The 60,948-nt window shown below is 51.7% G+C and overlaps 1 protein-coding gene across 1 annotated transcript; it reads left to right on the forward strand.

Moving 5' to 3' along the window:
* The first annotated feature begins 26,918 nt into the window (after positions 1-26,918).
* Positions 26,919-52,356, forward strand: WNT4 (Wnt family member 4). Its single transcript, XM_067566295.1, has 5 exons — positions 26,919-27,191; positions 44,703-44,938; positions 49,199-49,330; positions 50,386-50,528; positions 50,815-52,356. Exons 1-5 carry the CDS (start codon positions 27,115-27,117, stop codon positions 51,280-51,282), a joined length of 1,056 nt encoding a protein of 351 aa, XP_067422396.1. The 5' UTR covers positions 26,919-27,114; the 3' UTR covers positions 51,283-52,356.
* The last annotated feature ends 8,592 nt before the right edge of the window (positions 52,357-60,948 follow it).

Consider the following 60,948-nt stretch of genomic DNA (forward strand, 5'->3'; position numbering starts at 1 on the left):
CAGATCTGGGAATGCACAGTGAGGCCACCCAAACCACCTTAACGGTGCCCAGGGGTGTGCACAAGGGGCGGCAAGCAGGGGCACGGGCCCCCCAGTAATCTTTGGGGGCACAGAACTCCTCCAGCCCTGGGGCCGCCGTGGGAAGAGAGCGCCTCCTGGGACCAGGGGCGGGGCACAGCACACGTTACATTTCTGTGGACGCCCCTGCCCTGTCCTGACAACAGAAAGACCAGAAAAAACCGACCGTGGCTTCGGACATCAATTTAACCTAGCCTGACGCGCAGACGCTTAACGGCTCCTCCCTCCCTGCGTGTGTGGTTATTGCACGGGGTCTGTCTGCAGCAAGGGGCAGTCAAGACTCCCAAACCACAGAAGCTCTTTCCTGGAAAATGTCAGAGGGGAGAAGAGACCCCTCCTGACTCCCCCTTTCTGCAGACTGAACTGGGGCCAAGCTGGCCTCTAACAAGCCCGGGAGGGATGGAGCAAGCTGCCTCCCAGAGCTGGCAGAGGTGGCAGAAGAACTCTGCAGGCTACCTGCTCTCTCTGCGTCAGGAGGCAGGTGAAGAGAGGCCCAGGAGTGAGGCAGGAGAGCAGGGACATGGTGCTGGATGTAACCAAAGCAGGGCTCTGCCCTTTGGCGGGGGCCTGGCTGGTGGAAGAGGGCGTGGCTCTGTGGCAGTGAGCGCAGTCGCACCTGGCTACGTCAGTGGTGAGCTTGGCCCCAGGTATGTCACCCCCATGAGCAGCACGTCTGAATCCTGCTGAGCTGAGTGGGGCAGAGTGACCGCTGCTTTAGTGCCGCCCCGACAGGACCTGCTGGGGACGTCCATCACTCAGGGAAGGAAATCTGAGCTGCATGCAGATTGGCCGTCAGAGTGTCTGTGTCCATCTAGCACCTGCCCCTGCGCCCATCGCCTGATATCAGAGCACCTCGCCCAGGCTTTGTCCTTTCCTTGGGTTTTGTCTCTCCTTGCTGGCAGGAGGCTCACAAGATTAGCCTCTTTCAACAGGCCCAGACAAAGTACAAGCCCACTGGCGTGCCCAGAGTGGCTGGGCTTGTCTTCCTCCGGACGGCCAGCCATCACTCCCTCCGTGAGCCGGGACAAGGGGCAGTCGCCCATTCCCACCTCCTGCTGTGTTTGGGCTGTGCCCGTCTCGAGGCCAGCACCCTGCGCTGTGGGCAGAGCCTTGGACACAGCAGCGCTCCCTGTGGATTCTTTTTATATGAGGTTAATTTTGCCTTTCCATCACTCGTTTAGCTTGGGACAGGTCCAGAGCACATGGATGAAACCCCCCTCGTACCTTGCACTGCTGACAAGCGATTATTGCATCTGGTTTGAACAGGGCAAGTGTCGAAGACGCTGTGGAGCAGTCTGAAGTACAACACACGACTCTGCTTCGCCAGGGGTCCCAGAGCCATGTGGCACATTACGGTTCCATTGCACGACAAGCCTCTCTCCCCTTCAGATCAGCATCCAGTCTCTGCAGCTGGCCCTTACCACAGCCAGTGCTGGGGGGTAAGTGCTCCAGGCCGGATGGCAACCCTGGGGTTCAAAGGAGGAGGGCAGAGATCTTGTAGATTGGTTCCAGGAGATGCTCCCGGGGAGTGGGGCAGGAGTGCAAAGATGATCGTGTGCAAACCAGATAAAAAGGGGTCACGGCTGACCTCACTGGTGGGGGGGCTAGGAGTGGATTAGAGACAAGAACAGCTAAGAAGGGAGGCCAGGTACGTGTGTGGTGTGTGCCAAGGATTCATCGCTCGCCTCCTCCCCAGGCCGGCCTGTACACAGCAGGGTGGTAATGCAGGACAGTATCCTGCGTAGTCAGTGCAGGGGTGGGGCAGCAAAAACCCATTTAACAAGCTGACCCGAAAATGCAAAATCTGGAACTCTGGAGCAATACCGAATGTGGCCATTGGTATTAGCATGAGACATGGAGTGGATCCTGCAAAGGTGCTGAGCAGCCAGTGATTCCTGAGGGCACTGAGGTCACACAGCACCTCTCGGGATCAGGCCCCTTTTCTGTGCTTTTGTGAAGAAGCTATTTTATGGCTTATTAATTTGTACTTTTTAGAGCTTTTAACAGGGAATAGAGGCCAACTCCCCAGCCAGCTGATTGGTCAAGAGAAATCCCGCCTGGTATCATATAAATTATTACAGCTAATGCTAATAGTGCATCTATTATGTAAATATTAGGTAAATGTTTGAAAAACACAAATAAATAGCTGATGGCTGGAGCAGCTGCCTCTGAGCCACTCCAGTCCCCGGAGGAAAGAATCCAGATTTTAAACTGATGTGTAAATATGTAACCTGCCTCCATCCCCGGCCAGATCGGCGCAAGGAGTCCTTGGAATCGGCCCAACCTCTCAGCTGCACAGTTACGGTTTAACAACATCTCTAAAGACATTTTTATCTGCACAAACAACCGCTCACCTGGCAGGCAGGAGACCCCAAAGAAGCTGGTGGCCCAGTGGGACGCTTATGTGTTCCCCACCACACAGGGAAGGGTCGCCTGGCTTCTAAGAACACAGCCAGGGCATTTCACACGCACACTGAGAGAGCCAGAGACTCACAAACAAGACTCACCCCCTGACCTCCATTTTCCATCCTGCCACGGACATCTGGGGGATTCCCCTGCTCTGGCCTCCCCCTCTCCTACCAGCTGTTGGGAGACTGACACCAATCTCCTCTCCTAACCTGCCAGGGACATCTGTAAGAGAGCCCAGCAACTAAACTGCTCAGGGACACCTGTGGGACAGCTTCGAATGCTGACACACGTACATATGGGCACTCTCTGGGCTTGAATGGTTCACCCTTGAGATTATGGAAGGGCAGCAGCCACTCCAGGTCTGTCTCTCTGAAGGAAAGAACTAACAGGGAAAGAGGGAGTTTGCTGCTGATCTGCAGCTGTACTTTCATGAGAGACTGTCAGGCCTAGACTGAAGGCTGGCCCCTTCAAGGGCTCACTGGGGGAAGAGTCCCGAGCAGGCAATGCAGCCTGCGGAGAAGTGTTTTCCCGGAGCTCAGACTGAGAGAGAAACATCTTAGACCTGGTCTGAACAGCTAAAGAGGAACGGATCATAGAACTAAAAATCACATGGTTGAGTAGTTACAAGTGATCATGACTTTATTACATTTACAATGTGCCAGGAGAATAAAGTCCAGACCAATAATATGTAAATTTGGTGCTTTGATAAGGCCAATTTCATAAACCTGAAAACAATTATGAGCCCAATCAGCTAGGAGGAAGAATTTAATCAGAAAAAAGTGACTGGTAATTGGGGATCATGTAAGAAAACCTTATTTAGATTATGCCCACCATCAAGGAAGAAGGCTGTGCTGATTAAAAAAATAATATGGTTCAGAGGGGAAGTGAAGGCAGCTGTAAAAAATAAAAACATAGAATGAATGGACGAAATGGAAAATTGATAGTAATGAATATAAATGAGAAGTGAGGCATTGTAGAAGATTGATAAGAGGAGAAAAGGGACACAAGGCGAAATCTATAGCTAACAGAACGAAGGACAACTAAGGACTGAGAAGGAGTTTTTAGAAACAAAAAGGATCCTGCCAATGGTATTGGTCCATTGCTTGATGGAAATGGTAGAATTATCACCAATAATGCCGAAAAGGCAGCAGTGTTCCATGTATGTTTCTGTTCTCTATTTGGGGAAAGTAGGTGATATTTTCTCATCATATGTGATGACAACAGTCTTTCCATTCCCTTAGTACCACTGGAAGGTGTTAAACAGAAGCTATAAAGTTAGGTATTGGGGAAGCTCCAGAGACTAGAAGAAAACTAATGTTGTGCCCATTTTTAAAAAGGGTAAAGAGAATGACCCAGGTGATGAGAGGCCTGTCAGCCTGACCCTGATCCCTGGCAAGACAATGCAGCAGCTGATACAAGACTCAATTAATAAAGAATGGTAATGTAATTAATGTGAATCAGCGTAGGTATATGGAAAATAGAGCCGGTCAAACTAACTTGATATCTTTTTTTGATGAGATCGCAGGTTTGATTGATAAAGATCGACGTAATATATTTAGAAGCCTGTAAGGTATTGGACTTAGTGCTGTGTGTCATTTTGATTAAGAAACTAGAACGATATAAAATTAACATGTCACACATTAAATGGATTAAAAACTGGCTAACTGATAGGTCTCCAAGTGTAACTGTAAACGGGGAATCATCACTGAGCGGTCGTGTTTCCAGTGAGGTCCCACAGGATTGGTTCTTGGGCCTGTGCTATTCAATATGTTTATCAGTGATCTGGAAAAAGACATAAAATCATCACTGATAAAGTTTGCAGCTGACATGAAAATTGGAGTAGTGGTAAATATAAAGAGGACAGGTCACTGATTCAAAGGATCAAGATTGCTTGGTAAACTGGGCACAAAGCAAACAATATGTGTTTTAATATGGCTAACTAAATGTATACATCTAAGAACAAAGAATGCAGGTGTACTTATAGAATGGGGGCTGTACTCTGGGAAGTGGAGATTCTGAAAAAGATTTAGGGAAGGGGGGGTGGATAATCAGATGAACATGAGCTTCCAGGATGATGCTGTGGCTAAAAGAGCTAATGTGATCCTGGGAGGCATAAACAGGGGAATCTTAAGCAGGAGCAGAGAGGTTATTTTACCTCTGGATTTGTCCCTGTTGTGACCACTGCTGGAACAGTGTGTCCCGTTCTGGAGCCCACAATTAAAGAGGATGTTAAAGAATTGGAGAGGGTTCAGAGAACAGCCACAAGAATGATTAAAGGATTATTTCAGGGCAGGTCTCTGCCCTGTGCTATGCAGGAGGTCAGACGAGATGATCACAAGGTCCTTCTGGCCTTGGAACCTACGAATCTATGGAGCTTCCTCCCATGGAAGGAGTTGTCCATAAATGTCTGCAAAGCTGCCTCACAGTCCTCTTGCAAACCCCTCCTTGGCTGGGATGTCTGCAACAAACTTGACAACAGTCATGCAGCTGGTGAGCTGAGACCACTGCCCACCATGAGGGTCAGTATAATCTTCTTGTACTCGCCTGTCTGTCTGTCTCCACCCATTCTCTCTTCTCATACTCCGATTGTGAGCTCTCGGGGGCAGGGATTGACTTCTGGTTCTGTTTGCACAGTGCCTATCTCAGCGACGTCCCGGGTCATGGCTGGGGCTCAGACAGAGAGCTGCACACGGAGAGGGGAGGCTCAATGTACCAGCGGGAGCCCCACAAGGTGAAGGGGAGCAGATGCAGGGTGTGAGAGGGAAGAAAGAGACTGAGCTCTGAGAAATAGCCAGCAGAATGGCAGCTCCAGTGGGGTGGCAAATTGACTGAATTGTTCCCACTCTCCGGAGCATGGTGCGGGGAGAGGTGTCACACTGTTGCCCAGTTCATAGAGTCGTAGATTTTAAGACCAAAAGAAGTCATGGAGCTAGGGTGACCAGATAGCAAGTGCGAAAAATCAGGACGGGGTGGGGGGTAATAGGCACTTAGATAAGAAGAAGCCCCAAATATTGAGACTGTCCCTATAAAATTGGGACATCTGGTCACCCTCATTAGAGCACCCAATCTGATCCCCTATATATCCCCTATATATCTGATCCCCTATATGATTAATGCTTACAAAATAAAGGCAGAGGGATCCTGTCATTGGCAGGGCAGTGAAGAAGTCATGTCTGATGAGAGCTCAGGTCACAGCCACACCCAAAGGAATCTCCCTGTTTGAAATCACAGAAAGTGAAGAACTAGGGCCGAGATTTTTTCAGGGCTCCCTATGGTGTCTAGACACCTAATTCCCATTAAAATTAATGGCGTCCAAATCCCCACATCTGCTCTGTGAATCCCGCCCTCCTTTCTGGGGAGTGATAAAAATAGTTATTTATTCTGCAAGTAATTTGTAGCAATAGTCAGAAATGCAGTCATTTCTAATATTAAGTAACTGAACTGCTTCCCAGGGTTATTACTTAGTAATTAAAGTATTTTCTATTTGACTAGAATAATTACTAAGTGAATCAGTTATTTAGTCATAATAATGCAAATTCCATTCCTTATTATTTAATAGGAATATGAAGCTCCAAAGCAAATTCTGTCATTCTCCTTGAGCAATTCAGCTTTGAATTTTAAGTAATTTGTGTCTAGCTGAGGGAAAAAAATCCTCAAGAGCTGGGCAGGAAATGTTCGGGTGTTTTTGGTCCTGCAAAAATTTGTGAAGCAATCAGAATTTTTCTTTTAATTTTTCTGAATTTTCATTAAGAAAATGAAAACCAGAACGTTTTCGTATTTGGGCAATTTTCCTTTTTCAAACAAAATGGATTTTTAAACATTTATTTATTTATTGGTGAAAATTTCATTGTTGTTGAAAAGCTTTTTTTTATCTACAAGAAAAAAAAATGGGTGAAATTTTCAGCTCTCTCGGGATGAGTTCCTGCGTGTTTGAATGTGTCAGCAAACGCTGCTCAGAGCCCGGTCCTGCCAGGGTCTGGGTGTCTCTTGAGAAACACTGAATACCCTCCTCTTTCACTGAAGTCACCCTTGTGCAGAAGAACTAGGCACCTGTGTAGAAGGCCTGGCACCTTTCAAGTCCTGCAGTGTCTATGCCTCTTCAGTCCTCATCCAACCCATGAGAGCAACAGTTATTTAATATTCTTCCCGCATGTGCAAAACGGCCTCAGAGCATCACAGGAATTAAATGGAACCATGGACACGGATTGTCCAAAGCCACCGTTGGATTGACTCAATGGGAGGTTTCCCTGCCATCCCGGCTGCACGCACAGAGCTGGCCAAAGATTCCCTCTTGACTCCAACAGGCTTTAGGTCGAGCCCTTGTAGATGCTAAATTATTCCAGCAACTTCTACACACCCTCAGCAGCCGGCACAGGCCCCGATTCAGCTTTCAGCACCCGTCAAAGACACGTAGGGGCTCTGCAGCTGAGGGTCTTTGGGAAGGAGGACTGCTTACCCGCTGCCACCGGCGAGGTCCTGTTGAAAAGGCAGTTTGATGCCATTGTGGTGCTGCACCATCTCCCCCAGGGTTATCGTCTCGATAACCTTGTGACGGACGGTGTCGAAAGTTGCCGTGTGGCTGAGCAGCCTGATTGGTGAGATTTGGCCTCTACTGATCACCGGGAGGAGGTTGTCATTCAGAGCCATGGGGCTGTCTCTGTGCCGTGCTCCAGTCTCAGTCTGCAGTGCAAAGCATCCCGGATGTTGCCACATACGACCTGTAGCAGGAGTCCCTTTAGATAGTTTGGGGGCTCTCTAGTCGGCTTCCCTGTCTTCTCTTGCAGAAGCCAGCAGAGCCTAACAGAGCAGCAGTGTCTGCAGAGAGCCAGCCTTATATGTCATTAGTAAACACAGTTGTGGAACCCAGCTGTGTCCGTGTGGACATGTCGTGGGAGTTTGGCCGTCACTGCCCCCTCCGTCATTTGCCTGGGAGTGGCAGTTTAGAGATGGGACCGTCTCTGTTATTAGCAGATGTGATTGTCCGTCCCTGGCTGTCGTAAGCTGGAAGGGAGTGGATCTGTTTTGCAGCTGATGGTCTGAATATTTCTCAAGGCTGCTTGAAATTCAGTGGGGGCTATGGTGCCAAACTTCACTGTGTGTGGGGAGGGGCGGGGGGTTGCTGATGCCGCCCAGGCTGATGTTGAGTTTCCTGGCTCAGCGAGTGCTTCTTGCATGCAGGAAGACCTCCCCAGTGCTCCTCGTTTCAAGGCGTAGCGCTCATTTCCGTTCCCGAGTGCCCTACGGCCCACCCCACTGCGAAGAGCTATTGTTCAGAATTCGTTCTCTCGAGGAAAGGCAGAGTCACAGAACCTTGGCCATAGCGAGAGGCCTTTAAAGAGAAGGAATCCTGTGCACCGGCATGTCCCTCGTTCGGGGTCTCCAAAACACACTGTGCCCCGCACTCGGGCTTTGGGGGTTCGGAGGGCTGGATGTGGGGAATTTTGTCTGGAGAGGAGAGTGCGCGCCTGTCCTCGCAGCAGTGAACACTTGCAGCTGCACTTCGGGGTACCTGCTTTTGGTCAGTTCATTGTGGTCCATGCAGAGTAACTCAGCCGGCCGTGATCTGCCAGCAGAGACGGCGCTGATGTGGAAGGTTTTCTTTGCTGCCATGCTGGGGTGGCTCAGGCCTGTAGGAAACCTTCGTGCCACTGGCAGTGGGTTCAAAGCAGGTTTTATGCCATCAGCATCTAGGTGCTGCCTGTGCAGGCCAGCAGTTGCAATGTGTCAGTGTATATATCCCAGCGTTCACACCTCCACAGCACACATGCAGCCCCAGACGACACATGTATGAAATGCACATCCCTGTGCTGACACACGTCTCACCACCTGCCTCTCCACTCTGCAGCAATCCTCACAGTCCTCCACTCACAGACACCTGGAGTTTGCATTGGCACACTTGCCTAGTCACGCGTGTGTGTGTGTGTGCGGGAGACAGATTGGATGACGAGCCAAGGGGGGATACTGGGACTGGAGAGTAGGACTGGGAACCAGTGGGATGGGGAGAAGGAAGTAGGGCGGAGAGACAGTCCTGATGAGGAGCCAGGATGTGGGGACAGAACAGGAACTGATTGGGCAAAGGCTGGAACAAGAGGCCAGATGGGGGAGACTGAGATTGGATGAGTACACTGGGGAGGGCGACTGGGACTGAGATCCAGTGGGGACAGGGAACATGGGTGGTAGATGGGCAGGGGATGACTAGAGGCCAGGTGGGGAGATAGAGAGATCAGAGGAGGAGCCAGGAGGAGGGAACTGGAACTGGCTGGCCAAGGAGATTGGGAGTGGTGGGGAGGGATCAGAAGAGCAGTTGAGAGGGAAAAAGTCTGGCACTGGGATGAGACACTTGAGGACTGGAAACTAGGACTAGCCAGGTGAGAATACGACTGGGAAGAGGAGCCGGGGTGGGGAAGCAACATGAGCATGACAGGGACGGGGCAGAAGGTGTCAAGCGTCTCTGTCCACCACACACACCCCTGTCCAGAGCCTGGAATGGAAGCTGAGATTCCTGAGCTCACCAGCCCTCTGCTGCCAGCAACCATCTTCCATGTGTCTTCAGTATTGAGAGACTGCCAGCGTTCCCGAACTCCTTCGGCCCTCAGACTCCTTCCCACGCGACCTCACCTACCAGGTCTCTGGGCTTGTCAAAGGCTGCTTTCTCGAAGTCCTTATTCTGCTGCTCCCATTCCTTCTTTTCCTTAGATGTCTGACATCCATCACTTCACCATCACTTTCACCCGAATTGCTTTCCACCTTCAGATTCGCTACCATGTCCTCCCTGCTGGTCAGAATCTAAAATGACTGCCCCCTGGTTACTTCCTTCATGATCCAGAACAAAAAGTTGTCCCTAACACATTCCAAGAATTTATTGGCGATTTCGTGTTTTGCCATATTACTTTTCCAACCAATCTCTGGTTAGTTAAAGGTTAGTACCAGGTCTTGTGTTCTGGATTTTTCTATTTGTTCTAGAAATGCTTCATCCACCTCCTCTTCCTAATTTGGTGGGCTATAGTAGACCCCTGCCATCATATCTTTCCCCCCTTTTATCTTTACCTGGAGACTTACAACTGGTTTGCTTCTCACCTCCTTCTGAACCTCAGAACAAGTGTATCAATTCTTGATGTAGAGTGCAATATCTTCCCTCTTTTTATCCTTCCTGAACAAGCTGTACCCCTCGATCCCAGCACTGCAGTCACTCCACGTCTCTGCAATGCCAATTGAATCATAATTTAGTTTATAGACTAACACTTCCAGTTCTTCCTGTTTATTCTCCATACTCCTTGCATTTACGTATAGACATGGAAAATGTTGAGCAGATTTCCCCCACTGATTTCTGTCTTGTTCCTCCTATGTCCGGTTGATGAACACATCCTCCTTCACATCCATCTGCTCAGAAATCTGGTGCGCTGCTAGGATTAAGACAGACTCTTTGTGTGGTTTTTGTTTTCTACTGTATTCTTTGTTTCTTATCCTCTTCTAGCGCTGGTCCACATAGAGGATGACAAACTACTGCTGCTATCCCTTGCTCCATTAGTTCAAGTGACAAAGGTCTGTGTGGTGGCCCTAACGGTTCCAAATCTGATGACCCATGTGGGTGTCAATATTGTGTCACGTGATGGAATTTGTTTTTTCAGTTTGCTTTTTTGAAAACCTAGGAAATGACACAGAAAAGCCGGCAATAAAAGACTTACTGAGGTTGCAAAGTCAAGCACTCATAATTGCGGTTCACTTTGCGATTTTAAGTCAACCCACTGGCACGTCTGCATTATATTACAGTCTGCAATGCCATGATCACACACTCCCGTTTCCATAGTACTCCTGCCTCAATCAGTGCACAGGATGAACCTGTTCTGGGTATTGACCAGTCAGGGTTGTGTAGTGACAAAGAAGTTGTCTTGACCTCAGAGTTAACTCGAATTATAATTTGAGTGTTGCTCATAACCCAAGTCTTGACCGCACACAAAACCCCTTGACTGGACGTGAAGATGGAGCTGGAGAGTGTAGTCTGTATAACCCCGGCCTCATTGCTGCAGAATTTGGAAGGTGTGTAGTGACTAGTGAATGAGGCAAATGATTAGAAGAAGAGAAAGGAAGGGCTCATGGTTAAGGAAGTTGAATGCTGCCCTGGGGACTGGGTCAAATACTCCATCCTATCCACTGAATGAGGCAGGGGGTCCTGTCATTAAAGACTGCATCGTGATACATATGCACAAGGGAGCAGAATTAAAGTTACACAGGCAACCTGTAACAACTCTCTCAGCATGTGTCATCAGCAGAGTTTGACTCCCGAATGCTCATCATAGACTTACACCACTTGAGCTCCAGGACTAACGACGCTGCCTGGTAGCTGGAGAACGTTGTTATCCCAGCAGAAGAGATGGGCCACTGGCACCTGTGCTGAGTCCAAGGTCTTGTCTTCACTAGGAGGAAAAGTTGTGGCCTTAAGTTAGCTACCTTGAGACACAATCCTAGCAAAGACAAGGCAGTTTGTAACTTTCACAAGCATTACCAGGTCCTGGTAAAGACGAGGCTTCCCCTAGTGAAGAACAGCACTTCCTCATGTGCGCTCTAGGACTAGTGGCTCCAAGAAGCACTTACATCCCTTGTACAGGCCGCTCGTCGGCTGATGAGACGGCCCGACTATGGATGAGCCATGTAGTCTGTCATCACAACCTTCCGGAGCCTATCACCTCTAACTGGGGGTTTCAAAGTCCGATTCTGGCATGAGGCCCTGTGCTTGCTGGGGATCTGCACGTCTTTCCTCTGCTTACCATTCCCAGTCCAACAGCCAAATGGAAAGGGACGACCAAATTCTCGAGCAGCATCTGCAATGCTACATCAATCATCACCAGGGTGACTGGTTTTCACTTCTCCCATACATGGAGTTTGCATACAACAATGCAGCTCATGAGTCTACAAGTCAAAGTCCCTTTCTTACCCTCTCTGGATATCACCCCCAATACTCTGCCTGCCCCGTGACATACGCAGAGCACAGAACCAGCTCACCACACAGTGCCCTGTGGCTGAGAGGAAGGTGCATGAAACGGGAGGGCCTGACTTCTACTCCCAGCTTCACCAATGACTGTTAATATTTCTCCGTGTCCTTCACAACCCTTCTGATGAGCCAGCCTCGCTCCCTGCACAGTGGGGATACCTGCCGCGCACCCATTTCCCAGCTGAGGTCACTGAGGGCTCCCTGCAGGCAGCGCTAGGACCAGAGCTCTGCTGGAGCAGCCCTTTTACCAGAGAGGCTGTCAGGCAGACTGTGCCAAGTGAGGTATCCCTGTCACGCACACGCACCGTGTGGCGTTGTGTTACCCTCCTGCACCAGACCACATGTAGAGACTAACGGACTCTGACACTGGTCCCCACTCAGCGAGCTGGTTCCTTCACTCCAGTGCCGAAGGCTCAGGCCTTTTTCATCCCGAGGTCCCAGGTTGACTCACCTCGGATGACCCAGCCAGGGACACTGTTGCACTTGGCTGTGCTGGCTGTAACCACTTGACCACAATTAGCTCCTAGGGCTGGGAAGAGAAACTCAGAATCCTGATGCTCAGCATCCCACTGCCATTGCATAAGTACTTGTGTCACCCACTGGCACTATGCGTTGTGCCTCCCGGAATGGGCTGCTCCAAGAACAGGCGTGCAGCCCGCTGGCTTCACGTGCCCGGCCCCAGCCTGATCCTCGGAGCTGACGTGAAAGACGTCTGCTGCGGAGCTGAAGACTGCGGGTTGATGACCCCTGGGGGGATGAAAAGAACACATCGATGTGTAACATTAGTGTGAGGACCCTGGAGTGCGTGTATATTGCAAACCGTTGTGTTTAGCAGTGAATGCAGCTGTTGTGTTAATATTTACATGACTGCTGCATTTCAGTATTTGCTTCAAGGGAATTATCCCTCGAAGAATCCAGGCTGGCAGATGGAGAACACGTCTGAGTCAGAGAGCAGTGTGTGGGAGATGGTGCCTGTGGACAGGGAGAGGGAACTGGGCCTGTGACAGCTCTGCAAAGGGCAGAGCTTTATTTAATAAATGCATCTCTGCAGAAAGCAGCTTTGTTCTCCCAGGTGTGACGTCAGTGCTCCAGGTGCTGCTCATCAGCTACTGAGCCTCTCACCGGTAGGTCACCAGTACGAATCCTGCCCAGTTCAGCCAGCGTTAAAAGCTGTGCCCGTGTTGGGACCAGTTCCAGAGGGGAGCCGTGTCAGTCTGTACACCGCACACCAGTTCCAGAGCGGAGCCGTGTTAGTCTGTACAGCGCACACCAGTTCCAGAGGGGAGCCGTGTCAGTCTGTACACCGCACACCAGGTCCAGAGCGGAGCCGTGTTAGTCTGTACAGCGCACACCAGTTCCAGAGGGGAGCTGTGTCAGTCTGTACACCGCACACCAGTTCCAGAGCGGAGCCGTGTGAGTCTGTACAGCGCACACCAGTTCCAGAGGGGAGCCGTGTCAGTCTGTACACCGCACACCAGGTCCAGAGCGGAGCCGTGTCAGTCTGTACAGCGCACACCAGGTCCAGAGGGGAGCCGTGTCAGTCTGTACAGCGCACACCAGGTCCAGGGGAGCCGTGTCAGTCTGTACAGCGCACACCAGGACCAGAGGGGAGCCGTGTCAGTCTGTACAGCGCACACCAGGTCCAGAGGGGAGCCGTGTCAGTCTGTACACCGCACACCAGGTCCAGAGGGGAGCCGTGTCAGTCTGTACAGCGCACACCAGGACCAGAGGGGAGCCGTGTCAGTCTGTACAGCGCACACCAGGTCCAGAGCGGAGCCGTGTCAGTCTGTACACCGCACACCAGGTCCAGAGCGGAGCCGTGTCAGTCTGTACAGCGCACACCAGTTCCAGAGCGGAGCCGTGTCAGTCTGTACACCGCACACCAGGTCCAGAGCGGAGCCGTGGCAGTCTGTACAGCGCACACCAGGTCCAGAGGGGAGCCGTGTCAGTCTGTACAGCGCACACCAGGTCCAGAGCAGAGCCGTGTCAGTCTGTACAGCGCACACCAGGTCCAGAGGGGAGCCGTGTCAGTCTGTACACCGCACACCAGTTCCAGAGCGGAGCCGTGTCAGTCTGTACAGCGCACACCAGGTCCAGAGCGGAGCCGTGTTAGTCTGTACACCGCACACCAGGTCCAGAGCGGAGCCGTGTCAGTCTGTACAGCGCACACCAGGTCCAGAGGGGAGCCGTGTCAGTCTGTACACCTCACACCAGGTCCAGAGCGGAGCCGTGTTAGTCTGTACACCGCACACCAGGTCCAGAGCGGAGCCGTGTCAGTCTGTACACCGCACACCAGGTCCAGAGCGGAGCCATGTCAGTCTGTACGCCTCGTTCTCCCAGGCGTTAAAAGCTGTGCCCGTGTTGGGACAACAATGGGCTGAAAAGGTTGTAACATTTCCTGTGCCCCGCGTGAAGGAAGCGTGCTAGGAAGGTGGGATGGTAGGGTGAAATGGTGGAGTAGTAGGTCAGTGGTGACCACCTAGAGTCCAGTCCACTGCTGTTGGGTATGAGTTTGGTTGGGAGCATGATACTTTTCTGCACGTTATACATACACTGCCTGTGTGTTCAGTTCATGACATTAAAGCGATCTAGTGTTTGCATCACTATTAATTTATACTTTGTAAATGAAGACATGGTTGTTACATATTTTCTCCTTTACATATCGTATGTATAGAGCAGAGTTAAGACTGTTTGTGTGTTGCATTTCTGTTTGAATATTGTGTTTATCCCACGAGTTGTGTGATTTGGCTAAAAAGTGTGTGTCCCATAAATTGTGGGTTGCTTCTGGTGTGTGCGCTCAATGGAGCTTACCTGTTAATTTCCTAGATGTTTAATGTTTGTTATCCTGGTTGTTTCTCTTGAGCAACCTTAACTGTTACCCAGTGCAGTGGTTTTGTGCATGAATATACATTGGAGCCGAGCACAATTTAATCACAGCAAGAATATTCAAAAATGAGCAACCATCCAATCTTAATATCAAAAGCTGGTTTCATGCAGCAGACACAATATGACTCAGTGTCACAGTCACCCTGACACGACAGTGTAAGGACACACACCATTCAGATTCTGACATAGCAGAATTGGTGGTTCCGTGTGTGGTTAGGTTAATATGCAAATGCAGATGATCTAACAGGTGTGCAACAGAGTGCAACAGACGTTCTTAAAGAATCTGATGAGGTTCTGAACAGACTGGGATGGATTAAGGATATTAAACATCGCACTGATATCTATGCTAGTGTGGTCCACAAACGTGTGCATTATGTAACGTCCCGTTAGCTCTGAGAGAGAAAATCTGAGCAGAACTTGATCAGATGATAAAATTAGCTGTTGTTGACAGAGTTAACAATATGGGCACAATAATAAAACTAAACAAGTTAAACATTTTCTGACATCCAAAAGATGTAAATAAGCCAATCACTATCTTGAGAACAGCTGAGGACGTTGCATCTGGCCTTCAAAATGCAAGAGGAATTTTCCAATTTGGATGCAAGCCGAGGATGAAATGTCTTTTGTTCCCATGGAAAATTTTGACAAAAATGAGAAAGTTTTTGGTTTTGTAAAAAAATGTTCTCCAGTTTCAAGTTTTCATCGAAAAACTGAAAACCCACAACAAAATTCTAGTTTTGGTAACAAAAAAACAAGGCATTTAATCAAAAAAGAACATTTCCCACAAAATTTCCATATTGACTTTTTTTAATAAAACAAATTGAATGAAAAATGTTAGCAGCTCTAGTTTTGGCTGGTCTGATTCAATACAGGAAGAGCAACGCTTTGCCATCTACAATTCCTCCTTAAGTAGCAACTTCCCTTTGTCATTGTCTCTGCACCTGACATGCACCAAGGCATCCTATGCTAGATCTTTCAGAATGGGGCTGGGATGGAAGTAACAGTTGGTGAGCTGCTGATCTGGGCAAGAATGATCAGCAAAACAATGAGAACCTGCATTTGATTTTGCAGCATGACAAAGAAAAGAACCTTCCACTGAACGGGAATAAATACCAGGTCAGGTATGGGTTTGTTTGTGTATCAGCCCTGAAGTGACAGATCGAGTATATCACTTTGTAACGTGTTTTGGATTCTCAGTGTATTGCTGTTAGTATTAATAACAATGAGCCATTTTAGAAGTCACATCTGGGGCATGAAAGTTATATTACAATTGTTTATATCTTACCAGTAATTTAACACAGTTTCTCAGTTGTGGTGCTATTCCCATTTCCTTTGCCATGTTCTTTACAATTCCAGAGCCACCTTTCATTTCAGAGAGAAAAATCCTGATGAAAGTTGATTTTAACGGTCCTGTCCATGATTTGGGATCTTGATGTAACAACCTCTTTCTAAATTTCTAAGCACTGTGTTGGATGTGCATTCATCTACAACAATTAGAGTATACAGGCAATAAAACATGAATTGTGTTGTGATTAAAATTATCTTGGGATTGGTGGCACCAAAATGAGACAATGAGCAAGCATGGGACAGCATTCTGGAAAGTGACGGCTACTGTACTTCATAGATTCATCTCAGATCCATAAAAACAAGTGTTTTATTTATTTTTAATGCAGCTGATGTCAAAGCAGCTGGTGGTTTTAAACACACCTTGGAGTCACGCTAGGCAGGCCCATTCTGGTACAAACATTCTCCCCCCCATCTCTTCCTCTCATAATACAGCCCTTCATTGACCTGTTCAGTCATCAGTATAAACATTTAGGCCAGGATTTTCAGAAGTAGCTAGTGATTTTGAGTGTCCCACTTAAGACACCATGATTTTCAGAGGATGGGTGTTCAGTGCTTTCTGGAAATCAGACCCTCTGTTAAGTGAATTAATGTGTTTGTCGTGTATGCCAGGTAGCTCAGATACATGTATGTTTGATGGGTCAGCAGCCTCTGTCTTTAATACACGTTAGATTTCTGTCCTCTCATGCGTGTACCTGGGCTTGGTGCATGCCTGTCAGATAATTCAGGTGCTTCTGCTGTTAGTGCATTTCTGTTAAACAGCCCAAGAGCACCATGTTTTCATGTATGCCTGGTTGGAATCAGGTCCCTGATCCTTGGCCACCCAGCCCTGCTGGAAGCTTAGAGGATACTGTAGCCTACTCTAACATGCCAGTGGAGGATCAGGCATAGTGGACCTCCTCTCTCCCTCCCACACCCCAATACCCCATAGGTGCCCCCTCCCTGATCTTACACTGGGGGCATGGGACAGCCAAAGTAGGCATGGGGAATTTGCTATTATTTCTGGCCACAAAGTGGCCTTTGCAGACAGGAGAGCACGGGTTACATCTTTCCACGTGCATGTGGTGGCTTTATCTCCCAGAGTCGTCCGAAATCTTCATTAGACAGATCCATGGATCTCTCCCTTTGAAAGTGATCACCCCCTTTTCTTTCTGCATCAGGTTTCTCAAGCTTCACTCTCAAGTGTATTGTATTTAGCCAGGTACTAAAGCCTCAGCAGGTGACATGGTCCCTCCAGTTTTGCACGAATCTATTATTTTATTTTTGTGAAAACCCGACTTGTACAAATATTGTAATAAACGTCTAGAGCGTACTGATCCCTTGCAGAAAATAATTCCCCCACATCCTCTGAGACACTAGTTAAAATACAGTGGCGTCAGTGTATTACAAAACATGTCTGATCTTCACCTGTTGTGTCACTAGAACTTCTATTTGTCTTTGCCTCTTAGTTTTTCTGTTTTCTTTTGACCACCCTGTGTATGTACAAATGATTTCCACAGTTAATTTCCATCACCTATTAGCGGTTTTCCTGTTCTGTTGTTTTAAGCGGTCACTTCAAAAAATTAAATACAGCGTTTAAACACTCAAAATCTGGTCAGATAAAAGTGATTCGTGTTCTAATGTGGAAATGAAGTTAGAGGTAAAAATATCTCTACTGTGGCATTCCTTGTTCATGTGTTTATGAGGAAGCAACAGTTTGCATATGGGCTCCGACTGGTTAACATTCTTTAAGATCCCCATTTGGCTGACTTCTGGTAGCTAGATAAATGGTGGAACTGTCTGATATGTCACATGAACATTTTCAGCCAGTTGTGAGCCAGAACTCTTTTTCTTGGCTGTAACAGTATTGGTTGTATTTTTCTTCTGGCACAGTGATGAGACCAGAGTCCTTTCTACAAGGAAAGAGCACGTCTCCCTACCATCTTCAAATGTCATTCTTGCACACTTCTTCCCAGCAAGAGTTAGATGCCTCATTCAGACAGCTTGACAAGGCCTGTGCCGCAAAGGCCAGAGAGAAGACAGACAGCACTTTGCAATGAGGAGCCAATTATCTAGTATTCCCCAGTTTCACTCTGAGAGGCCATGTCAATTCAAAGGAATGACTCAGACATGGAGAAGAGCTGGGAATGGGGATACTTAGCTATCATACAGGAGTGTTGCCTCCGTAGATCTGAGAGCGCTTTGCAAAGGAAGGTCAGGACCATCCCCCCTTTTAAAGATGGGAGATGGACACACAAGGAACGTGATTTATGCAACATCACAGAGCTGGTCAGGAGCAGAACTCGGGGTCTCATGACACCCAGGACAATGCCCAGGCTGCCTCATTGGCAGGAAGCCAGGCACTTGGCTCTCGTGCCTTGGAGAAGACTTTTAGCAGGACTGATCGGTGTTTCTTGCTGACTTCATTTACAATATTCCCTTTGCAGCTGAGAGTCAATTCCACAGTTTTTCTTAAGACTTTCACGTTCCCCCCCCTCCGGTGCAGGGGGCTGGCATCATGGAACAAACAGATCACAGGGTTTCTTTTGTAAAACATCCCTCCCCAGGGGCTATATTTATTGTGCTTCTATTGAGTCCATGAACCCTTCCTCCGCAGACAGGACTCCATCCTATGCTCCTTGGCATCAGTAGGAGGAGTTGCGCTGACTGCAGAACAAAGGGTCTGAGCCTGCAAGGTGCCGAGTGAAGTCAATGGCAGTCGATGGTGCTGATCACAGCTCAGAGTCACCCAGTTTCTTGCAGGATTGGGCCCACGGCTAGCAAGCACAGGCGGAAAACAGACAAAAGATGAAACTGTTTAATCAGAAACAAGGGCCTGATCCTGAGAGGCACTGACTATCTGCAACTCCTTTTGATTCCAGGAATTCGGCCCCTGTCCTGACAACAACCCAAGTCAGAGCCCTCCTGGGTGAGCCGGTCTTGTGGAGCTTTCACTAGCTCTATGTGTAGCTGGGCAGTGCATTAGAATTTCTGGCAATTGTTTTCCAATTCCATCCTTCACTTTTGCTGCCCTGAAGGTTCTTTTCAGGCACTGACAGACGCGCTCTCTTTCCATCACCCTTTGGCTAGCTCTTCTATGCTTGATGCCACAGTCTTCAAAGAATTTTTCGATGAAATTACTCAAGCTGTTGTCCACTCTGTCACAACTGCAAGGTGACAGCCACAATGTGCAAAGACTTCCTCACATTGCCTTGTAATGGTGGGGGATTGACGTATTCACGATTATGAATGCCTGGAGGTCTAATAAAAATTGAATAGTCAGTCACCAAGTGTGTAATATTATGGATCCAACCGGACAGACCTTGTTTTATCCATGTGAGAAGTGTCAAGTTAAAAGGGTTGGTCCTCATATAGGTGTTTCATTACAATTTATGGTCAGTATCTGGGTGAGTCTCATAAGCCAACAGTGATACTCCATCTTGGAGGTTGGAACCAGGATACAGTCTCATCTTAATACAGTACCATTCAGAGCAGACAATTCATTTTCAGTTCTGTGAAATGGAATAAGTTTGTCCAATATCGAATGTGTTCGTTTTCTGCTCATTTGCACAATGTGACGAAGTTCCCGTAGGAGCTCATATTGCTGAGAAACTAGCTTCAGCTCCTCCATAGCTAATGCTTGAAAATCTGTGGTATACACTGAAATTATTTCACACTAAGCCACCTACTCTCAGGTCAGAGGCAGTGTCAGGAAACAGAAGAGGTCTCAAAGCATCAGCAACATTACTTTTTCCTTTGATGTGGCTGCTAGTAAACTCACATGGTTGAATTTTCCAGCTTAGGTGCTGGGTTTTAGGTGCTAGCATGACAGACATTTGAATTAGGAGTTTATGACAAGTCATGTAAACAAATTGACACCCTCAAACACACATATTGAAGTGTCCTGTGACCCATACAGAGCCATGGGGCTTCCTGTTCAGTCTGAGAAATAGCCTCTTCACATGTATAGTAAGTGACTGGCATAGGCCGCAGGTTTCTTGGAACCGTCATTTGCACTGGAACACACCTATGTACAATTGGGCTAATATCACTTACAGCAAATATTGATTTCATTTGGTTTATAATGTACCGGACACGGTTTATTTGTTAAAGCATTTTGAATCCTTGCAAAGCTGTTTCTGTTTGTGAATTCAGCTGCCACACAGCGCCTGCACTGACTGGTCATCAGAGTGGCTGCAAAATGTTTGGATAGTTGGAAATACATTTCATAAGAAAACCACAGGTTTCTATAAAGGCGTGCAATTGTCCTGGCCTCAAGGATTTAAAGACAGCTTCCCCTTTCTTTGGGACAGACTTAATACCATCTGCTGTGATGAAACCTGTTAATGTTTGCGTTTCACTCAGTTTAAAACAGCATGTATTTCTACCGAGCTTCCATCCCTTTTCTTGAAACTGATCAAAAAGATCTCAGCCTTTCCTCCAACTGTTACCACTGTCACAAAGATGATACCATCCGCTGTATAACAAACAGCTCCAGGTAAACTACATAGTATTGAATCCATAGCCTTTCGATGAGTCCACAAGAAACATTAGGGCACCTGGACCAGCCACAGCGAGTAATAGACATTGTCAGATTCCAGGAATCAAGCGATAATGCTGCCTGTCAGAAACCTTTTCTTCGCATCAAGTTTACTGAAAGCTTTGGAGCATTGTGAGATGTGGAGAATATTATCACTTGTAAATATACGGTGATGTTCTCTAACCACAGCTTCATCTACTTCGTCACCTGGTTTTTTTTTTGGTGCTGTCTATTTGATATCCATTTTCTTCTCTGCTGCTCTTCAATATTTCTGTCACCTAGCACGTTATCCAATTGCTGGGTCACAGCTTCTGTCATAGAGTGTGGAACACCTCAATCATTGTGCAACTTTGTCATCTCCTGTGTCATTAGCCTTTAATTTCTACAAAGCCTTTGAATAACAAATCCTATACCTGGACAGGCTTATTGAACTGTTCTCTGGGATTTACTGTTTCATTCTCCCCCTCCCTACTGGAGAATTTATACAACAAAGCTGGTTTTCTGACCTAAAAGGGCTTTGATGTTCCCTTCAGTAACACACACAGCATCTCTCACACTAGTGCACTGATTCAGCAAAGCTTTAAATCAATGGAGCTGGTGTGGTTAAGGTTGTTATTAATTATGTTTATTACATTAATATTTAGGTCTGTAGCATGGTCTAGTGGCTTGTGCCCTAGACTAGCATGCTAAAGAACTGGGTTCTATTCCCAGCTCTGCTACTAGCCTCCTGGTTTACCTAAGGAAATCATGTCACTGCTCTGTGCCTCAGTTTCCCAGCTGTAAAATAGGAATAACAGTAATGACCACCTTTGTAAAGTCTTTAAGATCTATGGACACAAAGCACTATGAAAAGGAGGAGTTATTTATTGTACAAGCCAGCTCCAAATGTGCCTTGCGCTGCACATTCCTTGTCCCAAAGCATTTACAGTCTAAATACGATTAATAAAAGAAGCACAAGCTGAAATGCTGTGCTGTATCAGGGCCTATATGGTTTCCAACTGATCTGCACTTTGAAATACCCCATACAATGAACTGGTATTGCCCAAATATAGGCACAACTTTGTTTCTTACTGGATGATAATGTACCAGGATACAAACTGGGCTCTTCAAAGAGGCAAAGCTAAGAAAGAGTCACTCCCCAGATCAATGACCATTTCCAGCTTTTGTCCGTTACCAGTCATAGTCCCTTGTACTTCCAAGTTGTAAAATCACCTCCTTTGCCTCCGAGTCAGTGCTGTTATCTCCTAAAACAGCTCAGGCTCTCCTACTTCCTTCAGGGACGACGCCCATTCAGAATTTCTGTCTCCAACCCTCTCGTTATGGACTTTCTTTCTGCGATCTCTAGCCTAGTGCCCCTGCAGCCCTGCTTTCGTCTAGCCCAGACAGTTGGCATTACTAGCCCTACATTCATCTTGTGGCTGTGCAGACAGTCCACAACAACAGCAAATGCCGTGATCATTTATAGGAGTAAAATCCATATGCTGCACATATGCTGACACATCTTTTGTGATGGAAACAACTGGTAGCTACACACTGAGGCCGCACTCGGAAAATGCTCGTGGCTGCAGGCACAGCGCAGAGGAAGCCAGTGTTGGCCCCTGCCACGCCATGCAGTCACAGATGAGCCAGCTCTAGGATGTTTCCCCATAGACTATGGGTTTTCCAGTCCTCCTCTGGGTCTATGGGGGGGGGGGGGGGGATTCTAATACATGGAGAAATCCAAGGTTGCATAGTTGCCCTTCTCCGTTCCCTTCTGCTTGGGACATATGTGGCTCCCCGTTGGACAAACAAAGGCCTAGGAGCAGGTGGTGGAGCGCAGACGACAGCAGTGAGGCTAGCCACACAAGTCAGCCGGACCAGGTCAGGAGAGGGAAATTAACAAAACCTTATTTAAAAGAACAGCAACAAAAGATGTCTTTCCATAGCACTGTAGGACTGGAAGGGACCTGGAGAGCATCAGACAGCTGGCAGTCCATACCACAGCATCAGCCCATTTACCCAGCCAAAGCACTCCAGCTGAGTTACAACAGACCCAGTGCCCTCCAGGTGAGCTTTCCCACCAACTCCCACTCCCTAGCTGAGAGGAACTCAGAGGGGCTGTGGGCCAGAGTCCTTTAATAAGAAGGGAAGTCCCACCTCAGACTCTCCGGATGACTGAGTTTGTCCAGCCAACCAGCTCTCTTTTCCTTACCCTTTCACAAAGCGCTACTGACTATAGCAGGTGGAGGCTATAGACTCCGCAGGTGAGTCTGCTTCACCCTAAGGCATAAGAGGCAGCAGCCCAGCTGAAGTGCTTGGCCATTTAATCTCAAAACCAGCAAGGGAGCAGCTGCTCCCCGCCCCCTGCAGTTGGGGAAGAGGAGGAGGTGAAGATCTTGGTACTGACCTTCATCCCAGAGTTGGGAGACTGCAGAGTACAGATCCCAGATTTCCTCCCCTGCTGCTCAGGGGAAACGTGGGAGATGCTGCATTGTAACTTCCAGGGTAAGAAGGGGAGTCTGTTGCACCTTGCTCTGCCTGGGAGCAGCTACCCTGCCTAGGAAATGGGGAGAAACCAGGGGCCACCCTGCCCCACTCAAGCCAGCAGGCCTCCCAGCCTAAGGTGAAGGGAGCAGGGGCAGAAGGAAACGCTGCTGTGGGGGGCAGGAAGTGGTTGTGGGAAAGGCTGAGCTGAGTGAGGGGGTCAGGATGCCCTTGGTTGTTTCAGTCCAGCTGCGCCTTGTATTCTGCATAGCGGAGGTTGTGTTGACGCTGGGAGGCACGGCGGGTGATACAGGGGAGCACCCCATCTTTCGCAAACATCTTCACCCCACCACGGCTCACGGCCAAACTGCAGGCTCAGCGATGACACAGGGAGTCTCCGAACGCAGCAGAATGCCTGTCTCGCTACCCCACCAGCACTGTAATAGATAAACCCGATTCAGAGTTCTACACGGAGACTCCCTACGCTCAGGAGCTTTCCCTGCCAAATCTCTCCCCTCGACTTCCTGCGGACTTGCACTTCCTGACAAACACAGGCATGGCCACGTCCTCAGGTAACCCACTGGTCCCCTATGCAACACCCCTGAATGTGAGGGGAGACCAGCCAGAGCCCCCACATGGGGGGTACACTTTACTGAGGCCCAGAGGGGCCCGGCCCAGGCTGCCACCCTCATGGGTGTGTGTGTGTGTGGGGGGGGGTGTTACAAGTTTTTACTGGGCCTGAAAAAATGATGCTTGGGCCCTGAGACCAGCCATTCCCTTCCAGGGCCCAGTGCACAGCTAAGGAGGAAGGAAAAGAGCTGGGACTGCTAAGCCAGCTCCCAGTGGTCCGTACCCATCCTCACACCTACTGTGGAGCCGTTTCCCTTACGACAGGAACTGTGTGCTTTGGGTTTGAGAGCGTTATCTCCGTGAGTCCCACAGCAATGCCTGTATCTCCAACCTCTTCCTTCCCTTTAGCCTGTAAAATAGGTCTCACCTTCACATAAAAGCAATTACAAGCCATAGTAACCCTATATTTCTTTAGCCTTGTCTTGAATGAAGAGACCGATTAAGCATCTCTAATTGCAGTGGGCAGTGACCTGCACAGCTGGGGCACTTAATTACAGAATGTCTTGCTTCACATCTTAGCAGAGCAAACCAGCTAACCTGCCAGGTCAGAGCCTTCTAGTCAGCAGGGATGTAAAGACAGGTGAGTGGCTGGGCAGACTGGGGTGTAGCCATTCAAGCCCTTGAAGATAAGTCAAAGGATTTTGAACTCAAAGACTTGATTTGACAGGGAATTAATACAAAGACTTTCAAAAGGGAGTCATGTGCTCAGACAAACGTGTGCCTAGGAGGATGCAAATTGCTGTATTTTGAATAAGTGCATCTTCTAGATATACTGTAAGCAGGCGTTGGAGAGACGAGGTTTTTTTCCCCAGTAGCTCCACACCAACTTGGCAAGGTTTTATCGATGGCAGAAAGAGGTTTCGGTAATGGCCCTGTAACATGTTCTCTTTGAATGCTCTTCTTGTGCCAATGACATTGGCTGCTCTGAATCATGGATTTCGTGTCAAGCAGACATCTTGCTTTGTGGCAATCTAGCCCCTTGCCACCACCTCTAATACCAGGCCATTTATAGCTGTGCTGTCTGTAAGTGATGGGGGAGGACATCCTGCAGGTGAGACCCAGTCAAACCAGGTTGTTGGAGATTCCTGTCTGGATTCTGAACCATTCACTTCCCCAGACAAGTTCAGACTCGGATTTAATTCTTGATACCTGGTTGACAGTCATCTTCCTAATTTCTCTGGGTGCAGCACTTCCCTACAAATGACAGACAACTCACAACCTAACGGAACGTTCTCACACACAAGAATTTTGACTGGTTGCTGTACACGGTGATAAGTCTACAGAAACACCCAGGTCCTTAGTGATACCATTCAAACTGCCAGCCTGTCTAGTTCTTCCCTGCTAATAAAAACCACCGGAGAATTAGCTAATATTCCCACCTCCATGTGGTTGTGAATGTCTAAGCCTATTAAAATACTGAAGATGAAAGGCTGACCTGTGATTGGCAGGTGTAACTAGATGTGAATTGCCCCCAAATGCCCCAGGAGCTGTCACTCATGTATCCCCTCTACTTCACTGAAAATAAAAACTTCTAAGGGCCGTTCCCACCTTCCCGTTCCTACAGTCTCCTGCTTCGCTCCCACTCCTTTCTTCCAGCAACTGCCTTGAACATTAGGTGAGGCAGAGTTTTGTTATGCTGCACTTCATATTTAGTCCCTGGAGGCACCATAAACCCCTGTTTCTGGAAGCTTAGAATCTAACTATGAAGATGTCAAAAGGAAGAGAGTCTTGTCCCTGAACAGTTGTATTGTTAACCATCTTCAGATCAGGACGGTTGGCAATTTTCAAACCCTACAAACCCAGGTGGGGAGTTTTGGAAATTTCTGAAAACAATGGGCTTAAACTGCCTCACGGCCTCTTCATAACAGTACTTGGAAAGAAAAAAAGGCATTAGACTTAAAAACCAGCTTTACAAGTTTTCACAGATACATAAGATTTGTACCTCCTTCCCTATGAAGAAATACGGCCATTCCATCTCTCCCTTCCCTTAAGAATTCTCTGCACTTATTCCCCCTACATTCCAGGCCTGTTCCAAAACCCACCACTGAAGTCAGTGGAAAGTCTCCCTTGATTTTCATAGAGGGTCTGAGAGCCCCCAAAGCCCAGAACATGCCCACATTTTATTCACTTTCAGGGGTAAACAGAGATCCTAAACCCCTTGACACCGGAAATCACCAGAGCAGCAGAACAAAGGGCTCATGATCTGGAGGTTGAATTAGTGGGGACAGGATGGGGGAAGAAGTTAGGGGTGCTTTCCAGGGTCCACCCACAACATATGCTCTGCGCACTTGACATCAAAATGAGACACCCCTCTCGGTGGCTTGTGCAGGTATCCAAATATGATCCGGTGGGATCTCTAGACTCCTGGATTTTGGCTCTCCCTCGTTCAGGTTTGAATATATCCATGGGCGCAGCTAGGCTCCTTGACAGCTAGGGGGTGCAAGGGGAAAAAAGAAAACTAAATGGTAGTATCTCCCGAGCTCACACACACCGGGTGCCAAAGTGAACTGCCGCCCTAGAATGTGTCTCTCTGGAAACTGGACTCAATAGGGTCTAGGGGTCGAGAAACTGGACTGAGGACTTGTCTACACAGGGAAATGTACTGGAATTATTTCTGTGTAAACTCCCCCTGTGGGCACACTTACTCCAGAATAAGAGTGTGCATACAGGGCGTTATACTGGTATAACTAGAGGGATATAATGATGCTGGTAAATTTCCCCCCGAGAGACAAGTCCCGGGAGTGAGAAGATCTGGGTTGTAGTTCTTGCTCGGCCACTGACCTGCTGGACCTTCATCTCTGTGCCTCCGTTTTCTCCTATCCTGTCTGTCTGTCTGTCTATTTAGCTCCTTGTCTCCTCCAGACAGGGTCTGTTTCTGACTGGGTGTGCGCAGTGCTCGGCAGGACGGGATCCCGACCACACTTAGACTCAGTGGGTGCCCCTGGCATACAAGTAACACTGGGTCAGATCCCCGCGGTGTGCGGTGTCCATGTCCTCACCTGCTCCGGGCAGTGACTGTTACAAGGGACTCAGGCTGGCATCACTTGTGTCTGAGTCAGCGCCCAGTGAACTGAACGGGGCAACTGGGGGCTGCTGTTTCGGGCTCTCTGCTCACCCGGGCAGACATCGCTGCTGCGGCGGCAGGTTCCCAACACCGGGGGCTCGCCAGGGACTTGGGAGGCAGCTGAGACTCGAGAGCCAGAAGCCAGCTTAGGAGAGGCCCCAGGACACGGCACCGGCCCTGCCGAGAGCGGGGTCTCTCGCTCCCCGCAGGATGAGGCCCGGGGCGGGGCTCTGGCCCGGAGCCCGGGCGGGCGGGCGGGTTCAGGCGGCGGGCTGGGGGGAGACCCGCCGCGGGGCGAGCTGGCAGGGGGCACGGCCGCTGCGCCGGCCCGGGGCGTCCCGTCTGGCTGGCGGGGCTGCCCGCAGCGCTTCTCCGGAGCCGTCCCTGTCCCGCCCCGGGGGTGTCCCCGGCCTGCGGACCCGCCCAGGTAGCCGCATCCTGGGGCCGCCCCCGCTCCTCCCCCCGCCCCCGGCCCGCCCCCCACTCGCTCTGCCCGCGGCTCCATCCCGGGATCGGCCGGCCGCGCGGGCAGTCTGGCGCAGCGCTAGCCGCGGGCGCATCCGCCGGGCAGCGCCGCCGCTCCGCGCCGCACCTGCCCCTGCCCCTGCCCCTGCCCCTGCCCCGCCGGGGCTCCAGGCATCGGCTGCCCGGCTGGGCGCCCGGCAGCCCGGAGCAGGGGGCCCCGCAGCCGCCCCGGGGCTGCCGGCTAGGGCAGGGCGGCTGCCCTCCAGGATGAGCCCGCGGTATTCCCTGCGCTCCCTGCTGCTGGTCATCCTCGCCGCCTTCTCGGCCAACGCCAGCAACTGGCTGTAAGTGCCGGGCCGGGCCGGGCCGGGAGCGGGGCTGGGAGCGGGGCTGGGGCTGGGGCCGGGGCCGGGGCTCGGGCCGGGGGCGGACCCGCCGCGGAGCAGGTGCCTCCGGAGCCGGCGGGTCCCTGCCCGGCGCCCGCGGGGTACTTGGCCGGCAGGCGCCGCGCGGCTCCGGGACGGGACCGGACCCTGCCTGCCCTGCCCGCCCCGGGAGCCGAGCCGGCCGCTGCCGGGCGCGGGGTGTCACTGCGGGGCGGGCGCGGCGCGGCGCTGCGGAGCGGAGCGGACTCATCCTGGAGCTCGCTGCCTTCAGGGTGCGGAGCCGGAGCGGGGCCGTGCGCTGGCCTGGCCCCGCACTCGGGGGGCGGCGGGAGCCAGCCCCTCCAGCCCTTCTGTTCTCTGCGTGCGGGTGGGATCCCCTCCGCCAGCCCAGCCCAGCCCAGCCTGCCCTCGGGTCCGGCTCCCCTCGGCGAAAACCCTCAGGAGCGACCGAGCCAGCGCCGGAGCCGGCGGGGAGCGGGGCTGGCCGGGCTGGAGAAGTGACCCCCAGTGGCGGCGGCTGGTGCTTCCCTTCCCTGTCTGGAGTTAAGCCGCGTCTGCTCGGCGGCGAGGCTCTACCTGACCCGCCGCTGCAGGGGCTGGCATCCCGCTGCACCGAGCCTGGCTCCAGAAAACGGCCCGGCGAGCAGCTGAGTCCCCTTGTCGGTTTATCTGCCCCGGCACGACTTGGGTCTCCTGCGGCTGCTCCCGTCAGCAGCGCCCCAACCCGGCTGGGACCACACACTTTCCTCCCGGTTTAGTGTTGTCCGGAACAATTAACCGGCAATGTTGGTGGGTGAGTCCTGAGCCCGCTACTCAGGGTGTCCATGGAGAGCAGTGGGGTGCAGAAAGGTTGCTCCCTATGGGGAGGAAAGAACAAATACCCCCGTGATTGTGAAATTGCCCCGGCTGTTGCTCTGAGGTCATGGCCTGCATCCGGGGAGAGCCCTTCTGGTCAGGGGTGTCGCTGAGGGGTGACTGTGGGGAGGCAGATCTGGTCCCTTGGTGGGATGATTATTTATTATTTGCACTAGTGATGCCATAACTTTATGGAAGCAGAAGCTGCATCTGCATTTGTTCCTAAGCGACTAATCGGTGTGGCAGGGAGGACCGCAGGTCACGGCTCAGGTCAGAATGCAGCCGGGGCTTGGCGTGCGGATGATAAGAGAGGGGATGGCCCGGGAAAGGTGTGGAGACGTGGCCTAGAGAACATGGCAAGGTTACAAAGCTGCAGCCCAGTGTGGCAGAAGGCTTTGCTCCACCCCACCCCTGAAGGCCTGTCTGCGCTAATGGACGCTGGATCCTCCCTGGCCCTGCTTAGAAGAGCAGAGGTTTGCTTTCGGACAAAGCTTCCCCTTCTCCTAGTGTTCTCGCCCAGGCCGGCACCCTGGCCTCAGAGCTCTGGAAATCAGGGGTGCTCTGGGGCTCCCTGGGACGAGGCGCTATAGAAATGCAAATGCTGATGATATGATGCGGAGGAGCCGGGTTAGATTAGGAAGCTGTGGAACAAACTCTGAGATAATTTGTAAGGTAAACACTGAGGGAAACTGCTGCATGTTCGAGAAAATTCCTCCAGAGGCTTGCCAGGGCTGAGAGAAGTGCCCCTGCCATGCGGCCCTTCGGGGAGCTCTGCTGGGCGCAGAGGGGGTCGGGTGGGGGAGGGACAGCATCTTTCTCCAGGACTTCGAATGTAAGTATCCGGTTTGACTAATTAATATCCTCTGCTGGGTGGGGAGGCGTCTGCTGCTCCCAGCTTTTATCAGCCGCCCAGGCTGTGGTGTCGGCGGATTGAATTCTAATTAGATCCCAGTGCAAGGGTTTAACAAATCTGTTCTCTGGAGCAAAGTGGCTTGCATGATCAATGGCTGCTTGGGTCACAGCAGCAGCACAACCCACCCCAGCTACATGTCACACTTGTACGAGAGCAATAAATAGGAGGGGCTGTCTCCCCTTTCCTCTGCACCTGAATCTCCATTGGCATGCACAGAGGAGTGAAGAGCGTTTCAGGAAAGGCGAGTTGTCTCCTGAGACATTACATTTCAAACCCAAATGAATCGGGTAGGGCCTCATCATTTCTACCTCCGCTCAGCATCGCATGTCTAGGCTAGGCTCCCCTGCAGGCATTTCCCTTGTGTCAGGAATTATCCCGGTCAGCCACAGCAAATCCATGTCCCCCCATTCCACATGTAGCCCACAGGCACATGTTGGTGGTGGGCCTTCTAGAGAAAGTATTGTGGGTTGTATTGGTGAGACTTTCAAGCAAACAATGCTTTATCCCTTGTTTAAGCCCGTAGTGGCTGGGTATTTTTTAGAGGATGCTACTCAGCCCTAGGAGACCAAGGTGCTATTCTGTGCCTGGGGTAGGCACGGTCATCTTTCAAATGGCCAGCTGGAGAAAAGGGGGCGATAAAGGAGGCTGTTTGGGTCAAATGGGATAAAGTGTCCCATGTTCTGTTCCTGAGCACCTCTCTTTTCCCTTGTCAGGTGGAAAGAGTTGTATGGCATGGGTCTCTTGCAAACGCTGGACGGGTGGATTAGAGCAGACAACGAGGTGGCCTTTAAACTGGCCTGCCTTTGGTGAAGACATGTCATGCATCTGTGGTAGTGTTTTCCGCAGTGGGCAGGACTGAAAGGGGAAGTACTGGCTGAGGATAATGGCCTTACCAGGGACCTTGGAGAGGAGTTGGTACATCTGCTGCCAGGCTGACTTTTGGGAAAAGGGGAAGATTTTGTAGGTGGAATCATCTTAATGTTTGGGGATTTTTACAGGAATTCTGACCTCTCCAGCACTTCCTGGCTTCTTCCTGCACTTGGTTTTGATGCAGTACCAACAGAAACCGCTGAGCTGGGGTTTCCCACATCCACCCAGCCATTTGGCCCATACACTCAAGGTTACCAAAAACTGAAGGGGCCAGCGAATGTGTTTAGCTATTTGTCTGCCAGGGGGTGGGGTTTGTGTGTAACCGAAAGGTTGTCCTCGTGTAGCCAAAGTGGATGTGTGTAAGAGGATGGCAGCGTGGAGAGGCAGTGGTGGGAGTGAAAGCTGCTTCCCCCAGCGCTGTCCTCTGGACAAAGAGGGTTTGGCTCACAGGAGCAGCGGGCAGGAGAAGCTGTGTTGCAACCAATGAAAATGGCCTTCTGTGAAACCACCCTGGGGAGTAAGATTTTTTTTTTAATAAGGGTTGGCTGTGGTGAGAAGGATTTCCACTGACTGGGTGGGATTATGCATTAACTTGTGTATTTGTATTACAGCAAAGCTGAAAAATGCCTTATTATGATCTGTAGCCCTGGTACCTCGGCCTCTGTACACTGCGTTACTGGAGCTGAGTGTGTTGGAGCCTTGCAACCCACTTGGTGCGTGTTTGAGAAAACATAGCGTAGGCGTCTTGAGCTGCCAGCGACTGGGGCTTATGTGCAACAGTTTGTACTTTCTAGGTTATAGTGGATCTCTCTAAGAGGATGGACATGTGGGGATGCAGCTCTGTGGGAGGGAAGGGTTCATTCCAAGCACCAATTCCTGCCAGCAGTGGGGAGGGAAGCAGAGATTCATTTCACTGCTTTTGGAAGAGAAGCATGGAGTCTGACATAACAAATGTAGCTAGTCCAATAACAAGACAGTCTACAACTTGGGGTTTTCAGTCTTTGCCGGTTGGACTCGGGCAAGTCTCGCTCCTGACATCAGAAAGGAAGAGCTGCCCTCAGGCATTGAACACCATGAGAGGGACCCCAGGAGCTGTCAGATACTCTGAGAATGCGTAAAGCCTGGGTGTTTCCATAGAGCCAGGCATTCTGTGCAGGGCTCTGTTGTGCCCTGCTTTACCACAGGGCTGTGTCTTGCTTTAGGCCTGTGTATATTTTTGTGTGTATGTGTGGATACAGCACACGTGGCCCATGTCCATTGCATCGGCCCGGGCACACAGCATGTGGCTGTCTGCTTGGTATGTGCGTTGCCTTTTGCCCAGATGTGTAGTGTTTGTCTGCATGTTTCTTTAGGCTTATGTGTAGGTGTGTATGTTCAGTGGCACAGCTCTGTAGTTTGCTTTTCCAGAAACCTGCTGGATTAGTGATTAAGCTCAGTGAGCGTTTCACAAGACAAGAGTTTTTCTAAAGCTTCTTTTAACCTGTTGAAACTCGCATTCCCCAAACGCTGCAGCGACAGACAGCATTGAACATTTTCACCAACTCCCTGCTTTGTGTGGAACAGCTCTAAGGAGAAAGCTGTGGAAGGGCTGTTTAGATTGATTCATGTGCCGGTGTTGGTGCCGCTTATCTGTAAAGGAGAAGCATGCTGGGATCTTCTGGTATGACTGACCTGCAGTCCCTCATAGGGATCAGTCTGCTACAGAGACTTTCAGAGTTGGAAAGGAGCTTGCAAAATCTGATCATTAAACAAACCAAGATACTTTATATCTGGCTAGGAAGTAAACCTCAGGCACATCTTGTCAGTCTCTGGATGTTAGGAGTTGCTGCTGGGTTTTGCTTCATGTCCTGGAAATCTCTGTCCTTAAGCCAGTTCCAAATCTGGAACGAGAAACTTTCTTCTTTTTGATGATATCTGTAGCCTCGCTTGTCCTCCTATATTTCCAGTCTCCATGGACGCCTCATGCTAAACCACTGTCCTGAAGTGAACGGGCAGTGCCCAGTAGATCTGAGCCCCGGAGGGAGGGGATGTGCTAGAGGAAGGGAACATCTCCTTTGGCCTCTGCTAGCTCTCCCAGTTGGCTGAACGTTCTCTCCAGCGGGGCGCAGAGGCTTGCTGCATGCACAGGAGTTTCACTTATGAATAGTACATGGCTTGTGTTACTTTCCAAAGCATTGCATTGCAGGTATCACTCTGACTGGCTTATAGGACCGAATTCAATTCTTGACTAATTGCGATTTTTTGGCTAAAATATTCCAAACCCTGCATTCTGTGCATGCACTCCGAAACATGGCTTGTGCATGCCAGGATGTTTTCCAGGTGGCGCAAAGGGGAGGCATGTGGCATTTTTCCAAAGGGGCACTGACCCAAGCGCTCAGCAGTGTACTAGCCGAGTACCTCTCCGACGTGGGAGAGGAGGGCCAGAGTGAATGAAATCATCACACAACTTTGTTGGCAAGTTCCAATCTAACTGGGTAACCGTAGATAATAAACTAACGGGGACTACGAAGCCTGGCTTCTTCTGACTGTCTGTTTGATGCTCCTGGTTTCTGAGATGTGACTGGTTGTTTGGATTACTAGGATGACCTTCTCAAGATCCTAGAGAAAAGATCCCGTGTGTGTGGAGAGCCCTGGCAAGCGGCTCATCCAGAAACCATTCCCGAACACCTTCATTTTCATGCTCTTATCCAGCTAAAACTGTGCTGGTCTCTGGGAGCTTTGCAGGAGGCTCTCCATGTGCTGTAAATATTCTGAGATGCGGTTATGCTGCTGTACAGCAGGGTGTGCCACCAACAGCTCCTCTACCCCCTATTTATAGGGGTTAAAATGTGGCAGTAACATTTCCCTCTGGGCTGAGATTTGGCTTAAAGGGCCAGGAGCACAGTTGTTGTTTTTTGTTTGTTGTGGGGGGAAGGAGGGGGATGTTTAAACTTTAAGAAAGAGGATTTGACTGTTCTACAAATACTTAAAAACCCATGATTTACAGAATGAGGCTGGCTGAACAGCTGGTCTCTGGTCTCCTTCTGTTTGTGTCACAGGGCCAGAGAGAGAGGACTAATGCTTTGCCTTTCTTCAGCCCCTTTCCTGCGGAGATCTCCCAGTGCTTTGCAAACACAGGGGCTGGTTCTCCTCCGCCTGCCACCTTGTCGCATAGAGACCTTTGCAGGGGAGGTTTCGTTCCCGGTTGTTGGGAGAGCAGCATTCTAGTTTGGTAGCACTTACTCTGATGGTGCAGGTGCAAATGGCTATACGCGGTGCAGGGTGATGGGAACTGGGCCCTGTGTTGAAAATTCTCCCTCACTTGACTGTGTCTGGCTGGATCTGCTCTTACCGAGTTCTCTTCTGCTGGAGGTTTCCCAGCTTTCATCCTAGCAGTCAGAGGCCCTGATTCTCAGCTCCGGCTAACATGCACTCCTTGGGGATTTTACCGTACCTCATCCTTATGGCTCTAGATTTTCAGCCCAGCTGTGGCCCGGTCCAGTCCCTGGTTGGGAGCAGCCTAAGGCTGTACTAACTGACGTCTGGCTGCCAAGATCCCCTCGGGCCTGGTCTGGCGCGGGTGGGAATGGCTGGAATGTGGAGGCACTCTTGCCATGTCACTTTCCTTTGGCTGCTCTCCTTGTTCCAGGGACAGACTTTAAGGGGACACTCCCAGGTACCAGCCTGTCTGGCAGCACAGAACAGGTAGCTCACCACAGCAATACAAATGTCGGACCAGCCGTCTCTATCTGGCTGTGACCGCTGTCCTGGAGGCAGAATGAATGGCGGAGTAGGAGTATCACGGGAAAGGAGAGATCTGAGGACCTTTGGGAAGAAACTGGGGGGTGGGGTGGGAGCTCCTGTGTGCTGCCCCAGGGTTCCTTGTGAGAGCCACCATAAATGTTTTATCCCTTGGTATTTTGCTCTGTAATCCTGAGGGAGGCATCGATTGGTCGGTGCTGCAAGCTCTCCCCAGCCTTGTGCAGCAAGGAACGCCCTTCCCCGGAGGGCAAGAGGAGGAAGAGCTAAAAGCGACAACTTATTCTGCGGGTCGTGTGTATTTCAGAATAAATAACAAATCTTGCAACAGCTTACGCCAAGCCCAGCCAACTTCAGTTTTCCAATAAAAACATCGAGTGGCTTAAAGATTTGTATCTTAGTGGCAGAAAAAACTTCTTGAAATCTTCCAGACCTTCGTGTTAGCTGGGGTGGGCCAGGCCCTGATCTCGGGCTCCTTTTAGAAGCTAGTGACACGATCAATAATCAGGTCCTAGCTGGCAAGGAATCTCCAGGACTAAGTACGTCAGGACACAGGAGGTAACTTGATCAATAATATTAGGATAGCGGGTGGTGGGGAATATCCTTATTTGAGGCTTCTTGAGCAGGTGTTTAGTGGCAGCAGCCCTCCTGAATCTGGGTGTGAAGGAGGGTATCAGCGAAGCGAAACTGAAATAAAAATGCTGCCTGAGAAGGGGGAAGTTCCTGTGCGCTCCAAGGCCAAAACAATGGCAAGAAAAATGGAATTCTGTCTGCCTTGTTCCTGGTACTGCTTATGGTGCCGGTATCTGAGCCTATAATGGACCCAACAGTTATCTGAGCTTGCAGTGGGCTGTTAATGATGTTTTGTGGATTTTTTTTTTTAAAGTCTTGGATCCTGGAGTCATGTGAATACAAGAGAATCTCAGCTGTCACTTGAAAACTTTCTAGCCCTCTTGGTTGCAGAGAGAAGCTCGAAAACATGACCCAAGTGTTCCTTAAACCAGAAGGCAAATAAACCTCCCCAGAATGCACTGGTTTTTATAACAATCTGATGATTTGCCGGGGGGCCTGACTCAGCTTTTTGGATACTCGGGTTGGTAATATTTAAGACTGTAAGAAAATTGTGGGCTTCAGCTTTGCGGTGGCATCTGCAACTTTTAGCAGACACAGCAGCTTCTGATAGTTGCTGCAGATTTCAGCACTGCCAGCATTTGGATGCCGCACCAGTCGAGGAGTAGTTTCCAGGCTCGTTTTGAGGAAGGCACAGTGAAGAGTTAACGTTGTGAGTTTATGCGTTTGTGTTCCGTTAACTCAGTCCGTGAACTGCAGCAAGTTCTAGTTGGTGCTGCCTAGAGTCCTGTCGGCTTGCCAGGGTGCACTTCGGTGTGATGGCGTTGTGAAGTTGGACCCTGCTGCAGTGTGTTTCCTGATCTGAAGGTTGAGCAACAAGATCGAGTCCGTGCCAATGGCACTTTTCCCTTTTAGAATAGTAGCAGTTGGACCATGTTCAACACTTCGCGACAGGCTTGTGCCAGTGTCAGGAACACACAGAAATCAGCATTTCCTGGACTGTGTGACGGTTGTGGCAAAGAAGCGCTGGCACAGAGCAGTGGTGTGTGGCAGGGCACTTCAGTGTGTGCCGGCATGCAGTAATGTGCTGGCAAGGTATGCAGCCGTGCGTGTCTGCTTAGTACAGAGCAGCGCTTCCCATGGTCGTGCCCCCCAGTGGGTCTCGGGAAGGTTCTAGGTGGGTCATGGGCCTGGTGCTTGTGCTGCACTCACCCTGCTGCAGTGTCTCCTGTCCCATGGGGCTGGGCCCGGCTCCCAGCTCCAAGCGTTGCGACAGATTTGGCCTGGACAATCCCCCATTATGATGGGGGCTGGGGCAGTCAGCTGGGCCAAATCTGAGGAGTTGTGCTGCGACTGGTGTGCGGGGGGAGGGAGATGTGCGCACAGGCCTAGTGTGGCAGAACCTTGTCATCCTGTGGAAGCGTCACATTGCGAGACTGACTTGGGGACTTTAACAGAGGTGGAAATTGGGAGACGCAAAGTGTAGCGCAAGCCAAGAGAAGAACAAACTGTGGCCGGTAGGACAGGAAGACTGAGAGAGACACATCCTAGTCCAATGCCCAGAACAGAGTTCTCAAAAGAATCGGTTCCGGGACAATTAAAAAACAATTACTGAAAACAACGTCTGACTCTGGGGAGATGGGAAAGGGATTGTCTAGGATTGTGATGCTGCACAGTGAGATGCTACTGCAGAACCATGACTGACAAACAGACGTGGGCTAAAGCTCCCAGACTTACCTGCAAAGCCTTCGGCAGATGCTTGATGTATCGTATCCCCCTCTGACAGATCCCTGGGTGCTGTCCTCTGGCAGCGCACACAGCAAGGGTTGCTGAGCTTTGTCAGTGCATGACATGGTATGTCCGTGCCGTAGCACAGAAGTATTGCAACATGCCACGTATTGTGCAATGCACTTACTGCTACAGCAGAGTTCGTGTGTGGGCTGACAGACACTGTGGAGGTGTGCGGCATGGCAGGTTGTGGTATGTGGCAGTGCAGAAGCATGTGAATGTATCTAACGTGTGCAGAATACAAAGGTGGGCTCTCCAGCTGTTCGCAAGGACGCTCTCCTCTGCCGTCTCTCCACTGTCAGGGAGAAGCCTATCAGAAAAGCACAGGAAGTGGATTCCCTTCTCAGTGTTCTGTAATTCACTCCTGAAAGAGTCACTGGGGAGAGGAATTACTCCAGCTCCTTCTCCCTGGGTGTAAATGCTCAAATTGCCCCTCTTCTGGGTGCCTCCAGTCAGGACCTTTCTTTCTTTCCCTCTGACAGCAATGCTCTGAGCTCCCTTCCCCTTACTAGGGAACCTCCCCTTTCTCCAGGCCCTGGGGATGGGGGTAAACCCTTCTATCCTAGAAGACCCAGAGGCCGATGTGGGGAGATGTCTCTCTCTGATGAGGAGGGAGCTCCTTCTGCTCTGTGCAGACGCTGGGACGAGGGCTAGGTTAAATCCTCCCTCGCCAATTCTGGCAGCCGCTGGGGCTGCTCCAGCCATGTTCCTTTTATTTCTTGAGGTCAACGTCTTGGTCTCTCCCCTGCATTCCATGAGGCATCATTCCTGAGGCACAAACGCCTCCTGGCTCCCCAGTGCTGCTGCTGCTGCTGCTTCTCCCCCCGGTGACCCACAGCCACGGAGCCCTCAGGCTTCGGCGTTCAGTCTGACGGGTCTGTTACAGCACGAGCCTGAAGACGCTCCGTCGATCTAGCTGAGCCAGAAGAAGGGTCAAAGGTGACCTGATCAGGCTGTACAGACCTACATGGGGAGACCGTTTCTGATGGCAAAGGCCTCTTGAATCTAGCAGACAAAGGCAGAGCAAGATTTAGTGGCTGGAAGCTGAAACTAGACGCATTTAGACTGGCAGTAGTTTAACGTGAGGCTATGGGAACAGTGCAGCCAGCGTGTGGTGGAGTCTCCATCACCTGAAGTCAGGACTGGACATCACTTGCTCAGATACCTACTGGAGCGAGAGCAGAAGGTCTGGGTCTGATGCAGGAATTGGTACGTGAGGAATTCTCTGCCCTGCGCTGTTCAGGAGGCCAGACTAGATGATCATAATGGCTCTCAAAGCTGTGAATTCCCCCTTTGTAATTCGCACAAATACATTTAAGACAGACCGTTTGAAACGGCCACTCTTGGAGGGCCTCAGCCGTTTATAGCCGTGTGACCGCCCAGGCAGCAGGGCAGGAGTGCCTGTTCAAGTGGATGAGAGAGGGGCTGTGTGCATGAGGCTGTAGAGACAGGACAGGGCAGAGGTCTTCAGTTGGTGGGGCAGGCCTCCCTAGGAGAAGGTGGAGGAAAGTTCTGGGGGTGCAGCTGGGCCTGGGGCTCCTCCATGGAGGGCAGGGAGGGAGCGCCACGCTTCCCTGCTCTGAGCTCTGCTCTGAGCCTGGTCATGGCCTCCTCAGTCTCGGCGCTGGGCCGTGACCTCAGCCCACACCCCTGGGCCACAACTCCCGGCTGCAGAGCCAGACCCCAGTGCCTGGCCTTGGGCCGCAGCACTGGGCCTCAGGCCCGGCACCCAGCCCCTGCCACAGCACCTGGCCTCGGCTCCCCGAGTCGCAGAGCCCGACCACAGCACCCAGCCGCAGTGCCAACCGCCTGCCTTGGTGCCTGGCTCCCAGCCACCATGGTCCCCAGAGACCCTGGGGACAGCCTCAGCCCCTGGCCCGAGTCAGGGCCCCAGCCCGACTGTGGCCTTGCTCCCAGCCCCAGACAGAGAGTGGCAGGGGGATGCAGACAGGGATAGGAGGGGACACGGGAGGTCAAAAGTTTGAGGACCACTGGATTAAGGAGCAGGAGCTGCAGTCAGTGTAACACGAGCGTTGGCTAAGCAGCGGGCAGCTTTTGGTCTATGGCACTGGGGCAGGTGGTTGTGTGAGAGGTCGCGTGGGAGATTAGAAAAGGCAACTTTCTCCAGCATTTTGCAGAGTGGGGCGGATGGAGATGGGGCAGTAACTAGAGAAGGTGTCTGAGTCAAGGAAAGCAGAGCAATGAAACAAGCAAACAAACAAATCCTAGGCCCCCTCTAATCCCAGCCAACGCTTTCCATTCTACGCCTGCTAGAGTTTTGCCCAGCCTTTTACAAAGTTCTGGCAGACTGGTCTCCTTCCCCTGCCCTGGGCAAACTGTTCCTCAGCCTAACGAATCTCAGCCTGGATTTTCTGTTGCGTGCTAAGCCCAGTTGTGCATTCTGTGTTTAACTCTCAATCTTTCCTCCAGCCGCCCACCCCTCTGTTAATCTGTACGGCTCTTTTGACCTCCCTCCAGTTTTTTGGTGTCTTTCTGGCAGTGAGGTATGGTGGCGCTAGGGTCACAGAGCTGGCCTCATGTTCGTTCACTACAATGGTCCCAGAACAATATCTGGGCACCAACATTCCCAAAGCAGACTTGTTTAAAAATTCAAATGGCTTCTTCTCTGCAAGACGCTTGCTATGTCTTCTCTGACCTCGGTCTGTACTGAACATCCAATGACTCAAACTTCTGCATTTCCCCACCACAGGGACTCTCCCTCCTCTGGTTCCTGCATTATCTGCCAACCTGCATGGCTTTCTCTGTCTTGTTCTTGCTCCAGGAAACTTTCTCCCTCAAGCTGCTATTATCCTGGGGTATCTTTTAAATAAAAACAAGATTAATTTTTAAAAGAGCCCTGGGGTTAGGAGGGATCTTGCAGTATTGCAGACAAAACAACTGCAGGGGGGATGAGTCGCAGGCATTTTTAATTGAGAGACTTGGCTTAGTCTAAACACAAAGTTGTACTGATATAACGACTTCAGGTGTGACTTTACACTGATTAATTAAACCAGTGCAACTGTTGTGTAGAAGAGATCTGTTGGGTTTTTAAACAGGGAACTACAGGTGAGGGCAAATTCCTGAGAGACACGATTTGAGCCGGAAGTGTCACTAAAAGAAAGCAAGCCCACAACAAATGAACCATGGGGCTAATCAGCTCCTTTGCCAAGTTCTAGGCCCGGTATCAGAAAGGAAGGAAAATAGCTATCTAAAGTAGGATCTCATGCCTCCTTTGTGATGTCTTGCTGTTTGCTTATTGCGCTAAGGGACATTATAAGAGGAATAGTTCTAATGGAAACCGCCAATATGTAGGTGTGAAAAACTTCGAACAACGTCTGAGAGACTCTGGTCTTATTCTGGGACATCTTCTAGCCCTTGAAGGGCTTCAAGCTGATGACTTGGGGAAACAGTTTGAAGCAGAAGTGACTTAGAGAGTCCCTTACTTTGGGAACGAAATTATGCTTGGGGTATGCGTATTCCTCTTCCTGGTCCACAAAGGCCCGGCACCTGTACTCCTGTGGGTGAGTTTACCCATGGGAATCTGACTTCCTGGTCTTCACTGGATCCATTTCCTCATTTGGATCCCTAGATGCGTCTTCTTGGAAAGGAAATTCCTACATTCCGAGGCTAGAAGGGATATTTATGATCATCTAGTCAGACCTCCTGTCTAGCACAGGCCAGAGACCTGCCCCAAAATAATTCCTAACACAGATTTTTTAGAAAGACACAATCTTGATTTCAAAATGGTCAGTGATGGAGAATCCACCAGGACCCTTGGTAAATTGTTCCAGTGGTTAGTTAAAAATTTACACTTGTTTCCATTCTCTCTACCTGCCAAGATTCCCCTTTTTATGCATCGCGGAATTGCAGTGGCTGCAGCATCACACTGGGAGCTCGTCTTTAGTTAACTACCCACCATGACCCCACACCTTTTTCAGAGTCACTGCCTCCCAGGAGAGAGTCCCCCATGGCCGGCATTCTTCATTCCTAGATGTGTGCATTTACATTTAGCTGTATTAAAATGCATATTGTTTGCTTGTGCCCAGTTTACCAAGCGACCCAGTTGCTTTGAATCAGTGACCTGGTGTCCTCGTTATTTACCGCTCCCCCAGTTTTTGTGTCATCTGCAAACTTTATCATCAACGATTTTATGTTTTCTCCTAGGACATTGAGAAAAATATTAAATATCATAGGTCCAAGAACTGATCCCTGCAGGACCCCACTGGAAACAAACCCACTGAGTGACAATTCCACATTCACAGTTACACAGTGAGATCTGTCAGTTAGCCAGTATTTAATCCATTTAATGTGTGCTGTGTTAAATTTATATCCTTCTAGTTATTTTAATCAAAATGCCATTCGGTACCCAGTCAAGCTCCTTTCAGTCTAAGTGTATTACATCAACACTATTACCTCTATCAGTCAAACTTGTCATCTCATCCAAAAAAGAGATTGTGAGTTTGGCAGGGTCGATTTTACATACACCCATGTTGATTTTCATTAATTACATTATCCTCCTTTAAGTCTTTATTAATCAAGGCCCCTAGTGGACTGTCTAAGGCAGTAGCTCACTGCCGCGCACAACTGTTCCCCTCCTTCCAAAGGGCACAAGACGTTTTCCATGTTTATCTCTTCAATGTCTCTGGCCGGCTTCTTGGGGACTGCTTTGTAATTTGGCAAGGATTTCTTGTTGCATCACAGGCCTGGCTGGCCTCCTTCAGCAACAGATCTGATGCCATAGCAAGGTCTCCTGAAAGAGCCCCGGGACGGGGTGCCTGTGCAAAGCAGGTTCTGGGTAACAGTAGCAGAAGCTGTCCTTGTCTATAACAGGCCCATGTTACACGGACAGTCTTACTGTGCTGTTGGCAGCGTGGACGCATGCTCGTGGTGTGTTTTTGTGCTGTGGGCAGGGGCTAGGGGAACAGCCGTGTGTGGAGCAGTGCTGAATAGCATGAGGTTTGGGTGAGTGGATATGAAGGCATGGGGCTAGCCCCATGCGGGAGGGAGTAGCGAGGAGCATTCTGGATAGCTTCACCCAGCCTGTGTGTCTTGTGCATCGAGTTAACAGCTCCTCTCCCGGTGATGGATGCAGCTCTCTGAAACAACATCTTTTGTCTTCATTATATCTTCTTAAGCAGTAATAAGCATTTGTTTGGGAAGCCTCTTATCTGGAGCATCTGCTTGGAAAGGTTTGAAAGGGCCCTGTCACGCTTCTCTTCCTACACTGCTTTGAATTTCTGACTCCCCATCGCCTGGAGAGATCTGAAGAGCTAGAAAGTACACTGGGTCTCTGAAGCAATTTTCTCATCTTCCATTTGCCAAATAGAATTTCCCCATATTCCAAGCAGAGCTGACGCTAACATGGCTCCTCCAGCAGCTGCTTCACCTGCGACATCACCTTCTCTGCCAGCTTGCTTGTGTTCAGACCAGCGTTGGTGCTGCCTGCACAGCTGTGGGAAATGTTAATCAGGGGGGTTTCTCTGAGCCAGAAGACAGTGCCCCAAACACTGCTTCTGTGGGCACGGCCAAGAATGGGGAAAAGGAGAGCATTCTTCTAGAGCAGGCCAGGAGCCAGCCGTTCTGTGCCCCACTCTGCGGTCCTGGTCTGTACTTTGTACGGCACTCTCCCCAGGGAGAGAGGGAATACCATTACCTCCCTTCCACAGAGGAGAAAGCCAAGAAGGCACAGACATAATTCATGGCGTTGGTGCTGTGCTGTTTTCCTGACTCCTACTCCCATGACTAATCCACCAATCTGCAATGTCATTGTGCAAGTCTTTTAGGTCTTCTGTGCCTCAACTTCCATATCTGTAAAGCAGGGATAATAGCTACTGAGCTCAGGGGAAGGTGTGGGTTTCAAAGTAGGTTAATGTCTGTTCAGAAGCAAAGTAATGATGTATTATCTGCTTCCGACATCTTGGAGGAGAAGAGAGCAGCACCGAATGGGAACAGCAGACATGCCCCCCAGTATCCCAGCAGACATGCCCCCCAGTATCCTAGCCTGCCACTGATATCTGAGGACCCTGGCTTGATCATGGGGAGGAGGTGAGGCTCTGATGAACAGATGGCAATCCTAGGGCTGGCCACAGTAGGATTTCCAAGCCAATAATTTGCATTAAGACGTCACTGAGCTGCTTTTACATAAGCAAGTCATTGTCTTAAAAGAACATGGACAAATAGATTTAGCTGGGGTTAAGGTTAGAAAACAGTTTTATTCTGAAAATACGGCAGCATGACACTCCATGTTTGGCTGCGTCTCAGTAGCTCCCTATCAAATGTGCTCATTTACAAGTGAAAATTGAATGCTTTTTCTGCAAACTCCCACTGGGATCTGAGAGTCAAGCTGGGTTCTCTGCCTCATGCACCATTAGAAATAGGGATTCCACAGGCCAGATTCTGCCTTCAGTGCCACTCATGAAGTCACCAGTCACCAGAGGTGATTTTGTGCAAGTGTAGCCACTGGAATTTAGTGAACAGTTCTGCTGATGCACAGGAGGGAGCAGAATCCAGCTCCCTCCTGCTGAGCTGGCTCCACACAGCTCACACACTGAGAACTTGTGTATTGACAAAGTCAGCAGATTTGACACTTGAGACTCAAGGGAAGCAAACTGTGCAATAAGGAGTCGCTCTTGCATAGGCCTCTCTCGGAACAGAGCTGCACTTGGTAAGGGAAGGATCCTGACCGGAACGTTGTAACTTGGAAAGATGCAAACTCCTGAAAATCAGGAAGTTCAAAGTCAAGATTATACTTTGAAAAACAAATTGGGTGGCGGTGCCCCCAACAGTCTTAACTCAGCCCTTGCTTCTTCATGTTGCGGTGCTGGGGCGGCTAAATGTGACTTGGAATTTTTCTGGCTGTCAGCTATTTCGGCCCGGGGGGGGGCAATTTTAAACTCTGTCCAAGCATTGAATGGTGGTAAGGATCCCCCCCCCCCCGATTATTGATTCATATTTAGTCATAACTCCAGCTTCAAGGAGTCATTTGTCTGGAAGTCTGTACCTACGCCTGAAGGCAGTGCAGGACTCCACTGGCTGTGGCAGCTCCAGCATGTCAGCGGGAGCGAGCGGCTGCAGACAGCAGGGTGCTGAGGGGAGAGTTTGCCAGGAGGTCCCTGGCTGAGTCTGTCTGGCAGGCATGCAGGCGCAGAGGGTCTGGGGTTATCCAGGAACCTGTTCGAATAACGAACCACTCCACTGAGCTACTCAGAAGAGTGGCTGAGCGGCTCAGAATGCCAGGGCAGGAGGCTGGGCCTTGGGAAGAGGGTAAAACTGTGGCCCTCTAAGAAACCTAATGCTCCGGTAAAATACCCGCCACAGTGCGCTGAGCAGGGGTGGGACGCCAGCCCCTCTCTTCCAGAGTCGGAGAGCAGGCGCTCACTCTTCTCCTGGAGCGCGGGCAAGCGTTCTGGGGGCGGCAGTGGGGCGACCCTCTGGAAGCTTGGGGTAACTCAAAGAGCAAATTAAACACCAGGATCGACCCCTTCGCCCCATGCACAGTCTGGTGTGTGTGTGGGGGGCATGGCATGATTCCTGTAACTGCTGGAATCCAGGAAGTGGGGTGGGCCTAGGGAGCGGCAAGGGGATAAATTGCTGGAAGCCCAGGAGGATTACACCTCCACATGCCCCCTTCCCCAGAACAGTCACTGACTCGCCCGGGAGCCGGGCTCTGAATGTCCTCAGCCCAGGAGGCAGCAGGAGAGTTTAGCCTGGGGTGACCTGGGTGTGGAGGGAACCAAAGGCAGCATTTTTCAGGTCGGGGAGCCCTTGAGTCTGTGTTTTGTGAGCAGGACCCCAGGGAAGGTGCCAGTCTCAAATGGTTTTGCCCACGACAGGCTCCTGACTCCAGGCTCCCCATTACAAGCCCTACTAGAATATTCCAAGTGGTGAGAGAGCCGGCAGCCCCTCCTCACCCCGGCCAGGGCTGGGTCCCCATGCGAAGGTGGGCCGGGCAGCCCCCCCTCGCTGCCGGCCAGGGCTGGGTCCCCATGCGAAGGTGGCCGGGGCAGCTAAAAGCAGCACTGGGGAGGGAAGTGGTTTGAGGGGGATGTTTGTCAGAGAGCAGCCGATGTTTGGCAGCCGGCGCTGAGGGAGCAATGTGGCAGCTGCAGCTGGCAGGCGAGCTGCTGCACTGCTTGCTTTGGCTGACTTGAGAGACCTCTGGCTTTTCCTAGTAGCACTTGGATATGCGGGTAGTCGGGAGACCTGACGGGGCATATTCAGAACATGTGGAGAACATCCCCCTCCACGCTAGGCAGACAGAGGGGAGCTGTTGAGCAGCTTCCCTGAGCGATGGGGTGAATTTACTCCGTGCTGCACATGGGCAGAGGTGCTTTACTCTCCCCCATGTTGCTGTTGCAGCCGAACCTTCGCTCTGCTCAGAGGCAGAAAGGCACTCTGCAGAACTGTCAGAGCCGCCTGACAATGCAGCTGGCTTCCAGCTCCGGTGGGGAAGGCAGGAGAGGCGAGCAGCCTGTGTCTTTATCCAGGCTACTGGAAGGGGCCCAGAGGGTGGAGATCTGAGCAGCCCCGAAGTGTGTCAGTGGCAACCCTGACAATGGCAACGGGTCTTCCAAATCTCAGGACTGCAGATGTCTGGGCCCAAGGCTGTCCCTGAAATCCGTGCAACTGCCTGGCAGGGGAGATGCAGAAGGGCAGCATTTCTCCTGGAGAGTCTGAGGTGGTTCTTTCTCCTGCCCAACAAACTTTCTAACATATTTTGCTGGGTGTGCTGGCAGGTACCTGGCAAAGTTGTCTTCAGTGGGGAGTATCTCCGAGGAAGAGACCTGTGAGAAGCTGAAAGGGTTAATCCAGCGCCAAGTGCAGATGTGCAAGAGGAACTTGGAGGTGATGGACTCGGTGCGTCGGGGAGCCCAGCTGGCCATCGAGGAGTGCCAGTACCAGTTCCGCAACCGCCGCTGGAACTGCTCCACACTGGACACCCTGCCGGTCTTTGGCAAGGTGGTGACACAAGGTGAGAGAACCTGTCCTGAGACGTGTGCCGTGGGCTCGTCTGTGACAGGCAGTGAACTTAACTGAGGCATGAGCTTCCCGCTGGGAGATAAGGAGCATCCAGCTGGGGCGGGAGCAGGGACGCCAGGGGAGGCAGAGCTTTGGTGAAGCGGCTGCATCTCGTAGAGCCATGCAGCGTGTGCGCACTGGGGCTGCAGTGCAGAGTCTGATGCATCTGGCAGCACCGGAGCTACCCCATGGTGCAGGGCAGGAGATGGCATGGTGCTGTCCTTTTGCTTCAGCCAGAAACGCCACCTCTCCCTGCCGTGCAGCGTTCCATCGAACGGGAACAAGTGCCGGACACTGGGGCGAGCAGCACAGGCGGGAACACCTTTGTTTTGCTGGGGGTTGATGGTGCGCAACTGGGGCTCGGAGAGGGGAAGCACCGTCACTGTGCACTGCCCGGGGGTCCAGCCATGGGAGTCTGACACAGCAGCTGCTTGCGGCTCCTGGACGAGCTGGGGTGGCTGTGCAGGACCACAGGGAGCTGTGGAGCATTTAGGCGGGTGGTGCTAATGCAGGTGGTACCTCCTGCTCCTGCGACTCCAGGACATGCTGCGTAGGAGGTTCGCCCAGTTCCCTAGCTGCTGTTCGCATTGCTGTTGTGGACGCGCTGCGGGGCCCACCTCGGTCAGTGCAGCTCTGCTCTGTGCACGCCTGGGCACAACGGCGTGGGCTGGGCTGGGACTCGGCCTGAACGCTGCGTTGCCGTGTGTCCGAGCTGGAGTCGGACCCAGCGAGCTCCTTGAGTAGCTCTGCAGCTTGATCTGCATCACCAAGGAGCTTCCCCTGGCCAGGGCAGAGCGGCAGCCGCAGGGTGCTGTGTTTGTTTGGTCTCTCTGGCCAGCGAGCAGGGCCTGTCGGCGAGCGAGCGCTGCGGGACCTTTCTTAGCCCGGTGAAGCCGGCAGTGGGTGAGACCTGGGGACGATGCCCTCTGCTGCCCAAACGCAGTAAAACACTCGTTGCTCTCCCGCCAGGCATGCCCGTGCCAGGCCATTTCTCATCCTTCCAGCTGCAGACTCTCCCCTTCTGACGGCGACCACAGAACCGTCGGTCTTGATGAAATGCTTTGAGGGGAACGATCCCAGCCTCCTGGATTCTATCCGTCTGTGAGCACAGGGCTAGCTACACGGCAAAGCGGCCGCCGATCGCAATGAGCCCGGTGCACACTGTCAAGTGGCGGGGGGAGCAGACCTTCCTGTCAGCACTCAGATGTGTTTGTAGAGCTGAGAGGGGGCTAGAAGAACGAGGATGCAAGTTGGCGTTGAGCTGCATTGTGAGCCTGGGGGTGGCCAGGACTAGACCAGCAGGCGGGCACAGGGCAGAGCAGATGCGCTTCGGCAGAGCTTGGGAGGGGTGGTGAGTTTCCTCTCTGGCTGGCTGCATGGGGTCTGTTTCCAGAGCCCAGTTGTTCTTTCCTGAAGCCAGCGCTAGTTTCTGTGGCAGAGGGAGCTGCAGTGAATCTCCTCCCCACCTCCCCTTGCTCAGACCCCCCTCTCCCGGCAAACGAGCCACCAGAGGCATCTCCCCTCTTGCCCCCGTCCTCTGTCTAATTGCCCTGTGTGTTACAGTAGCTCCTGGGCGTCCTCTCCTGTGCTGTGCCTCCAGCTGTCCCCTCTCCTCTGAAGCACCAGGACCTGCAGGCCCTAGCCTTCCCCAGTTCAGCCTCCGCTCCTTATTTAACTTTCCTTCCCCCGTCATGGGGGTGAAAATTTGTGCTTGTGAAGGTTCAGGACTGGAAATACCAGAAATACCAGAAACTGAAGTCGTCTCTTTTTAGGCAGCCACAGCACAAACCGACCAACATGATCCTGCTATTAACCTCGATTAACTTGGAGGTGATTCAGTCCCTCGCTGGCTGGGTCCTCACCAGCCACTGCCGCCCAGGCCAGATTACCAGAGTCTGGGCCACCGGAGTCTGAGCTGCGACCACCAAAGTTGCTCCTCTTGGTCTGACCAGTCAGTTGTGAGGTGAAGGGCAGATCTCCGTTCACAATGGTCTATTCCAGCTGCCATGCAAGTGAGAACCTGGGGCCTCTCGCCCTGAGCTTCCAAATAGCACAGCCCGGACTTTAAATGTTGATCCCTTTCGTCTACAACACATGTTCGGAGACAGAAGGGCCTGTTATGTTCTAACCACCTTGGCTTCATAGCATGGCAGGCGCCAAGGAATTGGGTGTTGCAAGATTTAATTGACAACCACTAAACCCACCGTCGTCACATACATGCAGACAGGCACTACCAGTGAGAGGGAAACGCGCACAGAGACATGGACACACCAGCTATGTGCACCTTTCCCAAGGCGGAGGGGGGGTGCCCCCCCCCTTTTTTTTTTTTTTTTGCTGCATTGCTGTAGCTCTGCTCTCACACGGGCCAGTCTCTGCTGGCACAGCCACCAGGCCAGCAGAAACCTGGCCATGTGACCTGCATGTTTGCAGCCTCCTCTGGTAGAGGTTTGAAATTCACAAACAGTTGCTTCCTCGATATGCAATACCCGCTCTGGTAAACATAAAAAGCAGCACGAAAGGGGCTCCATCTCCTTGCCAGAGGGGTGGGATCCTGAGAGTGGGGTTCTGTGGGGCAGGCTTCTGGAGCAGAGCAATGTGAGAAGGATTTCTCAGGTGGGTTTTTGGGATGCTGTGTGCAGGGTAATACAGGGCTCTGTTTAGAGCTGTTAAGGGGGAGGGAAGCGTCTTAGGCTCCAGGGGCAGCTCCGTGCGGGGTTTCCTGGGTGTGAGGAGATGGTTTGGCTGTGAGGGCTCTGGGCGAGGCTGGAAGCTGGATTCCGGCTGAGATGCACTCAGTGCAGGAACAGGCAAGGGGCAATGGTGGCTCTGATGTTCTGGCCTTTCTGGGAGTTGGCTAGACTTTGCAAAGCTTAGAGCACCCTCCAGGTTGATCTAACGAGCCCAGGGGCTGCCTATGGACTCCTAGGGTCTGTGCGCGTGTCGTTAGCTGGATCACAGCAGTTCTTCAACCCAGCTCCCAGAATGTCCTTTGCTGCATGGGCTGTAAGGGGATTTCACACAGAGCCGGTCTGGCAAGGAGCCCCTCTATGGTGCCTTTGTTCTCTAGGGGAAGAGATCCGCGGCCGCCTTATTGTTTGTTTGTGTTATTGTGGCACATAGGAGACTCCATCATGTACCAAGACTCCTTGCGCTAGGCACTGTACTAAGACAAGTTTTGCACTGCTCCTTAGTTCAGTGGAGGATTGAGCCCTGAAGGCTCTGTGTGGCTGTCCAGAGGGTGTGGCTGCTGTAGAAGGGGTGGGATGGGGTGGTACTGCTTGATTTGCCCTGCAAGGCTGGGTGCGAAGGGCTGAGGGAAGCACTCACCACTTTAATGATGCGCCCCTTCGCTTTGATTCTCACTGTCCGCTTCAGTTGTTTGCCCAGCCCCCAAACAGCAGTTTCCAAATTATTAATGATAAAAAATAGCAGTAGTGGAAGTTCAGTTCTTGGGACTGCAATTCAGGGTTTCCAGATGCAGGGTTTTCTGTGCTGGGACTTGGGTAGGGTTTGTGCTGCAGGCTTCTGTGACCGGGAACGTTCTGTGCTGGGTTTCTGTGTGAGGGGTTCTGGTGGGTTTCTCTGCCCCAGACTTGGGGTGAGAGGAAAAGGCTCTGCCTACAACCTCTGCATATACGGTTTTGTCAAGAAAAGGCTCCATGAAAGTTCCTGGAAAGCGTTCTTTGGAAGGTCCTTGAAAGGGTTTCCGTGTTGGGTTTCAGGATGGGGCATGTTCTGCTTGGGAGGGGGCATGAAGTGGAAGACTCTCTGTGCCATGTTCTGCATGGGGATGGGGGGGACTCAGGATTCAAGGCTGTCAGTGCTAGGTTCTGCGTGGTGGCATACTGGGTATGTGCAGAGATTTCTGCAGACAGGCTCAAGGTATAAACATGCAACTTGTATGGCCTTGTGTGATGGGATCTGTAGGTAGGTTCTAGGTGCACGCATTCTGCATGGGGCATGTGATGGTAGGAGGTTCTGAGCGCCAGGCTTTTGCAGTGGGATGAGCTGATTGCCACAGATCTCTGTCAGGTAGGTAGCATGCACGGCTCCTCTGTGCCCACACAACTGCAGGGGGAAGGGGTGGTGCGTGCGTTTGGGTCAGGCTGACACGCACAGGCATGTGTGGGGGCATGTGCGCCTCTAACTGGAAGGGGAGCCCTGCTCTGATGTGTGAGGGACTTTACAAATGATTCTGTTTTTCTCATTGCAGGGACACGGGAAGCAGCTTTTGTGTACGCCATCTCCTCGGCAGGTGTTGCCTTTGCAGTGACTCGAGCCTGCAGCAGTGGGGAGTTGGACAAGTGCGGTTGTGATCGGACCGTGCATGGTGTCAGTCCTCAGGGTAAGTCCAGGGTAAGGAGTAGGATAAGGGAGAGTGAGAGTGGAGGTGCCAGATGGTTGCTAGAGGTCTTCTCTAGGCTGAGCGTACAATGCACGAGATCTCCTGCACCGGCTAGAGGGGAGAGAGGAAGAACAAGGACAAAGGCACACACAGGATTCCTTCCACAGTCACGTCCTGCATATCCCTGGGCAGGTCACACACACACACGAGTCCTGCCCACAATCTGTCTGGCTGCTCAGGCACACACACATGCCTTGGCAGCTTCCACACTTTGAAAGGACTGAGAGTATTTTTCTCCTTGGCATGCCGCTGCCCCCCGGCCCAGAGCTCCAGGTGTGCCTGAGTAAAGCACTCCTGCTGTATTGCCAAACACGCCAGCTGCATCCGGATAGTGGGTGCCTGCCACACGGCCAGTTGTTAGGCTTTGTGTGGGTACAGCACTGTGCACACTGGGACAATCCCTACACGCTGCTGAACATCCTGGGCATTCCCCACGCACTGCCATGCCCTGCAGGTGCCTGCAGGCGGAGTGACTCTGCCCTGCAGAGTAACATATGCTCACCACGGTGCCGCCCTCCCCGCACAGCCACCCGCTTCCATCGGAATCCAGGGACCAGCAGGACTTAGGGGAAGGCAACAGCCCAGCAGGCGGCAGGACAGACCAGCCACACAGGAGACAAAATCACTTGTTCTCTTCGTACCACAAGGTTACAGCTTCACGGTTAACCTCTGAGCAATGTTTTCCCCTTTGTTCCCCAAATTGCTGGGTCTCTTTGGCCTGTCTGTTGCTAATCTCCTTGCCCTGTAAGGTCCTCGCTGGCAGAGTCTAGCTGGCACTTGAAGTCCTTTCCCTGGACACTGGAGACGTGAGGTGAAGGCAGCTGTCCAGGGGGGACTCAGACCTTTGGAGTGAGACCCCGCTGCTCTGTAGCGAGGCTGTGGGGATTGGGGCGGGCGAAGACAGGTCGAGGAGCTGGCCGATTGTCCTGTCCTCAGCTCTGCCGCACCCTTATTTCTGCTGCAAATCACTCTTTCCCATCCCTGCTGTGCTTTAGGCTTCCAGTGGTCTGGCTGCTCTGATAACATCGCCTACGGAGTGGCCTTCTCACAGTCTTTCGTTGACGTCCGCGAGAGAAGTAAAGGCGCCTCTTCCAGCCGGGCACTCATGAACCTCCACAACAACGAGGCTGGAAGGAAGGTAAAAGCTCCTCTGAGTACCAGGGCGGCTGGCAGAAGTTCTAGGCAGTGCCAGTCTTTGCCCAGGCTCCATTCCCCTTCATCTGACAGCACTAATGCCTCCTGCACTTCGCTGCCCACTGTCACGTCCCTTGCTGAGTCAGAACGCTTCCAGCGGGCAGTGAGCGATTCCCCCCCTTCCCTGTTGTGCTAGGTCACACTTGCATCACACTGCCCGGTGTGCACTCATGGGACTGCGCGTGTGTCCTGCAGGCCGCTGATCGCTCTCCTCTTTGTGTGTCCTGCAGGCCATCCTGAACAACATGCGGGTCGAGTGCAAATGCCACGGGGTGTCGGGCTCGTGCGAGGTGAAGACCTGCTGGAAAGCAATGCCCCCCTTCCGCAAAGTGGGCAACGTCTTGAAGGAGAAATTTGACGGGGCCACCGAAGTTGAGCAGAGGAAGATCGGCTCCACCAAAGTCTTGGTGCCGAAGAACTCCCAGTTCAAGCCACACACTGACGAGGACCTGGTCTACCTGGACTCCAGCCCTGACTTTTGTGACCATGACCTAAAGAATGGGGTCCTGGGGACCAGTGGCCGGCAGTGCAACAAGACTTCCAAAGCGATCGATGGCTGTGAGCTGATGTGCTGCGGGAGGGGCTTTCACACGGAGGAAGTGGAGGTGGTGGAAAGGTGCAGTTGCAAGTTCCACTGGTGCTGCTTTGTCAAGTGTAAACAGTGCCACCGAGTGGTAGAAATGCACACGTGCCGGTGATGCAGGCACCCCAGCTCCCATGCGTCCCCTCTATCACGGACCCTTTCTCTCCCCGTCTGTTGCCCCAGGCTGGAGGAGGTGATGCAGACACTTCAAGGAGAGGGTTGTGTAAAGAGACACAGCGAGCAAGAGGAAAATCAGATTTTAAAGAGAGAAATATTTAAAGTTCCAAAAGGGATGGTTGTATTTTTGCCTGCTTTATTTATTGCCGAAGCCAGAGCCCTCCTGAACTGCATGTGCTGGAAGGGCCGCACGTGCTCTCTTTGCTGCTGGGCCAGGCAAGGGACCTGTGTGGCGCCTGCCCCCAAGTACCTGCCTGTCAGACAAACTCCCACTGACTGGCCAACAGAGCATTACCAGCTGCGTATATTTTAAACTGAAACCAGGCCTAGCGTCAGGCACTTTTATATTGGTGTTTTATATCACAGCGACTTCAGACCACAACAAACCATAGGCCCAGCCTGAGGCTCCCGGAGTCTTTGTTCTCATGTTGGCTTGTTCTGTACCACATGCCCGTAGCAGAGGTAGGAGAAAGCCAGCAGAGTGTCCCAAGCTGCCCTGGGTATTGTGCTATGGCCAGGGCCTGAGCTGCTGGGACCAGCGGATGCAGACCAGAGATCTTTGCAGAAGTGAAAATGCTGGGAAGGACAAAGCTAGCTGTGTGGTTCCAAGCCCCCTGCCTTTTCTTCCTGTGGTTTGGTAGGATTCGCCCTTTGGGTCTAAGCCCCTGGAAGGGTGAGGTTCACTGTCCACCGCACAGGCAGGAGTCAGGAGAACAGGGCCACCTGCACAGAAGCTACTTTCCCTACGTTGGAATCTGCTTCACTAAACAGCCCCCCTGGGGCCGAGTCCAGATGCTGAGAGGCGGGCCCGAAGTGTTGTGCATGTAAGGATGGTGTACCCCTTCCTTCCCGGCACCCGGCCTGCCACCGGCCAGTAACCGCTCCTGCTGCGGCTCTCCAGCCAGCACCGTGAGCCCGAAGGCTGGGCCGCGCTGGGCAGTCTCTCTCCCCGTTCCCATCCGATGCCTATTGTGGTAGCATCCTCTTACGTATGAATAAAAGGAAAAATAGTCCAGCTGTTGAGTAAGTCCTTGAGCGCTTCCCAGGCTCCCCTCCGCCTCGATAGCTTTCACCCGCAACAAACTCCTGAGTCTGCATCACTAACACCCGTGCAAGCTGCACCCTGGGAATTGCACCTTCCCACTCAGGTTGGGGTCCTAGGGCAGCCCCACCTTCCCACCCATCTAACCCAGCTGGGGAGTCTGACCTGGCAGCAGGGACTTTCACCCTATGGAGGGCTTCTCGGCCCTATGGCCGCTCCCCCCCGCCTTCCCTCCCAAGAATGCTTCAGCCTCTAGCCTCGTCTTCTGCCCTCAGCCCAGCTGGTTCCAGAACTAGCCAATGTCCTCCCCCCCCGCCCGTCCTGGGACTCGGGTCCCGCTGTCGGATCAGCACTCACCTCCTGCACCCCACACTGTCCTCTGGACCCCGTTAGTATCAGGCCTTCTCCCATGGCAACCTTGGTGGGCTCCTGACCCCAGATATAAGAGCTCCTCCGGCTGCCAGGCTGCACCCACTGCCTCCACCCCGGCTGTACCTTGGGCTGCCTGAAGTAAGGGGCCCTTTCCTCTTCCAGCCTCTGCCTCTCTGTGGGTTCCTACCCCCCAGCTTCTAACTACCGGGGCTCCTCTCTGCCCCTTTTCCCAGCCAAGCTGGGTCCTGACCCCAGCCATGTCCACCCTTCCCCACGCTCTCTGCTTCACGCAGGGCCCCTGCCTGTCCTCCACAGCCTTGAAACCACAGGGGGCTCCTAGCCTGACCCCCCCTCCATTACCCACAGATAGCAGGCCTGACCCCAGCAGTGCTGGCTCCCCCTCCCCACCCCACTGTCCCATGGGGCCCTGGCCTGACCCCAGCAGTGCTGGCCTCCCTTCTGCTGCTCCTTCCACGGCAGTTTCCCCCACACCCCTGAGATGCCTCCCAACAGCCTGTATCGAAGCCCACGTTTATCTCCTGGGGTCACTAGGCTCTGCGGCACAGAAAGTGCAGCGAGACCAAATGTGTACAAAGGAACCTTTGTCTCCTGGATTCTGGGATGCTGCAGGACCAGCCAGGACCCAGCCTACGTTGGAGCAGCTCCAGGGACTGCTTTGTAGCCAGACGAGCTGGAGGCCGGGATGCTCCTGCATGTTCATACCCTCAATAAACGCCCTCCTGTGGCCGTTTGCCCAGCACTGTGCACGCAGAGCTGTGTGGGGGGAGTATATGGCCCAGCTGCTCTGCGACTATTCTCTGAGGCTGTTTCTGTCCCTTTCCAACATAATGGGGCCTTATGGGGGGGTGTCAAAATCTGCCCCCTGCCTTTTAACAGAAAGTCACCTGAGATTTCTTTGGTTTTTCTAATCACTGCCTCTGAATCACACCTGATCCCCGTCTCCAGGGTCCCTGAGACCTGGCCTCCCCCTTCACTCGCCCATGGCTCTGCTCCCTGAGGGGCCCGTCCTCCCCGGCCTTTCTGCCGAGGGCTGTGTGGAAAGAGGCATTTGGATGTGTTAGATGTGGCCAGAACCAGGTCCCTTCTCAGCCTGTGGTTCGCGGGAGGGAAGAGGTATGAAGTGGAGTGGTTTCAAGGAGGGGGAAACGTTGCCAGGGTACCGCTTACATAGTGGCCTTGTCCCGCTGCCGCTGTCCTATACACAGGGCCTGCAGAGGGGACAAAGGGTGCTGGGCATCCATTTGCTTTATAGACAACATCATGAAATTAAGGAGGCTCCGTTTTTCTTCAGGCAGAGATCTGAGTGGCCCTCTCCTCCCCAGCCTTCGCCTTGCAACCAACTGGTGAGCGCACGGTTCCACTACGCTAACTCTCCCTCTGCCTGGGTTTGGGGTGGTACAGAGCCCTTGCTTGCTGCTGCTCTGCGGAAAGAAATCTGTGGAGAATTAATAAGCTGTGGGGCACAGAGGGGAGGTGGAACATGAACTAGTTTCCCCCTCGCTTTATGGGCTGCAGTGTGAAAAGGTGGAAAAGGCAGACTGATCCCCCCAAAATTACACCTCCCGATGAGAGAGAAATCTGCAGACCAAACCAGGACACGGTCACTTGCTAACAACTCCTCTCCTGCTAGCTGCATGGAAACTCCGTGTCCTGATGGTGCCAAGCCTCCATCTCGCTGGAGTATGGCCAGACAGTGTCTGTCCCAATCCAGAAAAACCTAGACTCTCTGGCTTGCTCTTGGATCCATTCTCTTTTTATGACAGGGACAGAGGTTTAAGCGATGAATCCATACAGACCTTAGGCCTATTTTTCCCCCTCTTCTTTCCCTTAAACAAGAGGCGAGGGGAAAGGTTAGAGGGAAATGCAGACATACATTAAATCCAGTCTGTGCTATGGCAGTGATGGGACGGGGGAGCGTCTGTGGTCGTTGGAAGGACTCCAGACACCGTCCGGCTGGAACTCTTCTGACAACTGACTCAATGCAGCAGCAGATGGCCCTCCAGAGGCTGAGCTGTGTGCCCAGAATGGGCCTCTGCTCCCTCTGCATGCTACACGTCCGCTTTAAGTGCAGAGTGGGGCGAGAGAGCTCCCGCTGAGTGAAGCCACCCAGTGGGGCAGAAGAACGCTCATCCACCTCCAGCTGTCTCCACTGCAGCCTCGTGTTTTATCTTGGAGAAGCGAATTGCTTCAGCGCCCGGCTGCAGGGCCAGGCAGCAGACTACAGCTGCATTCCCACCCCCTCCAGTAAGTGCAGGCCTCCTAAAGGCGAAGAGGAAACTTCACCTGGGGAACTGACGTCCCTTCCAAGCTGGGACGCAGCACCTCTTGCACCCAGTCCAGTCCCTCTGATCTAAACAGGAGCGAGTATCTTGAGCAATACCAGCTCTGTGGGAGTGGTTTCTGGTGTGCACCGCTTTGGTTTACATAGGCCATGATATTAAATCACCTTTTGCAGGTAGCTGGGCTTTAACTCTCATGTCAAGCTGCTGCCTCAAATCTCTAGGCGGCCGTGTGCTACGGCTGTGAGTTCTCAAGTGCCTTGAAGATTCTTTATACTATTTCCCAGCTAATGCAGTGGAGGTCACTGACCTGAGGCCGCTGGCCAAGTTTTCTGCTCATTGTCCATCTAGGATGAGGGCCAAAGCTGAACAAGACAATCCAGATCAGCATGTAGATAATCTCTATGCACGGGATTTTTTCAAGCGGCAATGAAAGCTGATCCCTGTAAATGTCACCCCCGCGATCCTCCGACTCCGCTGCGCTCTGGCTCGTCTCACAACTGTACATTTCAGCCCCACCACAACAAAGTTGCCTTTTTGATTTACTTTGGCTATTAAATAATGATTTGGTGCTAAACTGGCTTGGGGTATTTTCCCCCAGTAATGAGGCAACTTTGTGCTATGTTTCAAACCAGTGCGCTCTGCAAACAGTGCCTCCTGGCTGGTCTGAGCTGCTGTGACGCCTCCATTTAGCAGGGGAAGAACCTGCATGAGTGAGGGCTTATTGAAATGCCTGGGAGGAGGGGCTTTCAGCTGGCCCCTGTTGAGCATTCCGGGGGCAGACCTGCCCGAGTCTCACCGCAGGAATATTCTGGGCATCTGAGGGATCCTGATCTTCAGGCCCTTGGCTGTCTCCTCTCAATACTCCCATCACAAATGTTTGGTCTGGACCCCCTCATCAGTGCTAACCTGCTGGCTGTGCTCACACATGCACTCACAGCCTTCCTGTTCCTAGAGCGCCCCAAAGTGCTTTACAAAGGTGGGGGGGTCTTATCCATGCTTTACAGGGGGAGAAACTGAGGGACGGGGAGGTAGTGACTTGTCCAGCATGGCACAGCCCATCATTGCTGTACCTGCAAACAGAACCCAGGTATCCTGACTGTTCAGCTCCTGCCTTAACCACTAGACAGGCTGCCTGCTCAAGAAGGGAACTTAGCTTACACCTCAGTAATGCTGCAGCTGAGTGTGGGGCTAACGCTCAGTTTCAAACCGTGCAGTCCAGCGCTCGCAGCCACAGGTCACCACTGATACTTTGCAGAGTCTCTGCTCTGCTCCCTTTGCATTACACCGGCAGCCAAGGGACCTAGACACCTCACGCACGTCGACTGTTAGGATTCCCAGCTGTAGGTGTAGAGCCAGTGTATTGAGCTCTGACATCTCCAGCGCTTGGCGTAGGAGGCATTGGGCATAGAGACAAATGGCAGAGGTGGGGTGAGGATGGCGGGCGTGCATAGCGCTCTAGCCATCTGCACCGGGTGCATGGGCTCTTGGAGGCTGTTGCCAGCTGGTCAAATTAGAGCAGCCCCCAGGCTGCTCTCATTTGTGCTGGGGCAGAGCTCCAGGGGCTGCAGCTAGTTGCTAGTTCTCGACTTCTCCTCCTTTTCCCTTCCCCTGTGACGCCCTGGGTGGGATGCCTTGGCCAATGGCCTGAGGTCAGGGGAGGGAAGCCAGCCTGTGTTAGGGGCTTCCCTCGACTCACCGAGCCAGTCAAGGTCTGATCCTGCTCTAGCAGGGAAGCAGGCAAAGGAGCAGCCAGAGCCGCTCTCCTCCCTCCCCTGCAATGCAGGCAGGTGTAGCAGGGACGGGGCACAGCTGCTCTGAGCACTCCTGGGGAGCCTGTTTTGGAGGGGGCCCCTCCATCTTCCTCCTGCCTCATCAGGGCTGATTCCTGCACGGTTCAGGGACTCCCTGTCAGTTCAAAACCAGATGCATATTTTCTTTTTAGCACAGTTGTTTTCTGGGGCACAAGTTGGACCACACCTCCCCAGCCCCGGTTTGAACTGAGCACTAAGGACAGAACTTCCAATCGGGACAAAGTATCCGCAACCTGGCCCAGATTTTTAAAGGCCCTCAGTGCATTGGGTGCTGAGGGCTTGAAACTGTGGGTCTGGGCTCTTGAAAATGCCTCCCTTCGGTGGGCCCCGACAGCTGACATCTCACAGGGCAACATTCATGCCAGCTCCCCCGAATGCTGTGACTTAGCAGTTCCCGCGCTCCGTGGGGTGAGAGCAGGAATGCTCCCGTAAACCAATGAAACGGACCAAGGCGTAACTGCTCCCTGCTGGCACCAGGCCCACTCAGCGCCTTCCACTGCATGAGAGCCTTCGGGCCTCTCGTCAGGAGACGTGGCGCTAAATCCTTGGCCACTTTAACGAGGCTCTGCAACCAACCTTGAGACTGAGCCCTACGACAGTCAGAAGCTGTCACAACATGGGCGCATTACAAATCCAGCACCGTCCCCGGAGCAGCATTCTTGTTCTACCTCTGTTCATACGAATGCCTGGGCAACAGCACAGATGAATACTCCCTAATCCATGGCATTTCTTGAGCCTCAAGTATTTGGGAACAGCAGGCTCTGTGATCTCCACGCACAGGTGCGGCTGTCTGTCCAGACTCAGATTCTGGCTGTCCGCAAGCTCAGCATCAATGATCAACACGGTCCCCTACATACATAACCCTGGAAAGGTGTCAGCCAGGGCTGCCCCATGCCAAGGTATCTGTGTGTAATGGAAATGTAGCTAGAAACCACTTCCCTTGTGTGTTCCCCTGTGACCTTGTCTTCTGGCATGGAAGCGGGGCTGCTGTAGGACACTGGATGCTGCTATTCCAAACTGTGTGGTGCTCTGACTATTACTTTTGAATTTGAGTGTCCTATTTTTATACTATATAATTGGCTGTAGTGTTTCCCTCACATAGTTTGACGCACAGTTTAGTGGCATTCCCTATAAAAATGATTACTTCTTGCATTCTGGCATCTGTGTGTGAGGTTTCTTTTTTGAAGCTCGACCATTATGGCATAAATAGAACAGTCCAAGAAATGCAGATTCTGCAGGAAATTTCCTCAGTCCCTTTTTCCTTCACTTCTGCCATCTGTCTTTCTAAACAGCGTTATTTCTCTGCCTGGACTGACTTCCTTCTCCCCCTGGTATCCCTCAATCTGTCCCAATTGACTCTATCCTCTCCCACTTCCTGCACGCCTTCCATGATTCTGCGCATTCCTACTTTCTCTTTCTCATCTGCCTCCTTTCCCTCAGCCTTCAAACATGGCACTGACTCCTGTCTGAAAAGCCCTCCTTTGACCCTTCTATTTATCTGTGGGACTTATCTGGCCCCTAGTGCCGTAATATCTGCGCACCTCTCATCTTTATCATCGTTACCAACACAACACCTCGGTGAGACAGGTTATCATCCCCATTGAACAGAACCGAGGCACAGAGAGCCCGAGGGCTGGATATTTAAAGGTATTTAGGGACCTGAAGATGCTGATAGGCCCCTAGAGGCATTTTCAAAAGCACTCAGGCACCCTATGGGAGTTGGGCACTGAGTCACTTTAAAATACCTTTACAAATCTGGCCCAAGGTCCCACAAGGCGTCAGTGGCAGAGCAGATCTCTTGAGATCCAGGCAACCACCACCACCACCTTACTCCATCTTCCTCCTCCTTCCCATCTCTGCGCAGGCCAGCTCATACCTCTCCGCCCCACTGCGGCTGCTCTTGGTACAGCTAAGCCTCACTCTTTCTGCCCATGTCCCTTCCACACGACTGCCAAGTGTCTCCTCCTCCTTGTCAAGGCCACGCACAGCTCTGCTCCTGCCTCTCCTCGGCAGCTGGCCTCCACTCTCCTTTTTTGGAGAATTTAAATAAACTGCTAATAATTAAATACATGGCATTTTGGATTAGTTTATTTTGTGAGAGATTTGATGAATACTCAAACCCTCGATTCCCTTTAAACAATACAATAAAGCACCGGCCCTTAGATGCTAGAAAAGGGCACGTTCTGACTGTGTCACACAAACAGCTCCATAACTTACTTGTGCATATTCCTTCCTCCCTTGTGGTACCCAGTTAGATTATACGTAAGGCCCTACTTGAATCTCGGGATGATTGTCAAATAATTGCAGCTAAGTTGCAGACAAGATATGGAAAATTGTGGAAAAGTAATAATGGCCCTTTATTAATTGTGGTAATTTGGAACTGCCAGAGACGACCTATTTATTTAAGAAAAATTTGCTGGAACAATATAAACACTCAAGTATAATGTTATGCCTGCTAATGTTTTTGATAACCAGACATTTTATTGCAGCTATATTACAGTCATTAACGCACGGAGCTGACAGCCTGAGCCCCAGCCTCTGTCAGCTCGGATAAATGAGGTTCTACTGTACTAATGGGAGAAAAACTGTGTGTTGCAAACCTCAAAATGTATGCAAAATTGTGGACTGTGCAAAGTAAGCTAATTAAATCAAAATTGTGGTGGAAACCTAATAGTGCGGGATCCACAATTTCAGCCTGCACTCCTCTGAAAGGCCTCCTGAAACACTCTGCCAAAACCCTGCTTTAAGTATAGGAAAATAAACTGTGCCCCCTGCATTAGGGAAGGCTGGATTCTCATACACAGTAGGTCCATGGTGAGGGGAAGAGGTGCAGGCGCTAGGAATGCGTTTGGGAATGTACTCAGAAATAGCCAATGTTCAGAACTCTTGTTAAGATTTGGCATTCGGATAATACTAATAGTGAGCTGGTTCACCAACCCCTCCCCTGGCACCGGAGTATCTGAGCACCCTACAATCTTCCATGTATTTCTCATTCCCCCCCGAGGTAGGGCAGTGCTGCTCTCTCTCTTGCACACAGGGGAAACTGAGGCCCAGAGAGGCTAAGGCCAGGCTGCATGAAAGGAGTCAGGCACCTGGAAAGTCACTGGAATTCACACAGCCTGAGTTCGGCGCCCAGCCTCCCTAGACCACAAGTGACGCAAGAGGTGCCTTGGACTGTGATCCACAGTGGGGGCTTGCTGGCCCAGGAAACCATCAAAGTTAGCAAATCAGAGATGCTGATGGGGACGGGAGGGTGCCAAACCCTGCCCCTCTCACAGGGCTGGTTGTCTGAGAGAGACAAAATGGCACCTCCGCATCTGCTGCAGGGACCATCTCCAGGGCTGCCTCCCCTCCCGTCGCTGGAGCCCAGCATCCGGGCGCTAGCTCTCTCCACAAGCACAGCCCCCAGCCAGGCTCAGCACAAATGCTGGGGAGGACCCGACCAGGGTCAGGCCTTGCAGTTGGTCACTCGGGCATGTCAATCCGGCTCTGGCCCAGTAACTCCTCCTCCTCCCAAACCAGGTGTCTGAGGCGGGTGGTTCCCACCATGTGGAGGCAGTTTCTGGGACCTCCCATGGCTGCCCTGCTTGTCAGTCAGGCTCCTGGTCTGGTCTCCACAGGCTATTTGTGTCTCGCAAATGCAGACAGGCACCATTTCATTTCATTCCCCCGAGTCTGATTCTCTGCCGCACGCGGAGGAGCTGCTTCCCTCAAGCCCTCAGAGTGGTGAGGGATCACGATCAGTGTGCTCACGATCAATGTGCTCACGGCTTCAGGCCAGGTCGAATGGCATAGTTTTCATATTTGATTGGACGTGCAATTTAGTGTCACTCTTCCTGGTCAAACAACCTGTGTTTGAAATGTTTGACCGAAAGTTCTTCTTACACTTTCTCTTCAGCGCACAATGCTTTCTATGGAAGGTCACAAACAGGTAATCTCATGTACTAGGAGCATTGCGTCATTAACAATGAGCCAGGCTTCCATGCTAGCTGGCTGACTTTGTCTTGCTGCTGAACACGTAGTCCTGTTCCAAGTAGTAACATTGTGTTTTCACATCTGAATAGATCAGCAATAAC

Source organism: Emydura macquarii, unplaced genomic scaffold (assembly GCF_026122565.2).
Source record: "Emydura macquarii macquarii isolate MOO-44397 ecotype Brisbane River unplaced genomic scaffold, CSIRO-AGI_Emac_v2 contig_2768, whole genome shotgun sequence".
Taxonomy (NCBI): domain Eukaryota; kingdom Metazoa; phylum Chordata; order Testudines; family Chelidae; genus Emydura; species Emydura macquarii.

Excerpts from the sequence above, each read along its gene's own strand:
- WNT4 (XM_067566295.1), top strand. The coding sequence starts at position 27,115 with ATGAGCCCGCGGTATTCCCTGCGCTCCCTGCTGCTGGTCATCCTCGCC. Across the intron at positions 49,331-50,385 it reads GCATGGTGTCAGTCCTCAGG|GCTTCCAGTGGTCTGGCTGC; the intron begins GTAAGTCCAGGG and ends GCTGTGCTTTAG. Across the intron at positions 50,529-50,814 it reads ACAACGAGGCTGGAAGGAAG|GCCATCCTGAACAACATGCG; the intron begins GTAAAAGCTCCT and ends TGTGTCCTGCAG.